The 72089-nt window shown below is 31.1% G+C and overlaps 1 protein-coding gene across 1 annotated transcript; it reads right to left on the bottom strand.

Moving 5' to 3' along the window:
- Window positions 1–14476: 14476 nt before the first annotated feature.
- Window positions 14477–54581, bottom strand: LOC118185213 (vesicle-associated membrane protein-associated protein B-like). Its single transcript, XM_035355037.2, has 7 exons — window positions 54420–54581; window positions 43652–43804; window positions 28895–28998; window positions 23371–23448; window positions 23217–23291; window positions 18233–18331; window positions 14477–15649 (listed from the first exon to the last, which is right to left on the bottom strand). Exons 1-7 carry the CDS (start codon window positions 54475–54477, stop codon window positions 15464–15466), a joined length of 753 nt encoding a protein of 250 aa, XP_035210928.1. The 5' UTR covers window positions 54478–54581; the 3' UTR covers window positions 14477–15463.
- Between the last annotated feature and the right edge of the window lie 17508 nt (window positions 54582–72089).

Genomic DNA, 72089 nt, shown 5'->3' with positions numbered 1-72089 from the left:
TTCAATCATTTTTAAAGCAAAAAGTGCACAATTTACAAACTTATAAGAATAAAGAAACTGAGATTACTGAGCCGAGTAACAGACAGGGTTCGTACGGTCCTTAAATTTTTTGAATCCTTAAAAGTCCTTAATTTTGGCCAAAATCAGTAGAAGGTCCTTAATTTTAATCATCTGAAATTTCTCTCTGTTTTTACGACTGCCATTTTGAGTGTGAATTTGCATTTTGGAGGAATATTTTTGGCAATTCACTGACGTATTATATGGTTATCTTTTGAATGGGCTCATGGGTTATAATTTGTTTCTATTTCTAATATAAATGATGGGATACTCGAGTTTCTAAGCAAGAAGTGAAACGTAAGCATTTCGAAATTCATTTTTTCTAATAAAGAGCTCTTAAACAACTTTTCGCTTTTGGGTTGTGAATTCTTTTATTAAATGATTCTAAATTTGATAACTTGTCAACATTTTGGCGATTTTAAGATCAGTTTCTATAGAAAATTTTTAATTCCGAGATCTCAGTACTTTTCGGCGATGTTTTTAAAATATCATCACATTGATAAATTTCATTAAAATAATGGTAATATATTAGAATTATATTTAAAAAATGACATTAAAATAAAAAATTTTTATTTTTCACTGTCATATTATAAAGTTTAATTTTTACAACTTATTATGCAATATTTTAAATCTGGAAAATAAACAAGGTATATAGCTATAAAGCATAATTTACGAAACAGCTCTTAGTAAAAGCAAAATTAGCTATGTAACTAATTAAAATGTCTTCTTTTTAATTTTTTCATAGTAAGCGTTTTTCCCATGTAATTGTCTCAGATTATTCAAAATTCTCAGAATATGCATCAGTTTTCTCTATAAAATTAATTTTACACTTTTTCCTTCCTTTTTTTTCAAAATATTTTTGGCTTTTTGCTGTTACAGAATTGGTTGGGATAATTTTTCTTTAGTATTTTTGACATTGCAGCATGGAAAGTTTAGAAGGATTTGAAGGCAAGATTTATAGACCCATGATTCTAGAAGATTCGAGAAATATGTGACAAAATGAAAAATGTCTCCATGGTATCAACATATCAACACGTAATGGATGCATTCTACAGAAAGTTTGCGATGAATTTCTTACTTTTTGGAGAACGTCTGGAAGAACAATGGAAACATAATATTTGAATGTTTTACTTCTGATACTAGAATCTTTTTTCTTAACATGTTTATCTTCCCTTTATTTTCTCTACTTTTCACTATACTAAAGCATGAAAATGATCAAAAATGTTTCTAATCTTATCACTTGGGCAGGCATTACAGAAAGAGTTTTTTTATTAATAAAGAAATTGAAAACTTACAATTTAAAAGATTCATCTGATATGTCTAAATGCATCGTACACAGAGCTGGTGCTATGCATTTTCCCACCTGATGCAATCTCTGTGTATCCTAAATTCTGCTTCCAATGCCTGCTTTAATTCTAAAAGTTTTGCCATTTCTAGATTTTGTTGTTCTGTGTGTCACTAAATTCTAAAAATTCTGCCACACCAGCTCTGTAACCGGCCTTTACCATATATATTTCATATTTCTTCTGAATGTTCATATTACTAAAGAAATAAAATTAGCCGCTTTTTCTGTACAATCTAGATGCATTTAGTGTTTTTTAGAATAACAGAAATCCTTAATTAAATCCAAAAATTCTAAAATTAAAAGGAAACGCTGAAGAAAGAAACCGAATACATAAAGAAAATTATTCTTCAAAGATATGTGCAGTTATTATGTAAATTACCCGATTGTTTATTATTTCAGCCTTTACTATAACTTCCCATTTCTGTTTCCTCATATGATAGAGTTACTGAGCGAGATTAAATTAAAATTAAATTTTATTATCTTTGACCACTAGTCCACATTTTTAGTTAGAATTTGACTGTTCTTGTTTAATTACATCGCCGTGAGCTGTAATTGACTTTGTTAGCATCAAAACATGCCTTTATGTTCTAAGTTCTTTGTCTGATATAGTAGTTACTTTCAGATACAGTGATAATTTGCTTCACGTCTATCGGGGGGGGGGGACTTTTACAAGATCAAGTAAACCCTCATAGGTACATTGTGGAGAGGTTGACAAGATAGGAGATAAAGCACACAGAAACTAGCGAGAACATTGGTTTGCATATTGAGACAAATTTCTAATTATTGTCAGAAAAGATCTATAATTAAAGAAAAGGAAATCGATATAAACTAGCCAAAATGTTTGGGAAGACTTGTAGAGACATTAGGTATTTTTGAAAGCAGGAAAGATTAAAAAATTAACAACGCTTCGCCGGGAATCGAACTGTGGACCTCTGGAATACCGCTACCAGTGTGCAAACCACTACACGAAGAGTCGCCAAGAAAGTAGGAGAAATACCTTATATACTCCCCCTTTTAAAGGGCGACTGGGGTTTTTAGGGGATCCAGTCGCCAAATCCTTTGTGTGGAGGACCATCATCCAACACCCATAAAGTAAAACTTATTCTTTGCATCTACTGAGACTTATAATATATATAAAACAACTTATCACCTCTGGTGCTTTAATGGATTATTGGAACCTTAAAGTATATTAACTGAGTTACAACAGCTGGAACTCTACACGAAGCTATGACATTAACTGCATTAGGCAGAGCTTGACTAACTTTCAACACATACCAACTGTGCCTACATCAGGCCTTTCAGGTTTGTTCCAATCAGCAGGTCTCTCTATAGACAAGCAGCAGACGGACAACATTCAGTCTTTTGTTATGAATCATGCTGATTATGATCTCACTTCTCATTTTAACCTATGCCGTTTGACATAAAATCTCCCTACTATTTGCTAAACCTCTAGACTTACAAAGTATGTGACAAAATGAGACATTAAAAAAAAAAAAAAAAAAAAAAAAAAAAAAAAAAAAAAAAATTCAGCATAAAGCTAATTATTAATAGAAACGTAAATGTTACTTAGCTTTTTTTAAATATGCCAACTATTATAAGTGTAAAATATTTAATGCTACTTGATAAACTGCATGAAGTTTATTTTATTCTCAAACTTATTAATAATTATGTTAGTTAATTCATGTTTAGTAATAATGCATATTACTTAGGCATCTATTTTATTTTTAGGATGGTATTACAAAACTGAAATTCAGGCATAGAATAATATTTTTAATTGAATTTATTCAGTTCCCATTTGCTCATAGGTCCTTAATTTTTTTTCATTAATGGTCCTTAAAAGTACTTAATTTCCGTGTGCAGAAATGTGTACGAACCCTGAACAAAGTAGATATGTATTGTATATATACATATATTTATATAATTTTAATGCAGCGGATTGCAACCAAAATATGAGGTACATATCTTCATGCTATAGCAATCCTATATACAAAATTTCAATGTTCTGAGGCTACTCGTTTTTGAGTTATGCGAGATACGTTCGTACAGACGCCACGAAAAGTTCTCTTCAGAATTCATTTTAAAGAAGTTTTATAATTTTTTTGGAGGAAAAGAGTCTTTTATTCTGTCTTTACGTACAGATATCACGCAAAAACATCGTTAAATTGCATTCGATAGCGGTCAAAATGAATATTTTCGTTGAAATATGCTTGCCTGAAACTTTTCGCAATTACAATACTTCCCTTTTACTTCGTACAAGGAAGTAAAAAATGAACTTGCTTTTGTTTGGATGGTGGAAGCATTATGCCTGGAAAAAGCAGAGTGAGCAATTTCCAAGCATCTTAATCTGAAAAGGTTTAAATTACTGCTTCCTGTTTGTGTTATACAGGTCAATAAATCATTTTAAAATTGTAATTTTGAATTTAGGTTTGTTATTATACAAGTTTTTCCCCTTTTGATTACTAAATTGTGAATGATTTATTTTTGCCTTTAGAACTTTTTATTATTTTAAATAAATGTTATAAATGCAGAGTAATGTTAGACTTTCTAAATATATGGTATTGCATAATGGAATCTGGTCATTCTCAATATTTGTTTTAACATATTAAGGTTTAATTATGTTTGCTATCATTATTATATATTTTTTTTCAATGTACGAGGCACAGTGGTATAAAAAAAACACTGTCATGTTCCACACATAAGTTTATAAATAAATACTGTTATTTAATGTGGTTTGTAATCTAGAGAACTGGTTGCTTCATTAGTTCAATTTAAATCCCACCCCTGCCCAAAACCTTGTATTTCACAAGAATTGCTAAGTATTTAGTATGAAATAGTGATAAATAGATTAATTGTATTTAATGAACTTTTTGTGCAGGGGTTTCTTTGAACATAAGTATTATTTGAAGAGTTCTACGAGGATAAATGTGTTTATAAACATTACTCTACATAAATCAGTATCTTTAAAAAAAAAAAAAAAAATAAATAAAAAAAAATAAAAACCAAACGTAATCTATGTTTTAGGTTAATTTTTGAGAAAATTCAAAGATCTGCTATGCCAAACAAAATCAAACTTTCAAACCAAGCTAAAACATTTGCGCTTAAGAAGATTGTGTATTTAAATATGCTGTAAAGGCCCTTATTTTTGCGAAAATGAATATATCGGTTATTTCGCGAGCTGAAAATTTCACGAATTTTATACGAACAGAACTGAAACTTAAAAAATTCCAAAAGTACATCTTTTGCATAAAGCATTTTAAGAAACTTCCTTTTTTCCGAAAAGTTCGTCGTCCCCCCTGTTCCCATCTAAATGGCGAGTTCAAGCGTTTGCTCAAGAATGAGTTTATTGAGTGGTATTCTAATGAGCTTCAATTTCTAGAGGAAAAAGAATCTGTGGACTTGCAAATATTATGACTAAAACTGATTCATGCTTCTTGGCTTGTGCGCGTATTTAACGGCATTGAAGCCAAACATGAGATAATTTTGAATGGCTTCAAAGAAATTGGTATAAATAGTATTCTAAGTGAATGAGCTGCCTTCTATTAATTTTATTGTTTTATATCCGAGAAATATAGTTGTATATTAATCAAAAAATAGTTATAAGAAAGAAAGTTATCAAGAAAAAGCTTGTAACTGTGCAATAAATCATTAAATTTTGGATAAGTGAAAAATTTCTGATTTTTTATTATTATTTGAGGTGGAAAAAAAAGTATTTTGCAAGCCTTAAATTTTCGCGATTACGACGGGCTTGCGAAAATAAGGGCCTTTACAGTATATAGCAAAAGGAATTAAGGAAAAGCCTTTAAAAACCTGAAACTCTTACCTTCTTTTGTTTAGTAACTTAAAGGTAACTATGTACATTTTTAATTGTACTTCATGCGATTTATTACTGTACAGTACAAAGTCTTTAATCTGGACGTCCATAATCCGGACCTCAAAGCTACAAACTTTCTGCGCATGCACGTTTAATGTATAACGGACGGTATAAGCTAAGCTAAAATTATATATTTCAGTTAATGTTGCAGATTGCGTTGTTCCTTAATCTTCTAATTGAATCTGGCTTATTATTTTTTGCAGACTGAAATTTTATAAAAAGTAAGCTTGAACTTTCTATTATGTCAAAAGAGTTTCCGATTCTGGAGCTGCTAAAGGATCTAGGAAGCGAAAGCATGTCTCGATGTCCATCAAACAAAAAGTGGAATTGCTGCAAAAAATAGATAATGGCATGAGGGAAGTGACAGAGAGGTTAGTGAGAACGAAAAACTTTCGATTGACAAGTTAGTCGGTATTCTCGGCACAGCAATTACAGGACTTGAACAGCGGAACTTTGTAATTGAACAAGAAATTATGTATGTTTATAGAATTAAAGAGAAAGTATTAGCACATAAAATGAAGCAACTTAAACAACTTACATTGAAAGAAATGTTTAATAAAGTAAACAAATGTTAAGCCTTTTTTTTTTGTAAATTTTGATACCCTTTAGATCATAATTGCTCTTTATTTCATAAATTATGGTTTCATATTTTTAATTTTATAATTTCTGCATGCCATCTTACCAGATTTAAATTGATGATCTATAATCCGGAATCGCTGAAGTCTCGACGAGTCCAGATTAAAGACTTTGTACTGTATATACATACTATGACCTAAACATGCTTTGTTAACCTAATTATGTATATTGATAAACATTTTAAAATACAACTTTTAATGTACTTCGACTTTCAAACATGTTTAAAATTTGCACACGTTTTCAAAGAACCAGTTATGCACGAAAGTTGAGGGTTGCCTGCATTTGTGTTTTCATCAGGTTCATCATCTGGATTTGAGGGTAACATTTTGCTCTGTTATATCATAAAACTTCGTTCAGACTGGGGCGTAAAGGGCATAAGAGGTTAAAGCCGAGCTCCGTTGCCAAAAGCAACCAGTCTGTGCTACGTCACAAAATCTGGTTTAGGGCTGGTGGCATAGGGTTCAAAGTTTTCAACTTTACGCCGAGTTTGGGATAAGCGTCGACCAATCAGAGCGAAGCTAAAACGAAGCGGCGTTCTACAGAAGATTTCGCTATCACAAAACAAGCAGAGCGAACGCGGGAAGTCAATCAAGCAGCAGAACAGCGCAGGAAAGTTGTAGACACATCCACGCATGCGCAAATTTAGCTTCTCCCATTGGCCACGGCTTACACCCCGTTCTCACAAGTGTGAACGGAATTCCTGTATTTTATGCCCTTATGACTACGCCTCTATGACCTTTACGCCGCCGTCTGAATGCAGCCTTAGATACCAAATTGTATTTTTTTTTTCTCTGATCTCTGTTATTCTCAAATTGTCTTCATTATAGTTTGACCACGGCTAGCATCCTACTGAAATACTTCAAATCTTTCCGAAAGGGTATTAATTATGTGCCACAGGGTGAGGAGGTTACACAAGAGTTTACCAGAATTTACTACCAAAGGCAGAAAAGTCCCTGTGTCTTTCGGCGATCCTATCATTAGTTAACTTTCACAACTTTGTTTTATATTCACAGAAATAAAAATGAAGATTTGCACTAATTTACAACCCTGAAAACCTTGCTCAATTTTAATAATGGAATTATATTTTTTAGAGGAAATATCCTTTTTGTATAAATATAAAATTAGTAGCACAAAAACCTTGAGTTTGGCATAGATTTATGTCAAGATCTCAGTCGATTTAGAGGGCAAGCAGGTATACGAGCACAGAAATCTACACGACTGGCTATTCTTTGCTCCTGATGAAGAGAAACTTGTACCTGCTTGCCCTCAAAATTGATTCAGATCTTGACATAAATCTACACCAAAATCAAAGTTATGTTGTTAATTTTATTTTTCACTTGGCACGTTTTTCCTCTGTTTTCATCCCTTTTGTAATTTTTAAAAAAAGGTCAACAGTTTCTATCCTATCTGAGTGGGATCTCCCCTGATCATAGTTAATTTAATGTGACCTCTGCCAATATTGTGATCTTTTACACAAGAATTTTTCCCAAATGTGGGATCTCCCCCAATCATAGTTAATTTAATGCAACCTCTACCAATATTGTGATCTTTTACACAAGAATTTTTCCCAAATGCATATAGATTTTAGCACAAAAATAAAAAAGAAATATAGTAATTATTTCTTTTAATATAATTAAGTAAAACTGTAATAATAGTTTATTATATAATTATTTAATTTTTTTTTCCAGTGTGTACACCAAGTCAAAAAAAAGGGGAGGAGGGGGACAGTTCTATATCTCCCATTCGATTGGGCCAATTGATGAAATTCAACCTGTGTTTTTCATATTACAATGCGACTTAGGCTGTACATTAAATTTACATGTAGCATTGTTTTAACATGTGAATTTTGACCCACAACCAAACTTTTTCTGAAACAACATGCCAAAGTGCCAAATTTTGTAAAAACTGCTCCAGTAATTAAAAAAAAAAATTAGGTCCCGAAGTTTTAGCTCCTTAACGTTGATTGAATGCGGTATATATTTATCTCTATCTTTTCTTTAAAAATTAAAGTTACTGGATTCATTCTTTCAGAATTTAGATTAAATGCAAATAAATTTGCATATTTTTTTATTTATTTTAAAAATTTGTACGTTTAAATAATTATAAATTTTTCAAAAAAAAAAAGAATTATAACCTATAAAATCTTTACTATCATCTCGTACTTCTAGGCCTACCTGCATAAACTTAAGAGTTTTTATTTCAAAATTTCATATACATGTATTTATGCATTGGCACGTTTTGAAATATTAAATACAGGGTGTTTATAAAGTCCCTGACCCATTTTGATGTTTAATAACTCATAAAATATAGATGAATGAAGATATAAACTAATTTATGACATTTATTGATGGAATAACTTGTATATTTTCCTTTTCAGGTTTGAATATCTTTACTTTTGTAAATATCGTCTGTGCGTGTGGTTAAATTCAGAGAATTTCATTTTCCAGTCTAAATATCTATACTTTTCTAAATATCGTCTGCTTATTAATTGCATTTTTGTCCCTTTTGTTTTTGGCATCTTTTTGACATTGTTAATGGACATAATGTGCGTATATGGGGATCTGAAAACCCCCATCAATGCCATGAGGCACAAAGGGATTCCCTCAAAGGTTAATATGTGGTGTGGACTAATGCACGACCAAGTCATTGGGTCTTTCTTTTTTACAGAAAAGATGGTTTCATCAGTCATATACTTAGACATGTTGTAAAACTTCGTATTTCCACAACTAGAAGAGCTTCAGCCACATGCCTTTTTTGCAACAAGATTGTGCACCACCTCATTGGGGTACCATCGTTCATAGTTCTTTGAATGACCATTTTACAGGAAGATGGATTGGGAGAGGAGGTCCAATTCTTTGGCCACCCAGATCACCTGATATAATGCCACTGGACTTTTTCCTTTGGAGATTTGTAAAGGAAAACGTTTACAGGAGGAGAGTGTCGAACATTGATGACCTAAAAGACAAATTACAACCGCAAAAGTCTCTGTGGATGCCGACATGCTTGCCGGTACCTGGCGTGAAATTGAATATCGACTTGATATTCCCCGTGCGACGAAGGTGGCACACGTGGAAGTTCATTGACAAGGGTCATGAAACTTTTTGAGTCTATCTAGCCATTTATGTTATTTATTTTAATCTATCTTTATTATTTTATGAGTTATTAAACATCAAAATGGGTCCAGGACTTTATAAACACCCTGTATATTAGTGATAATAATCCCAAACATGGTTTATGCACTGCATTATAATTTTCAGTGAATTGCAACAGTTATTTTGAACCTTAAATTTCCAAATAAACTTTTACTGAGGAACATTCATGTGGAATTTATATTTTTATTGATAAATATTTAATAAATATTTATTAATAATACATGAAATGCAATTTTTTTAATTTATGAAGAATATTACTAAAAAGTTACTTTTTCCTCTCATTACAGTAAATTTTTATCTTCATTTTATATGCAATGGAATTTATTTTCCTGAATTCTAAATTGTGTATCATATACCCTTCACAAACACAAATTATACATCATATAACTTCAACACTTTTCAGTACATCAAAAATATAAATAAAATATGCTGTCTTCTGCTCCAGAAATGTTTAACAGCAGTAAAATTACTAGACTATGAAATTTTTATCTTTTTTGTGTATAGCACATGCAGCATATAAAAATGACTTTGGAGATGTTTTATTTCCAAGATACGTCATGGTAAATTTTTTAAGCTGTTGTTTATGTCCAAAAGGGCCCTTAATTATCATCAAAGACTCCCCCCCCAAAGCAAGAAATATTTTTATGTAAATATAGAATTTAGAATAAACACATTTTTAACAGCCAAATTGTGATTTATCAAGACCTGAATTCTAATCATTAGTAATATAATAAATGGTGATTATTGTTACAATTATTTTCACATTATTATTTCTGCTACATTAGAACTTTAAGATAGTTTAAACGTTCTACTCTGCGGACATACTGTTAATTTTATATCAACCAAAATTATATCAAACAAAATCTTACAGATTAGAACTGTAAGATAATTTAAACGTTCTACTCTGTGGACATACTGTTAATTTTATATCAACCAAAATTTTAACATCTGAACTTCTTTTCTTTCTGTTAACTCTGCCCCAAAGTGCAAATTAAGTGAGTGACATTGGCACTGTCTCTATCATATACCTCCCTAATGAATAACTCTTGCTTTAGAAATTGTGTATAAATTAGGTTGGGTGGTTATTTAAATATTGGAAAGCATACTGAGTCTAAGGGAGGAATGCCTTCATGGAGGATTTTTCCGAGGAAAAATTGCTCCTATTCACATTGCACATGGGAAAAATCGCAAAAATCATGCAGCCAGCTTGTTCGCCTGGGTTGGTTTCCTGGACAAACTGTCAGCATTCTCTAACTGCACTAACTGCTTGGTCATAGTGGGGCAGCTTAAATTAATGCTTTCTTGAAGCAATAAGATAATAACAAAATTTTAATCATTACAAAAATAAAATATGCGATAAAATTGTGTAAAGCAGTGGCACCACAATAAAACCATGGAAAATTGTTTGTATGCATAACATTCTAAATCAAAATGTAGATAATAATACTTTCTCATTTATATATCTTTTCTGAATGGCCCACTGAAAGATGCATTAACAGTGCTTTACAGTATTTTCCCTCTTAATGCAGAATAAAATTTCAAAAGGCATCATTATGAATACTGGGTGACAAAGTATTGTTTTGAAAGAAATGTATTCAAATACACAAAAATCAAATTAAAAAAATGATATAAATAAACACAAAGCGAATGAATAACTATAATTTTTTACAATAACTATTCAAAAGAACTATAATTCAACCATACAACTCTAATAACTAAAATGAAATTCTAAAAAGAAAATATATCTTAACAAGTGTGATTAGAAAATATGACATGAAAATATCCGAAAAAAGTTTTTTTTCTGCTCATGCAGAACGAAATAGTTAGCTGTAAGTTGAGAATTTTACCAAGTGAATTATTCTTAAGACGAATTAAAAAAGGTACGGTAAAGTAAATTTCAGAATTCGAGTCATAGAATTGAAATGGGGGAAAAAAAATTGGCATGCCATTTCAGAAAACGTCCAAATACATGTTAGTACTACATATAAATGTAAGTTGGCCTTTCAAGACAGTTGAATTTTGTCAATCAGTTGAGTAGAACTGGAGATACAGATCTATCCCATTTTTTTGGGGGTATATGTTTCAACTCAAAGATAAAAAATAATTATTACATTATAATTCATTGTAATGATATGGTAATGAAAATGATCAAATATAAGTAAATAAACATTTATTATACTTTGTCATAAAATTATTTATATATAGCAAAATCAAGTTTTGGGAACTTATATTTTTACTAGTGTATGTATAAATGCATAAAAGTAAACACAATGTAAAATGATAATCAACATATCTTAGGTAATTTAAAAGTAATTTTCAGCTTTCTTAAGTCTGTGCTCTTCAAGTACAGAGAAAATAAACAGGTAAAAGTCTGTAAATGATTCATATCCATCTGCTCTATTTCATAAATAAATTGGTTCATATGGCACATACATGTTTGTGCTCATGATCGCAGTTAAACTATATCATCAGTTTGTTTCTCGTAAAAATTAAAAAATTCTAATATGTGATTTTTACTGAACTTCATTGTCAATAATCATTACTGAACTTCAATTAAAGCACTTATCATCAGTCAGGTCTAACAAATTGCAAGGTATCATTTTTGTGCTACAAGATCTTCAATTTTCCTTTAAAATTCTCTAACAAATTATTGCTTTATTTTCAAGTGACTCTGTTAACACATTACTTTATGTATACTTTTTAATGATTTATAAAAATTAAGTAAAGCTGATATGAATTTCTGCTGAATAAATCTCTAACTTCTTAATTTTATGTAGTTGAAAAACATAAATTTTGTATGCTTTTGTCTTCGTGCCATATCCCACTATAATTCGTTTTATACTTTCAGCTCCATCTTTCCACATTTTACATAAATACACGCTTTACATCCAAATCCTTTAAGACAAGTAATATCAAACTTACAACTTCTGTATATTTCATAAGGTTTTACTTTTGTCTATTATGTGACACCTATTATTCACATGAATAACAAGTATCACATATACAGCATGGATATTCCACAGCAATATCTACACTAATAGGCTACTTTAAGTGTTTCACTCCAGAATTTTATCCAGAATTCTGCATCAACCAACACTGTTTCTAGCAATCTTGATTATAATACAGTTAAAGTGTTCCAGTTCTTCCCTTGCTCACAGATACGTAAGGCACCATCAATTCATGTTTAATTCTAACATTAATTTAGGCACCATTAATTCATGTTTTATTTTAACATTCTAATTTCTTTTAACTAAGAATTTATTCTGAATTCTGCTCAGATTTTCCCTGTTTGCCTTTCTTCTTTTCCTAAGCTTTATTAAAGATTCTGCCATCTCACTCTTTTTCTCAGTTGCAACTACAAACATAAAATTATTATTATGATCCACCACTGTTAAAAAATAGCAACTTTCATCTAATGACGTCTCCACTGGTCCTACTAAAACTGTATGCCATATCTTCAGATTGTTTGAATTTCACAATTGTATAAGAATTGCATGTTGTTTTTTCTCAATATGCAAGCTTTTAAAAATTTTTATATCTCCTAATCCAATCATTGATGAAATTTTCATTTCTGTTAATCTTTAAGAAAAAATAAAATTTAAATTATAAAAAATTAGCAATTTAACAGCAAACCTGTCTAAATTCCATTTCACTTGCACTTTTGTCAAAAGGGAACAAAATAATTTGATATTCTATTACGCTATAACACTAGCAAATGGCAGCCATTTAAACAGACTATTTTTCAATTTCTGCATCAAACATAAAAACTGTATTTTTGAAATACTGTAGGTGTGGCTTTGAGATTTTATCTATATATTTAAAAAAGTTGCAGCTAAAATTGAAGTTGATAAAATAGAAAGGAATATTTTTTATGCATTTTAGGTACTATGTCCTCCTAAAAAGGCTTATGAAGATGTTGCAGAAATTAGTTCTATGGGCTGAATGTTCACATGTGCTCAATGCAATTTTTAAGATTTTTCAATTCAAGCATTTATATCATCAGTGAGACCTAGAAAATTGTTAATTTTGGAAATATCATCATTCTTGTCGTATAAGATCTTTAATTTTCAATTATTATTATTTCAAATTATTGTTTATTATTTCTGTTAACACATAAATTTGTGTATACTTCTTAATAAAAATCATTAAAAAGTGTACACAAATTAATGTGTTAACAAAATCACTTGAAAATAAAGTATAATTAAATTTTTATATATACCATAACTGCCAACTTTGAAATATGAAATGCACAAAGGCACCACCTTAAAATAACTTGAAACTGATTTAAAATCGTTGATTTAGTTTACTCAACTATTTATGTTATGATTCTGACATAAAATATACTATTACATAATCTAAATTTTTTGTCATTTTGTAATTTTCTTACACTCTTTATACTGAGAAAATTCTTGAGAAAGCTGTAATTTATCAAAGCAATTTTTAACATGGCAAAAATAAAATTAATAATAGACATACTGTCATATGGATAAACTTAGCAATATATCATATATCAGTAAGGTACTTTCCCTCCTTTCAGCATGCCTTCTTGGTACAACTGGAAGCACATTCGGGTGCAATCAAGAGGTTTGGAATTCGAATCCTAGCAAAGATATTTCACATTTATTATGTCTCCTCTTTCTAAAAATAAAGTTCTAAAGTGGCACAAACTAAAGCACAGTGAACCAGCATTTTTTCCAAAGCACGCCTGTGCCTTTGTGTAATTAGAAGTATGTTTGGCTAGCAATTGGAAGGTCCTGAGTTTGAATTCCAGTGAAGGCACTGGATATTTTTCATGTTTAGTGCTCTGAAATGGACTTAATGACTCTAAGTATTGATTACATCAAAATTGAATACAGATATTTAATGATTAAAAATTTGGTTAAATCTTAATATTAAGATCTATAGCAGATAAAGACAATTTAAATAAAATAAATTTAAGCTTCATTAATTCACTAATGAAACTCAAACTGTGCAAATTTATTTGCACCATTTAATTTTATTGCTGAAAATTCATTAATAAAGGCTAAAAATTAAAAACCCGCGAGACCAGGAGATGTGTCAAAAAACTGGGAGAGTGGACAGCTATGAAATCTGTTTAAATTGTTAATATAATTAATAAAACAGAAGACTGCCCCCATATGTTCTGCCTTAAATGACTAAATGAGCAAGCAAATAAAATAGATTTGTAATCCCACATACTATGTATTAGGCTCTAAAATAATCATCTGGAAAACTATCTAAACAACATATTTCTTATATTTTCATATAATATTAATATTTTCTTTTGAAAGGTTCTCCTAATAACAATAGCTGAATACCACTTACACTAAAATATAATATTTTGATTGTGGCATGGAAAGAAATTAAATGAAAATGACTAACTGCTGAAATCTGCATTAAATAAAACTTCAACACTCAAAGAATACAGGTGCACTTTATTCAGATTATAAAGCAATTGGTTTCAGTTCACGGATTTTAATAACTCATTTGGAAAACAAACACCCACCCATATATACACAAAGTTCAAAAATTAAAATTAAAAACATGTATTTTTAGACACTGAGTTACACATCTTTACATTCAATGATACAACTGGAATGTTACCAAGTTACTAAAAAAAGAAAAGTAGTTTCTCTAGCTATTAAAAGAAAACTTACACAAAACAGCAAAACACTGACATACTCATGTGTAACATTTTCTCTATGTAAAACAAATACACATTCATATATGTTTTAAATAAACAATTACAAGTCTCTGATTTCAATGTTCAATATTTTTTCAACAGAAAAGAATATAAATATTCTGATGAACAGATTGGAATATGAAAAAAAAAAAAAAAAAAAAAAAAAAAAAAAAAAAAAAAAAAAAAAAAAAAAAATTAAGTATTTTAAAATGTATTTTATGGAAATAAAAAATTTTACATATTATATGTTATGCAATTTCCATAGCAATATCCATGCATAAAAGCTATTAATATTTAAACAGTGAGAAAGAAACTCATTTTCTCTACTATGCTTTTATAACTTGGAGAAAAACCATCTACGGAAAAACATACATTCAATATATTACCAAAACACAGTATCATATCTCTTCATGTAATTTGGAGTAAATTATTAATTTGTATAATATTTATTACCTCCAAAAAATAAAATATGTACTGCTTAATTTTTGACATATAAGCAAAATAATCCATTTCTGAATTTGCGTTCATCTTTCTTTTTTGTATAACATTATACGCTTAAAGAAACAGAAACAACACTGAAAAGTTAGATAAAATTATCACAAACGGTTAGATTGTATAAAATGAATAAAACACTAAGTAAGAAAGTTTTTGTGTTCATCTTTTGCTACATTTGACTCTCAATTTAATGAAGGTAGCCAGAATTTAAGTTATAAGAAAGTTCACAAAATAATTTTTCCTATATAAAGTCCAAAGAGAAAAAAGAAGAAGGCTAATGCTAATAGAGTATTAGAAATCATTGGTTGTTCCTTTTTAAATGGTGAGTGACGCATTTCTGATTCTGCTGGCTTCACAGAAGTCCCTCTGGTTCTTGTATCATGAGCCACCCTTGATCTTAAGCCTTCTTCCTGTTGGAGGAGAAAAAGTAAGATACTGGAATATACTAGTGCCTCTGCTATAAATCTGATTTAGAGCAAATTTGGCAATTAATATCATCTGGAAATTCTACAAGCAATTTCAAATCAGAAGAGAATTAAACAGAAACCTAAATTAATAATTAAGAGACAGTTATTTCCACCTAATGTAAATGGATGGCTAAAAAAACTCGCATAAAAATAGAAGCATAAGAAAAATATATTAAAAAAAATTGCTGCTCATTTAAAATAATTCTACATATATATGCAAAGTAGAATTTTACATTTTCTTAGTTGATGTTAACTTTCCAAAAAGCAGATTTATACACACGAAAATAATTGTAGAGGATATAACTTCTGAAGTGAAAAATACTTAAGACCTCTTTGACATCAACTCCTAATGTCTCCATAGAAGTTACATGCACCAACTGGTAAGTTTTCTGCTATAGTAACTAACTATAGTTAACTTTTATGCTTAACTACTAATATACAAGTTAACATTCAGAAGTAAAATTTAACACTATTAACTGGAACTTGTATTTTATAATTAAAATAAAAAATAAATAATAATTAAAAAAACTAAATTTTGATACTTCTTGTCAACTTACAATAGCTGCTTGTCAAAGTGTTAAGATGAAGATGGGATTACAATAATAAATTTCTCATTATCTTACGATAAAAACTGCTTACATATATACTAAGACTGAAACACGATTACAACAACAAAGTTTACACAAATTTACAACACATTCTGGCTGAAGCGGGAAAACTAACTTAATCAGCTATTAAAGCACCAGAGGTGATAAGTTGTTTTGTATTATTTTTTTAAGTTTCACAAATAGCACAGTCCCTGCCCAAAAAAGAATAAAACTGCCATTATTTTACTTAAATTTATTTATTTTTAAAATACAATTTACACCTTTTCAGAAATGCAATCATTTAAAATGGTGCATTGGTCTGCTACTCAAAGTGACCTTTGAGCCAAAACAATTGCTCACCCCTGTACTACATCATGCTTTTATGTCACTATATATTTAATAGAATTTGAATTTTTCAGGTATAAAAGCATACCAAGATATAAAGCTAAAATATGATGAATACAATAACACGAGAATGAATTATGATGAATAAAAAAATTTAATGAAGTCCATAAATGTACTAGTATTTGTATGTTCACCAGCACAAACATGATTTTGAAATGCAACCACTTCTTTTTGTTATAAAATATGCAGTTTTGTAGTCATAAATTTCTTATACAGTTTTCATTTGCTTCAAAGCAATAACAAAGGCCAGCTATTAAAAGCACCCTCTCCCCTCAAGCTTTTAACCTTTAAAAGACAGTTAAGTTTAAAAAGGTTTCACTTAAAAAAAAAAAAAGGGGGGGGGGCAATATGAATCTAATTAACCCTTCTTTTAAGCTGGAACTGTAAAGGGAACTACTGAAGACTTTTGAAAGCCTGTCCTTGATTGCTTTTGTTAATTTTCAGATAAGACACTAGGGAATATGAAGGAACTTTTTCTGCTGACTCATTCTTAAACTAGGGAAACCTATGAAGTAACTCTTTCATAGTGGAAGGATGGAATATTACTTTATATTGAAAATATGCCTTGGTAGCAAACATTTTCTAGGTATGCCTAACATCAGTAAATAGTCTAATCAGTTTTTGTTTGTTTTGAAAACCGAATCTAGTTTAGAATTACGGGTATTGATTAACAGTTTTAATTTATTTAAAACACGAAAATAATTTTTGAACGTTTGTTTCTTGCACAAATCGTCAATTCACATTATTTTTTTTTATAGAAATCGAGTACCAGTTTTAACTTAATACATAAATATTAACCAAATACCCATCATGTATTATGATATTAGCTTCTTTTTCACTTGAGTTAGCAAATATTTCATCATTCAAACTATATCTCCATCCATTTTTCTGTCCTGTCTTTTTGTGATAAAGCTTTCTTGCTTTCTCTTTTAATGAGCATGTTCTTTATAGTATTATCCTATAGCTAAAATTTTTTTGGATAATATTTTCATTGTACTTATTGCATTTTGCATCTTTCAGATGGCAGTATTAGTGCAGAATTCTAGACAGGAAGTGAATTATGCAAAACATACTGTAAGCTTTTGCCCCAAGCTAACATTCCTCTGTTGAGGGAAAATGCAAAATTTACGAAATGGTTGTGAGTAGTGTGAATTTAATCGCACAAGAGGCAGAAAAGGCCATTGAAAAATTGCTATCCTCAAAGCTTGAGGTGTTAAGAGGGCAGAACCTCTTTTGCCGATATTTCAGTCGGAGCATTTTTTTTGTTTTGTTTGAGACGTTGTAACTTGACCTATTTCGACCACTATCTTCAAAGCATTACTCATTCTGAGGAAAGATACATTTAATGCAAGTACTTTTCTTCCATTAATTTCATGGACTACTACAATAACTTGTATGAAAAAAAGAACCTTTTTCAGCATTCTTAAATCATGGAGTTCCTATGAGAATACTAAGGATAGAAGGTCAACAGATTTTCGCTCTTACAATCAAAAATTTGATACCAGAAATTAATATAAGCAAAGATACAATTTACCTTAAGAGATGAATTCTCTTGACGAAGATCAAATAATTCATGTTTAAGTTTTTTATTTTCTTCATACAATTTCTTTGATTCTGATTCAACTTCACTAGACTAAAAAAAAAAAAATATATATATATATATATATAATACAAATTAAACAATCAAAAATATGCAATAATACCCAATTATAACAAATTAGATTTAATGTTCCATGAATGCTACCTCAAAAATAATGAACAGTTTATATTCTTTTTATAAACTATTTTCCAAGCATCAAATGATATAGCACAACTTTTTATTTTTTATTTATCACATTTTAATCAGCAAGAATTAAAAAATACCCCTTTTTAAGCCCCAAATAAGTTAAAAAAAATTCTAGTCTTAAACAGAAGAGGAAAAGAATGTTTTAGCTCTTTTTCTTCACAACATAATTTCATTCCGATATAGAAAACAAGATATTTCTTCGTGTGAAAAGGATGCCAAAGGTTAGACATTTTCTCTTAAAAATACACTAGGTCTTCATGAAATATCAGTCTTATTTTTATGTCTAATAACCTTTATAGATTAATTTTGACAAATTAACACAAAATTTTAAAGCTCCATTAAATCAACAGGCAAGGAATATTATAATCCTCCCAAATTAAAATCTAATATATGGTGTTAAGGTGACATATTATTTACTGAGAGAAAAGAAAATAATTCAAAAATCATAACTTCAGGCAGTGATAGAAATAAAAAATGGGAAGACAGAAAGAATATTGCGACTGTTTTTACAAGGCAGATACTTTTCTTAATGAATAATCTGAAAAATTTTTTTGAAAGTTTCATATAACAGAAAACAAAAGAAAATTATTTCAAAATAAGGGATACATTCGGACTTTCTTTGGATACAGTTGTTATGCATCAATATAAATGGGACGTCATGCATAAATGTGCTGCACAGTAATGCAGTAATTGATCGTATGCATGTTTAGCAACATGAAATGACGTATAGTAGTGAATTTTTTAGTTGAAATTAAGCAGAGTACGGCAAGGGGATGATCTGTCCATGATGTGACTGCAAGATATACATAAAAGTAAGAGTGTTGATGTCAACTATGCATAAAAGTAAGAGTGTTGACGTCAGCTATACGTAAAAGTAAGCGAACATATGCTCATGTAATTTCTTGTTATGTATTAATATTTTTTTAAATGAGCAGTATTGGCTATTGAGGCAATGGTGCAGCACCAACTCACCCAATCGCTTGGAGTCTTGCAATACATGTATAGTTTATTCTAAGGAAATCATAATATTACTCACAACTACTCAGCAGTATTCCGTGATTTTTGAAAAAAGGTGAATGGTCTGCATTTCATTATTTAGCCAATCCTAGTAACCTTTAAGAAAATAACAAATGTGGAACATGTTGATGTTAACAGATGATCAAAGTAAGTGCTTATGATGATAAATAAATAAATAAATATGAAAATGTATAAGTGATGCAAAGGTTGATGGTATAGTTGCAACAGACATTTATTGGGCAAGTTACTACCATACCTTAGCACTAACTCAAGTTTTTGGTAGCAGTTAATAAAGAATTACAACAATCTATGATAACTCAATCTGTGAATATATATAATTCAAGCTAGTTTTTGGATTTAAACACACAAAATTTCAATTAAAAAATTATAACAGCAAAAATAATGAAAATTTTTTTATACACATTTTTTATACACATATATACATACAAACTTTTTAATAACAATGCATTGCACTTAAAACACATTTTTAATGAAGTGAATTTATTTTATTACTGTATTTTCTGCATGTATATCAGTCTTTGTTTTACCGTGAATATTAGTCATGAATCTCTATTTTTCACATGAATCTCTGTTTATTTTTCATTTTAGATAAATCCTTTTCTTTGGATATATATTCCACTGATTTTTTAAATTCATTTTACGTGTTTAACAAGTGTACAGTTTTTTTTTTTTCTTTTTTTTTGTCCACATGTTTTCAGATACTGAGTTTCATTTTAAATATATTTTATACCACGTTTATCTAAACTCTGTAAAATGAGCAAGCTCATTTATTCATCTTTCAATAAAGCAGATCATCGAAAATGGTGCCTGTAGAAGTCTTACCTTCATCAAAAATGCAAAACGTGGTAAAGAAAAACTGGCCAAGAGCATTTTAATAAATCCAAAATCTCAATTGTTTAATAATTTTTTTCAATTTTTATAATGTTATATTGTTTTAATAAACCAACTGCATATGCAGAATTACTACAGGAATTAAATTTAGTGAAAACTTTATTGCAGGGATTTTGATAAATAGTACATTTATATTTTCTTTCATTTAAGAGTATACAACACTTCAAAAATAATTTCACAAATATTTTGATGTGTTTTGACAAAAAAAAAAAAAAAAAAAAAAAAAAAAAAAAACTTTTCACTTCCTGAAAATATTTACCTCATATTTATTTTTTTTCTCTACTTTGCACTGGCATTATTTTTTATCAGACAATACCGTAATTCTTAAGGTATGGATATATTTGTATAGTTACTTATGTGTACACTCCAAATTTAATATAAAAATTGGAATAGATGAAATGTATACAAAATTGAAAAAGACATGGCATAATCTATAATTCATAGAATTCTTTAATCAAATCTCTTGATCCCAAGATATGCGAATTATCAGAATTCTACTTCACATTAAGTAATGGAATTATCATCATATGTTTCTTTCTTTCTTTTTTTTTTTTTTTAAATTTACAGATTAACATGCAGATCGAAACACAATTCTGTGATGTATTGGTGATATAAAAATTCTCCTAAGAAAAGTTTATGGATCGATTGAATGCAAAACTGAACTCCCGAGCCAGACAAAATTTCATTTTTTCATTTATATTTCTCGCCTACAGATGTTAAAAATAGCTTTCTATGGAAATATCTTCAAATCTTACCATAATCTTTCAAAACGGAGTTTATTTTTTTGTTTGTAAAACAAGTTCCTCTGACGAATACTTTAAGGAAAAACATTGAAGACCAGATACAGTGAATATGATAAGTGCATGACCACAGCAATTTGGTTTTATTTCAAACTTTTTTATTCTTATTACTGACCATCTGGATTGCAAATTAAAGACTATATGAAGTAAAAATGAAAATATTTAGTTAAAAAACAAAATTCAAGATAAATGTGAGGTACAGAAAGGTATGCAAGTTCTCCAAATTCTTAGAAAATTTAAAAAGATAAAAACCTAGTGCTTAAGATATTTTCAAAAATCAAAAGGATTTACTTTAAGAAGGAAAATTCATTCAATTTTGAAGAAGACAGTTTTATAATATCGAAATAACAGCTACAACTAATTATAAAAGCCACTCCTCAGATTACCTATTGAAGGTCAAATACTTCAACAACCTAACATTTGAGATTTTGGAATATAAAACAGAAATGCTTAAAAATCACAAACTTAAAGAATTCTAAGAGTTTTTTTTTTGGGGGGGAGGGGGTTTGAAGAGACAGTTTATCTTCAACTAGTATTAAGCAGTAAAAATTTCAGTAATGTTGATGGTAAAAACAAAATTACACAGAAAATGACAATGGATGAAAGAAATAATTGTTCAAATGAACTACCCTATAATTTTAAGAACAAACACAAAATACACATAATAATAAACTAAACATATTTTTTATTTTTTAAATTATAGAAACCACTCCTCAGATTACCTATTGAAGGTCAAATACTTCAAAAGCCTAAAGCTTGAGATTTTAGAATATAAAAAAAGAAATGCTTAAAAATCACAAACTTAAAGAATTCCAAGAGTTTTTTTTTTTTTTTTTTTTTTTCTTGTGGTTTTGAAAAGACAGTTTATCTTCAATTAGTATTAAGCAGTAAAAATTTCAGTAATGTTGATAATAAAAACAAATAAAATTACACAGAAAATGACAATGAATGAAAGAAATAATTTTTCAAATGAACTACCCTATATATATATATTTTTTTTTTTTCCCAATGGCAGACTGTGAACAATTACAAATGTAACCCAGTCCATTAATCTATACAAGGCTGGATGTGTTGGTCTCTTTATTATAGAGGCACCTAAAAGGTGAGCCACCATCGCCTTTCCTATGAAGTGATGGACAGTTACAATCATGCCTTCTCCGGGATTCAAACCCAGGCCCTTCGGCATTGCAGTCAGCTTCCCTGACCACCATACCGACCGGGCGGCACTACCCTATATTTTTAAGAACAAACATAAAATATGTATAATAATATACTAAACAGATTTTTTTTAAAGTTCTGATAGAATATAAGTATTTTCTTAATACAGTCTTCATTGGGCATCAATGGAAGAACATTTTCATTATCAATAAGACATGACTATTTTACAAATTTCAGTCAAAACATAAAGAAAAAATTTTTGGTCTCATAGGTGGCCCATGTATAGTGGCCAGAAAATCAATTACAAGCTTCCTACATATCCATGAATTAACAATTTTTAAGTTCTTTTAAAATAAAAAATAAAATTATTAAAACAAAATCCAAAAGTACAGTTTCAAATGTCTATTTTGAACTTGCATACCTTTCTGTACCTCACATTTATCTTGAATTTTGTTTTTTAACTAAATATTTTCCTTTTTACTTCATATAGTCTTTAATTTGCAATCCAGATGGTCAGTAATAAGAATAAAAAAGTTTGAAATAAAACCAAATTGCTGTGGTCATGCACTTATCATATTCACTGTATCTGGTCTTCAATGCTTTTCCTTAAAGTATTTGTCATAGGAACTTGTTTTACAAACAAAAAAATAAACTTTGTTTTGAAAGATTATGGTAAGATTTGAAGATATTGCAATGAAATGGCTCAACAGAAATGATGTTATGTAGCTACAAAGAAATAATATTTAATTTTTCATAACTGGATAATAATACATAAATAACTGTTCAGATTATTTTTGTATTATTTATGGATTATTATGTAAATTTTAACAAAAACTGAAACTTACCTTTACAGGTACTTCTTGAACATGATGAGTAGTCTTTTGTTCAACTTTTGGTTGTTCTGCTACTTCAGCAGATACCTAAGAAAAGTCTATTTATTAAAAATACGACACAATATTAATAATGTAAAAGATTAAACATAACCGTATAAAGAATTACTTGAGTAGAATCTGCAGGAATATCAAATACACATTTCAGTTTAGAATTCATTAAACCTTCTGGAGGAACATCCCGCCACTAAATGAGAAATAAAATAATCAATATATTGCCTGAAAACTTTTTTTTAAATGAACAATAAATCAAACTCTGAACATTTTCAAACATACATTTTAACAAAAAATTGCATTTCATAAAATTCACATGACAATGAATAATACAAAATTACAAAAACAGATCTTTTAGTTCTTAAAAGGTTCATTCATCAATAGCACAAATGTGATAATTCTTGAGGTACCTAAGCTATCTTTTCTCTGTCTATTTCTCTCTCAGCTACATTCTTCATAACCAACCATCCACATTGTGATGACACCTTTTACGATAAGGGATACAATGGAGATGAGGTTGATGCTCTTGCTTTATTTACCACTTAGTATTTTGAAGCAATGTTGCTAATTATGAGTTTGTCATGCATCAAAACAGTGTCCTTCAAAAGTAGGATCTTGACAGTTGATGGGTGAAGTACTGACTTTAACACACTGCTTCAAACAAACAGGTAGCACTATCAATACTGAATATTGTCTATCAACCGGTCTCTTGAACTATGCATCAGCAACTCGAAATAAGTGAATCTCCTTCCTCTGAATAAACTTCCAACAGCAAATGAACCACAGCATGGTATAAAACTCTTATTTTTCTTACAGAGATAACTTCTCCTGCGCAAACAGTCAATTTAATGAAAATCATGAGCTGACAGGACTTTTTTCATTAAACAAATGCACAAAATTTTCTTATGATGTGATCACTAAAGCAGATCTCATTTTGGTATCTAAGGAGACTGCAGCTAAACTGGAAGATTAAAATACATGGAACAATAAAAGAATAAAATTTCTGTAAAGAAGATCAGCTGTTTCTTACGAAGCCCAACCTTAAAATCATAAAGGTGGCCTATCGGCATTCCTGAGTCTGGCCTCATATGTTCTAAATGTCATGCATTACTTTTGATATCAGTAGTTAGTTAAATAAAAAATAATTTATGTTAAGTATTAAAAGCAGAATGGGAGCTTTATAAATATTCAATGATGAATAGCTAACATATAGACTCCACTGATAAGAAGTATACAAAACTAACCAAAAATCCACTTATGGCAGCAGCCATGAGAAGTCGTGACATCATACTGCGACTTTTTATGATTTCATTTTTGTTGTACATGACATATGGGGGAGGCTTACTCCTTTTATTTTAATCTCCTTGTTTATAAATGTATAATGCAAGTTAAAAGTCCTAACAAGTCGTTAGGTATTAAAGAAAGATGGATGGATGACCTTTGCACCCATCCTCTGAGGAATTTCCTTCAAAATTTTGATGGAACTGGACAAAATTGTTCTGCCCCTTATAAGCTGTCCAAGAGCAATGCCAATGACAAACACAATGTTGCACACCTAGCTGTGGTACACAGATGGCATCAATGGTAATGCTTTGGAGTAAAAGTAACATCAGTACAAGCACGTTGAACTTTTGTACTTATGTTACTGTAATGTGAGTAAGTGATAACAACAAACTTCAAAATAAAGGAAAACAGTCAATAGTACTGTCCATTTTAATACAAGTTATTCTTTATTCATACATTTCTAAATTATCCTTGGATTAAACACGATTTTGCATTAACCATTGATGCCATTTCTGGACTACTCTGGATAATCAAGAGTTGATTGTACCGTGAATATACTTTGCCGTGACTAAATACAGCTAACTTCAAGTAAAAAAGCATTCATCTAATTCAAATCTGATGCTAATCCATGACTTGAAATGACTGCATACTGATATAAATTTTTAGTCAGCAAACACTAGGATAACCAAAATCAATGGAGCGAGAAAAAAATAATTCAAATATAATGAAAACTCATATGCAAATATTGGTAATGATATAGTACGCTAGCTACTACTTTCAGTTATTTATTCATTTTTTAATGGCACTAATAATTTTTTTTTAAATTATCCCTCACACCCAAATTTTATTGCTTGTTCGAATAAGAAAGCTATTGATTTTTTTTTTTTAAATGAAGCTGGTGTGCATGGTTTTTGATGTTTCTATGTTTTGCATTGTTTCTAGACATATTTTTGATGCTGATTCCAGAAACATAAATATTTCCACCCCCATCATGTAAGTTTTTTTTAATTAAAATTTTTTTATTGCATGTTTTATATGGAAAAATGCATTTGCATTTAATAATCTTCTAACAGATGGCAGCATTTTATTTTGAATAGTTTAATCATGTGGCTCTTTTAAATTACCATTAGCCTTAAATTAATCATTTGCTAAGTTTCAAGTAGTTATTTTCAGTGTTTTTAACTAGTATTTTATGAAGTATGGCTTCCCATAAATGCGTGAATGATGCCGATATATAATGCTATATTTATAGAAACTATGCGCCAGTAAAATGAAAGAAAAATATCACAGAATTTGTTAAAAATGCATACACTGCATTATTTTGGAATTAAATCTGGCTATTAAGACAAGCCGCAGGCTCTGCATAAAGTATCTTGAATTGGTGTTGATGCTTTGCGCCGTTGGAGTAAAAGTAAGAAAAATTCAATGCCTTTTGAAAGAAGAAGTGAAGAAAGTACAATTGATTTTCTAATGGTGTGAAGAGAACAAAAGAATCATTATGATAATTGTTATTTTTGTGTGACAAATGTTACTGGTTACAATGCAAAAATTAAGGAGGTATTGTATATCCAAACCTACCTTCAGCAATAAGACCTATAGGTTATAATGCAAATCTTCCTATTCCTTATCTTCAAGCTAATATGGAAAATATAAGTGATATAGGAATTTATTCAGATTTGCGATTAATTGAAGAAAAGGAAGATCTGTACATACTTGAAACAATACCAATATTATTTAATCAAAGCAAGCTTAATGATTTAGTAAGAGAGCTAAACTTGGCAAAGAGAAATGTTGAACTTCTTGGTTCATGCTTTAATGCTAAAAATTTACTACTACCACAAACACACTTTTCATGGTTTAGAAATAGTGAAAAAAAATTGGTACCATATTTTTCAGCAGAAGATTCACTTGCATTTTGCAATGATGTAAATGAAATAATGAATTTCTTTGGTATTCTTCAAAAAGAAATTTGAAGGGAGTTTTACTTTATAATGGAAATCAATATGCATTGATTCCAGTGGCACACTCTGTCTATATGAAAACATTGCATTTTTATTAGACAAGATGAATTATAATAAACATCAATGGCTTTTATGTGATGATTTCAAGGTAACTGGAATGCTACTTGGACAACAATCTTGTTATGTTAAATTTTTATGTTTTCTATGTGACTGGGATAGTCGGGATAAAAAGAAGCACTGGGGGAAAAAAAAGATTGGCTTTCCTGAGTGCGTTTATCACCTGGTTTTAAAACTTTCTTCGCAAAAATCACTATTTGAATCCAAAAATATTTTGCTTCCTCCACTTTGCATTAAATTAGGTATTATGAAACAGTTTGTCAAAGCATTAAATAAAGAAAATGATAGTTTAAAGTACATTTGTGGTAAATTTCTTTCTATTTCTGATGCTAAACTTAAGGAGGGAATTTTTGTTGGACCTCAAATTCAAATTCCTTGTGTTAGATTTCAAATTTAAAGCAGCGATGAATGACTGTGAAAAAGAAGCATGATTGAGTTTTAAACAGGTGAATGAACATTTTTTAGAGAACAAGAAACATCCAGATTACAAAATTATTGTAGAAGAGGTGCTACAAAAATTAAGATTGCTCGGATGCAACATGAGTATTAAATTACATTTTTTACATGGAGGCACAGATTACTTTCCAAAGAATCTAGGAAAAGTCAGTGAAAAACAAGGTGAACAATTTCATCAGGATATGAAAAACATGGAAATATAGTACCAAGGAAAGGTGGAATAAAAAACACGATAACAGACTATTGCTGGATGCTGAAAAGAGATGTACCAAGTGAAGAAAGTACAAGCAGGCGAAAATCAATCAAAAGAAAATTCTTGCCTTGAAGATAATGCTTAGCTTTAACTCATTCAGCTAATTTTATAACATTCATTGTATAAGAGCAATATATGGAAGTATATTTTTATGTTCTTTCCATTTGATTATATACTTTATATAATATACTAAATCTATTAATATATTTATATACTTTATAAAACATTAAATATATTTTTGTTATTGTGCAATTTATTTATAACTTGTAAATAGAATCGTTTTCCTTTCTGTATTTCTAATTATTTGTATTGATTTCCATATTTAAAAATAGCATTTTAGTGGTGCCACCTAAATAAATAATTAACTAAAAGCGGTAGATCATATACATCATCATCCAAATATCTTTTGAACTAGTAAGAAAACTAAAATTTAGTACACAATGAATGAACAGCCAGAACTTCAGCACATCATAACTGAGCACTTTGAAGGTGTATAAATATGTAAAACCAATTTCAGAGGAAAAACTTCCATTAGATTTTTAATTTAGTTATCCTACTTGATTGCAACAATGCCTCTTTGAGAGATTAACATTAGTTTTAAACATATCATGATTTGAAAAAGGTTGTGTCATCTTGGTGAAAGAAGTTAGAAGGGCAAACCGAAGAATTACTCAACATTTACATCGCAGCGATATTCTTGACATAGATTTCAGCATCAAGAAGGCAGCAGCTGATTTCTGGCAACAACAAAATGGGAAGACAGTGTGATTGTTAAAAGCAATTAATTTGTCTACATCAAATAGTAATTATGACCTGCATACAAATGAATAATATGACTATTCATAGCTGACACAAAGAGCAGAATCTATGATAGCACCACCAATTACCTCTGAAGACTGTATTCTGTCAAGTGCAACCGTAATGGTGGTGGACTCAACTGACCTGGAATTGCACTGACTGAAGAACTAAAACAATACTGAGATCTTACTTCTACTATTGCAGGACATGCAAGCTATACTGAGTTATGATTGGATGCCACTCCTTTTGCTACTCAGCCACAGTTAATAATCATTGGATTTCTTAATGTTTTTTTTTCAGTGGTAAGTTATGGCACCCTTATAGCAAAGAGGTAAGCTGATGAAAACAAAAAATAAAAGACTAAACTTCACATTTAAAAACATTAAATATAGCCTGCAATATAATTTCAACTATAGGGTTAAGGTTTTTACCATTTTTTTCCTACAGGAACTTTCGAAGTTGCTTAGTATTTCATACAAAACATATCAATTTTCTGACAACATTCACATACAGTTTTTTACAATATGCCCCATAGATTTAGTTATTTATTAAATGATTGTACATTGTAAATAGGGATTTACCTGAATGCTTTACAGGACATTTTGCGATATAAATCTGCATTATACACTTACACTGAATCCTAGATATGCATGTTTGTAATTTATCACAGGGCAGAAAGACATTTACCAGTTACTTCAATGTTTTACAAAAGTACAATTAATTGCAAATATGAAGGCGAAAAATATCTTTTAATATTTCAATAATCTTACCACAGTTTCCTGATTAAATTCACCATCTGGTACAAACATACTTTGTACCATGAACTTGTGCCTGTTTCTATCAGCATTTTCTAAATCAAGTGGTTGCAACATAACTGAAACAAGAATGTTATGTTTAAAATTGGATTATAAGATAATTATTTAAATTTTGTTTCACACAGATCCACAATGATGCTCATTTTTATTTTTGCATATACTAGGTACTTAGACAATTTAACACACAGAAACTAAAATGTCATTTACATGAACATCCCCATTTTAAGTATCAATATGTGAAGGTTTTATACGATTTAGCTGCTTAAGCCCTTGCCTGCGATGCCTGAACTCAAATTTCATTCAAACCACATTATGTTTATACTATGTGATGTTTATACCACATTACATTTATACTATGTGAGAGTAAGACTGGCTACATTTTTGCAAGCATCATCTACATGGGAAAGGGTACAAAACTTGGACAACACAAATATGCCAATTGGAATGCCCAAACTCTAAGAGAAAAATAGGCATTTCAAGTCTGTGAAGCCCAAACTCAGTTCATCCAATGACTAATATGTAATTTACCATTTTCCCAATAGATGGCGATACATTCCCGCAAAAAGTTTAACAGTTTTGTGCCATTTGTCAGATTTTTGTAATTTTGCAGTTCTTCCCGAATTTCATTCAAACCATATTATGTTTCGCAATGTTGGAATCAGATGATGAAGAAGGATACTTGTTAGGCTCTTCATGCTCAGATACCAGTATTTCAACAGAACAGTGCGACTATTCTGAAAATGAAACTCTTTCATGCTGAACCTGGGTGCCGCTATGTTTGAATAACTTTCCTCCAGCCCTGCCAAGATTCCCATTCCAACAACAAGTAGGTGCAACAATTGACACTTCTACTTTTACTCAAGAAAAACAATATTTTGAGCTATTTTTCGATGACAATTTGATTCACACAATTACTGAAGAGACTGAGAGATATGCACAACAATGCATTGAAAGACAACATCTGAAGCCAAAAAGGTGGGTGCCTACAAATGACAATGAAATGAAAATATTTCTGTTGCTCCAAGTTTTACAGGTTATAATTCAAAAGCCTAGTGCCTCAATGTCTTGGTAAAAAAAGCAATGTCTTGAAATTCCATTCTTTCGCACAGTTATGCCCTATGACAATTTCAAACGATAAGAAAAAAATCATATTTTGTGAACAATGAAGAAGTTCACTTTGAAACACTAATGCAAAACTGCACAAAATTTGGCACATTTTTCAGTTTCTTAATGCCGAATTTTGTTCACTTTATGTCAAAAATCGTGATGTCACAGTTGATGAAAGCCTGATGCTATATAAGGGTAGATTGGGATGGATCCAATACATGCCTCTAAAAGATCTTGGTTTGACATAAAAACATTTATACTATGTGAGAGTAAGACTGGCTACATTTTTTTCAAGCATCATCTACATGGGAAAGGGCACAAAGCTTAACAAATATGTACTTATCAGCATGTCTGGTCAAGTAGTTATGTCACTGATGAAAAAGGCTGTTAGGCAAAGGATATTGTTTGGTCACAGATAATTATTATACTTCTCCACAGTTAGTTGCTGAGCTTGTGCAACAATATTCCACAGACATATAGAGAACTATGTGGGCAACCAGGAAGGATTTACCACTAAAAAAAATTGATACAGAATATTAAATTACAAGCATTTTCCCCTTGCATTTCATTTAAAATTATTTCCTCAAATTTCATTAGAGATATATTTCTTATTTCAATTAATTCACTTCTCATTTCCCGACAAGGGAAAAATACATGCAACCTCAAAATATCCTTATTAAAAACTGAAAAATATAAAACATAAATACAGTTGAAACAATTTAAAGAACAATTTTTACAATTAAAATTAAATTCTAGGTACCCAGGTGTATCAAACACCATTCCACATGGCAACAAGCAATTTGGCAAGTAGGCAGATTTTTCGGTGCACAAAACTGAAAGTTTACTTTAGTCTCACTCAGCAAAAAGACACTGAAGACATAGAAACCGACTTAATTTGTTGTGGACGTTATCAGGGTTCATACACATTTCCTTACATGAAAATTAAGGACTTTTAAGAACCATCAAAGAAAAAATTAAGGACCTATCAGCCAGCAAACAAACACACACAAAAAAAAAAAAAAAAAGAATAGAATAACGCAATTATCCATTTAAAAAACTAACAAAAGTATGTATTATGCACTATTATTAAATTCAATTTAATACTTAACATAAAACAATTTAAAAAATTAAACTAACTCCCTACAAGTTATGAAGTAGATAACATTAAATTAAGAACATAATTTCTTGAAAAACATGTATAAGTGTATTTTACACTAATAACAGCCACAGATATTTTAGAGATTTACATGACTATTATTTAACTTATTTGATATTTATTTAAACACAGTCTACTACTATTATAATTGCAATGTAAGAATATTTTGCAGATTAAAATAACAGATTTGTAAACATACAATTTATTTCTTTGGTTTTTTGAATAATAAACTGTACAATAAAAGATACAAAACATTTATACTTTTTTAAAATCTGAAATTTTTTAAGATATTTTAACATCTAATTTATTTATGTCTATTTCATTTTCTTTAACTATTCTTCTAAGTTCATTTGCTTTGATAAACAAATCAATGTTCCTGTTCATCTGCTAAAAGCATCTATCAAAGCTGCTGCTGATCTCATTTCTTTATTAATTTCGATATTAAGAATACCTCCAGAAAATTTTATGTAATCAAATAATGTGCGTTGAGAAATGTATGATGAGTCACTTAAATTTTCAATTTCAATTGCTTTATTTACAGAGAAGCCCCTTTCCACAGAGGCCTGTCCATGTGACAAGATAAGAATCATTTTCACTATTTTCAATACTTTAGAATAGTGAAAATCATGAAAATAAGAAGTGAGAAATTTGTCAAGAGATAGATTTTGAGGATCAAAAGCAGAAAATTCATGTAAATTTGTCTTAACTACTTTGTTTAGAATCTCTCCAAACTGCAGCAGAATTTCATCACAATTATCTTGTAAAACACGTTTATTTCGCGTTAATACCGTTAGAACTATTTTCATTTTGTTCTGGGCTTTTTCTGGACTTTTAGCCCTCAACTGTGGGTCTATACAAGATACATTTTGAATAAGAGAATGATTTATTGGACATTTAGCCATTAAGTGTTATACCATTGTTAAGACACATTGTTGACCTTGTTTCAATGCAAAACTTGCAGCTTGTGAAATGTCCTTCTTGCGCCATTTATCATTTCATTAACTGCTCAGCAATGAATCCCAAATAAACTTTACTTTTATCATTATAACAATTTGGATCATTAAAATTAAATTTATAAAGATTTTCTGCTTTAGTTATTTTTGAATATTCTAGTTTCAAAATTTTAAAGTGCTAAAAGCAATCATTTACAAGTTTTAAGATATCTTCAGAAAGAAAGGGAATAAGTGGTTTATCGCTTTGATAATATTCAAGGAAAGGCAATAATATTTTCAACAGAGAGAGAAAGAAATTTAATTTTATAAGAAATGTTTTATCCTTAGTTGCCTCCAAAATATTTGAGAAGGATTTCAATGAATTTTTTTTAAACTGCCGCATTTCAACTTTTTTAATGTATAGTAGCAAGTCATCCCATATTTCAATGGCTCTTTCAACTGCTGGGACATTTTGCAACCATCGGTAAAAGCAGAACTTCACAGCAGAAAATTTTAATTAAAACATTATTATTATTATTATTATTATTATTATCTATCAGATGATGGAGTAAAGATAAAAATTCTGAAATAATTGGTTATATTGTTAAACAAAAATGTATGAATTTTTCTTAGGCATTATATTTAAACACTTAAAAAATGTACTATATCGATAAAAAATTGTGACATCGCGAAATATTCTAGGCAAGCATTCCTGCAGAGATTCCGGTACATTGCTAAAATTGCCATAAGAATGCGATATTGGCAATACCATAAGCACGTTTTCTCCGTGTAGCAACCATTCCGCTTATCGGCCATTTTCTTTTAATTTATTAATCTTCCGTTTCTTTTATTTTTTCCTTATCATTTCAACACTGACTTTTTATTCAGGATTTAGTTTTTATTTTAATTTCTAGTTATAAATAGGTGAAATTAGCTTAATAACAAAAGATAATTTCAATCATTATCATAATGAAATTTTATATCGACCAACTATTTGGATAACTGATGCGATATTAAAATTCAATAACATTCTTCTGAAAGCAGTACCTCTACATATAACAAAACAAAGAGTCTCTCTGTGTCTCTTTTCTTCGCACTGTGTGTAAGCTAATAGACCCACGGCTGTGAAATTTGGTACATAGGTGCATCTAAACAAGAGCCAGTGCACCTCGAAGCGATTTTTTCGAAATTCGAATTCGAATTTTTTAAATTTTATGTTTTGTGACGAAATCGCGTCATTTTGAGACATAATGGGCTATAGGAAAGCGAAATTTTACTCTACACACTCCATTTTCACATCGTCATGAAACGTAGGCACTTAGCTATTTTACGAACTTAAAAAATTTCGTTTTTCAATAAATCGATTAAATAAGAATTTATTTAACAAAGGGAGCTTAACACCTTTTCAATGGGATTTTTTTAAAAAAAGTTTATTTTTAAAAATGTACAGTTTATTTTTCTTTGATTTTTGGACACGTTAAACTTTCATCCTTGCGACTGCTTTTACAAAAAGAATTTTGAAAAAATTATAATATTTTGTATTTTTAAAAAAATTTTTAAATGAAGCTCCGTACACTTCTCACATCTTTAAAAATGTGATTTTGGCAACTCCTGTCTTATTGTTCTTGATAGATTTTTGATGAAATAGCATCATTTTGAATAGTTTCATTCTTTCAGAAATATGGGTTTGGCAACAAATTTTCATCATATTCCTTATGTCACTGTTTTTAATGATTGGCATAATTCATTGTCATTTTTATATAAATATAATACATATTTATTGAATTTTTTTGATAAAGTTGTTCTGTAGAGTAAAATTCTGTGTGGAATTTTATGTTTTTTTTGAGTTGCTTTCATGTTATTTTTTGCTTATTTCACTGTTTGTAAGATATTGAAATGTTTTGCATGATTTTTTGCCTTCAACGGAAAGTTGGTTAACTTTTTATTAGGATAATTAAAATATTTGTATTAAGGGATATAGCTTATTTCATTGTAATTTTTTCCCTCTTGAAAATATAAGATAGCATATTATTAATTATACTTTGCTTTTCAGAATTTTTTGTTTTTTGTATTCTTTTATGTTATTTATTGCTCATTTCACTGTTTTTAGAATATTGAAAAGTTTTGAGTGATTTTTTTAGGAAACAAAGTTCTTAACCTCCTTTATAGCATTTGAGTTCTTAAAATTTGTCAAAGGCAAGTTTGGTTAATTTATTTATTAGGATAATTAAAGTTCGTATTAAGGGATCTAGCTTATTTCATTGTAATTTTGTTATAGGTTAATAGCTTTTTTTTATGAAGTTGTTCTGCAGAGTAAAATTCTATGCAGTTTTTAAATTTAATGTTTGGTGTTCCTTCAGCCATTTTTCCGGTACATTTAAAAGCCAGACGAAGGCTGGCAGCAAAGCTGCTAGTTCCTTTTATAAAAATACTGGGTAAAATTCTAGTATACGGTGCAGACTTGGTGCAATTTTGAAAATTATCGCCAACACCAAAATGACCCGCTTAACTACTCATCGTTCATGTCCCGTTTAATGCTCATCATAAAGTCACCAAAAGTAGCCAAATCCCTTATGCAACGGATACCATACCTTGTGTATAGGATTAAACCAAATACTTAATTGTCTATTGAAGCTTCAAAACGTATTTCCGAACTTCACTTTTTTCGGCTAGCGTTACCGAATTTGCCCTTGGCGACCTAAAATCGAAATGGAGCCAACAGATTTCCCGCGAAATTGATAACAGACCCTCTGCAGAAATAAACTCATAATCCCAATAATACATATATGTGCAAAAAATAAATAAATAAATAAATAAATAAAGTAAATAAACTCCGTAGAAGGTGATCAAAAATTAATTTATGGCTTAATTCAAACAAACACAGAAATTAAGGTAAGCAAAACCGTGTAAAAACAAATTGAAATGATAAAACGAAACTTAGCTTTCATGTGAATTTTCAGCGCTGACTCTACCATTCTAGAAATTTCAATTTGTTTCAGACAAAGACCACATTTAGCTTTATAAGGATTGTCATCCATCAATATCCAGTCTTTGTAGTCAGCTTAATGAAGCCACTGTTTATTGAAAATGCACTTTCCAGGCATCTCGTTCCTATTGGCGTCGGAAGGGTTGTGGCCTTCCAGGTTGGGATTGTTCTAATTTTGGCAAATATTTTTAGAATCCCCTCCCTTTTTTTTTCCTCGAGCACCTTCATCATCACTTTCGCCTCTTAGAGAACTTCCGGTTTCATGCTTTCATCACAATCTGCCTAAATTTATGGATAACACCTGTTTAGGAAGACTGGGTAAATAGCCAATCAGACACCAGATACTTTCGTCCTAGGGTAGCTGTTTTTTATCATTTGCAACGCAAATCCGCCAACAGATTGGTTAAGAGCAGTGTAATTTTAATTCCATATTCATGAAAAATCGCAATTCACACTTAGAATGGCAATGATAAGAAATGTCAAATGAGCAAAATTAAGGACCGTTTACTCATTTTGACCAAAATTAAGGACTTTTAAGGACCAAAAATCATTTTTGAAAAATTTAAGGACTTTTAAGGACCATACCTGGTTATGCAGAGTCAATATATGGGATAATTTAATACCTTAAATGATAATTCAAGAATGGATTAAGTGTGATTTAATTTGCAACAATAAACGAAGATGTTATCTGTGTTGATGTGAAGCTTAGTTTCTCAAGACTGACAACAAATCCACTATTCTGCCAAGTTTCAAATGTAAACAAATTTGGCTGCTATGGTAAAAAAATTAGGCTTAGCCACACTTAAGCAACTTTTAAAGTGTTGATAATTCTAAAACCATTGCCTGGAAGTTAAATAAAGGCCTAAAAATCTTAACCGGAAGATAAGAACAACATAATTTAATCATGCCCAATTTACCAACACATATATATATAAACTGAGCTCGATGAGCCAAGTAACAGAATGGGTGTATATATATATATACACACATTTGGTGTAGCCAGTTGCCACCAAAAAGGGAGGTGCATAACTACATGCTATGGCAGTTAAATATACAAAATTTCAACTTTTTGAGGCTACTCGTTTCTGAGTTATGCCAGATACATACATACATACGTACAGATACCACAACATAAAAAAAAAAAAAAAAAAAAAAAAAAAAAAAATCCTCTTCTGAATCCATTTTAAATTAGTTTTATAATTCATTTTTGGAAAAAATGAATCCTTTATTCTGTCTTTATGTACAGATGTCACATAAAAACAATTGCATTCGATAGCAATCAAAATGGGTATTTTTGTTGAAATATGGTACCCAGAATTTTTTGTGATTACAATACCTCCTTTACCTCGTACAAGGACGTAAAAATGTTTTTAAAAAATAAAGAAAGGTGACGTTCTGGGGCTTTCCAGCATGGGAAAGTCACAGTCCTGAAATGGCACTGACAAGAAAGAAATTTACCTGCTTTCTTCGTTCCATACTGCAGAAATGATCGAGTTGAAAGATTGGAAGAAGCAAAAGAAACTGAAACTTAAAGCAGTTGTTGACTATAACAACACTATGGGAGGTGTTAATAAAGGTGATCAACACCTTATAGACTATCTAACTGCCAGAAAATGTGGAAAGAAGTACTACATAAAGATATTTTTCTATCTTTTGAATCAACCACTTTGGAATTATTTTATTATTTATCAGCCATCAGGCGGTGGAAAATGTAATATGGACCAGAGAATCTCAATTGTGGAACAAATCACTGAAAATAAAAACCATACATTCAGTCGACAGGACCAGGGCATCCTAATATGAACTTGTTGCGACTTACGGGTCGACACTTTTCGGAACAAATTCCACCAACGGAGAAAAGGATTATTCCAACCAGACAACATTTCCTTTGTTGTAAAACTGATGAAAAAAGAAAGAGGCTATGACTTGAGACTTGAGTTTATTGTAAAGACTTTGAAGTAGGCTTATGTGTCGTGCCATGTTTTTGAATATACCATACTGAAAGGATTTGTAAAATTTAAAGAAATCTGAGGAACATGGACTTCATGACAGTTGATATAAATAATATTGTTGTATTAGTTTATTATATTTAGCTTGAAAATTATGTCATTTGATTTATTTTGCTATAACTTGAGCAAAAATTATTGTAATCCATTAACATTTTCCATATATGTGAAAATATTGAATATAGTAGAGTCAAAAGTCGTTAATCCGGATTATCAATTTTTCCAGATTATAGATCATGAGTTTAAATCTCGTAAGATGGCATGCAGAAATTCTAAAATTAAAAATATGAAACCGTAATTTATGAAATAAAGAACAAATATGATCTAAAGAGTATCAAAATTCACAAAAAAAAAAAAAAAAAAAAAAAGCTTAATATTTATTTGTTTACTTTATTAAACATTTCTTTCAATGTAAGTTGTTTAAGTTGCTTCATTTTATGTGATAATACTTTCTCTTTAATTCTATAAACAGACATAATTTCTTGTTCAGTTACAAAGTTCCACTGTTCATGTCCCGTAATTGCTGTGCCGAGAATACCGACTAACTTGTCAATTGAAATTTTTTCGTTTTCACTAACCTCTCTGTCACCTTCTTCATGTCTTTATCCATTTTTTGCAGCAATTCCACTTTTTGTTTGATGGACATCGAAACATACTTTCGTTTTGTAGATCCTTTGGGAGCTCCAGCATCGGAAATTCTATTTGACATAATCGAAAGTTCAAGTTTACTTTTATAAAATTGCTCTTACAGTCTGCAAAAAATAATAAGCCGGATCCGATTCGAAGATTAAGGAACAACGCAATCACCAACATTAACTGAAATAGATAATTTTAGCTTATACTGTCCGTTATACATAAAACGCGCATGTGAAAACGTATTCTGCACTTGCGCACATGCATATGTACAGTCGTAAAGGTCTTACGCGCACACGTAAACGCCTATGCGCACATGTTAACGCGGCGCATGCACAGAAAGTTTTTAGCTTTGAGGTCCAGATTATAGATCATTCCGGATTATGGGTGTCCGAATTAACGACTTCTGACTGTAGTTATTTTGTTTAAAATTTTGTTTTAAAAAATAATCTAACATTTTGATGATAATAACGAAGAAAATTAAACAAATTCCCCCCCCATTTTTGTCATGCTTTTCTCAAATATATTCCACAGGCAAGGAGTTAAAATAGTTATATTAAAAAGTATAATGACTTTATTGAATAAAGCTAGTAATTAATAACAGAAATGAAGATTTGCATTTGTTGCTCTTAAATTGCTTAGTTTATTAGTAATTAAAAACAGAATAAATTTGAAAATAAAATTAAATTTCTTGCCTTTTTTTAAAATTACCAAGTTTGTTGATTAAATTCAAAAGACATACTATTATATTCTGCCAAACGGCAACATATTTCTTTTATACATTGCCGAGTTTTCTGATTAAATTTCAAACTCTTCCAAATGGCAACACACTGCTTTTAAATCGTAGAGTTTTTAACCAAAATGCCATTAAATTCACACAAAACAGTAAATAAATAATATAAAAAATTGGGCTTCAAGCTACACAACTTGAGTGCAGGACTACGTGTGTTCAAAATTTGGTGGCTCTAGGTGATGCTGTTTTCCCACAATATGAGGAACATATATATGCACATACAAATTCAACAATAAAAGAAACAAAGACAATGCCATTCTAAATAAAACAAAATATATTATGCCCCAAAGAAGAAAATATATACAGAATTCTAATAAAAATCCAGAGACTACTTAAAATAAAAAATTATTACTAAATTTTTTTTGCTAGTCCAGCTGATAAAGAAAAACTTGCATATACTAGATTCTCCTCCCTTGGCAAGTAAATTTTCATTAATGTAATGCTGATAAAGGAAAATATTAAATTACAAAAATATCTACAAATGATAACAGCTTAGTCAATAACATTCCACATAAAAAAAGATTTTATAATACAAAATGCTATTAAATTTATAATTGTTTTTCATAACATCAGAAACACATTATTTAAAAAAAAATCCTTCCCTGAAATTATACAATTAAGAAATTGGCCATAAACAGGAGGGGGGAAAAGCGTACATTTAAACAGCCCCAACCTACAAAAGATTTTTAGTTTCATAAAATTGGCATGGAGTTTAAAATGTCATTTGATCAATGCTAGTTATCAGAATTAAGAGGGGGGTGATGGCTTGTGAATTAAGAATACTATTGCAACATTGAAGACTTTACATGTAATAGAGTTTGCACACATTTCTTTAAATGAGAATTTATGACTTTTAAAGACCATCAATGAAAACATTTAAGAACTATCAGCAAATACAATGAATAAATAAAAGAAATTACCTGTGCCACCACCTTCTCTCTTGTAATATTAATTTAAGAACAAAACAGAAGTATGCACTATGCATCATTATTAATAAACATAATCAAATAACAAGTTTAAGAAAACTCAAGTTTGAGTATAAAACCAACTCTCTAAAAGTTTTCAAGCAGTTAAAGTTACATGAGAAAAATTAAAAAAAAAAAAAAAAAAAAAAAAAAAAAAAATTACACTCATAATACAAGGTGGGAAAAAGAAACAACTATAAAACAGTACTTGCACTTAATTCTCTTAAGTGTAATGAAAGGTGGCCAGTTGGGATTTTAAGGTCAATGCTGGTATTAACCTTCACTAGAATGAAATACACAAAATTTTAATGCCTATTCTTTTGGTGCACGTGGAAAGAAGTGAAAGACGGTGCTTCTAATCTTAATTTCAAAGACTAGTTGGGTAACACTTTTGTATGTAAAAGGTGGAATATGACACTGAGAAGGCATATGATAGATTGTGACAGGCAATGTACAACTGGGAAAATAGAAGCATGACAGACATTGAAACATATCTACATGGACTTAAGAGTAGCCCAAAGCATCATATCAAAAATCTGAAAATGGTTTAGACACTGCTGATGTAGACAGACAAACAAATCATGGTCAAAAACATGTCACAAATGGACTGGTTGTTTAGGACTGTTATTTGGCAACAATTTCTAAAAGAAATAAACTATGACATTAGCTAAAACTGCAAGGGGAGTTGAATTTGCTGGAGCTAACTATCCAAATAAAACAAGAGTGACAGGTTGCATGAAATAGGGCTGTACACAATGTAATTCATGATCTATATTCCACTAACTTGGGCAGCAAAATATGTCTGGTCACAGTGGTACAGAGATCATTATGACTGGAATACAGAGACTAGACATGAATTTTATTTACAAGTAATAACTCTCACTTTTGTCTGGACAAATTCCAGATATATTTATTACAATTTGGAGGGAGCAAAATACATGCAATAAGCTTGAAAACAACCCTGCAAGGAATCAGTTCAGAGGTGGTGGAATCATAATATAGACGGGCATTGTTGTAAAAGGCTACACAAACCTATATGTTCTTTCCATATGATCATGAATGCCGAAATATATAAAGATGAGGCTTTATATCCTTATATCAAATTGTTTAGGGGCACAATCATTGCTAATTTTCTTTTAATGAATGATAATGCTTACACCCATCACGCTGCCCTAATGACCAATTTCCTTGAGAGCAAAGGATTCCAGCAGATGGACTGCTCTGCATATTCTTCAGATTTAAATTGTAGAGAACACATAAAAAATACACTAGGATATAGACTTGCATCACTGTACTCCCCTTCTAGCATTCTTCTGGAGTTTCTAGGCTTATTGCAAATAAGCTTTGTTATCGCAGGAAATCAGGGACAATCTAATGCACAGCATAGAAAATGACTGTAATGTTGCATTCAGTCAAGAATGACCTTGCATCTTATTTCTGTTTTAAACTGTTTAATCTCTAAAAAGTTACACCAACTTTTTTCTGCTCACTTTATATCATATTTTCTTATGTTTTACCTCATTGGAAGAGAAGATGCCTATGTAAAATTAAAAAATTAGGCAAAAATGTAACCTAAATTTAGTGTAGATGTTTTCAGTTTTTTTTTTTTTAAACTTCTGAAGAAGAGAGGTCTGTGTCTAATCGCCTTCAAAATAAATACAGTTATTGAAAATCTACACCAAACTAAGGTTGTTTTCTTGCCTAATTTTAAATGATTGACAAAAACTGAAACCAAGCTATTTGGTGACATTTTTTTCTGGGGGGGGGGGGAACTTTCTTGTCACTTGACAAATTTTATAACCAATTTTGAACTTATTTACTGACTTCTGTTTAAAAAAGTTATTTTGTAATATTTCGATCATATTACCTGAACTGTTAAACACAAAAAATAATGTATTTTATGTTTTCGAGTATATGTGCTATTATATAACAATATCTAAATGATAATATTAACCCCGATCATATAAGCAATGTCTATTGTATGGGAAAAAGATTGTTTTTTGCTTAAGAGAATGAATTTATATGGTTACTGAATTTCTTAATTACATTTAAATACAAAATTGGCAACAATTTCAGTACCTTTAGAAAAAATGCAAAACTTCTTAAAAATTAATGCTGTGCATGATTTTTAGAAGCTATAATGTGATTGAAAAATTTTCTCACCAACCAGACATCATCAGTGAGCTTTCTTGATATTATTTAATTGATTTCTTTTTAATGAATGGTCATTTTTTTCCTCCATAGGAATGTTCTATATTGAATTGGCAATGCAGTGCTCATGAAGCAATTTTAAAGTGCTCACAGTTCAAATATCTAAATTCTAAATTTTAGATATGTGAATAATGATAATTTGTAATTGTAATAAACAATTTTAGTAAAAATTATTATTCTATCTTAGCCCTTTTAACTATAGTATGAAATGTACAATTAAACTTTTGACAAAAACTATACCTTAGTGACATCCAGATTGTATCAATTCATATAATTAATACCCATTTGTATTATACATAAATAAAACTGTAGCTTCTAAAATTACTGAATATCTGTAGATTTTCATCTTTATGTAGTAAAACAAAGTGATGTATATGAAAAATAACAAACTGTTAAAATTAAAGAGATGTATTAGCTGCTAAATTTTCATCTGCATTTTATTTAAAGTTGGTATGAATTTTAAATGTGGCATGTGATAATTTTTTGAAATGAACCAGCTAACAGTCATCAATACATTTTGATGCAAAGCAGTGTAGCAGAGTATAAAAATCTATTTTTTTTTTTTTTTTTTTACTTTCTATTTTTATTACACTTGGTCCACAGTAAAAGTATTTATGTTAAATATATTTTGTATCATTGTATTTTTTCTATTTCAATTATTTCTCTACAGATTCATAATTATTAATGAAAACAAGCCATCTCTTTCTGGATGATGCCTGCCACCACCAGCCCTGGCTACATTATACTGAAAGGATATACAAAAAAAGTCTTCAAACTTTTCAAAATACCTCTATTACATTTTATTAAAATAACTCTAAATTCTTAATTAAATTTAGTTTAAAAAACATATTGAATAAGCAGGATCTGCCATAAGATCCGATGAAAAATATAAGCAGGATCTGATCTTGAGAAGATATTTAAGAACACACTATTCCATATTTACTTGTATCTTCGCAATTCTTTTTTCACAATTTTAATGTATGAAAATAGAGAAGGAAAAATTCAGTGAAGAAATTAATTTCTGAAGGACACAATTACAGAAAGAACCTAACAACTGAAAAGTGTTCATGGATAAACTAGCAATAACTACTGCAATGTTACCTATTTAAGAAACCAGCACTGCAATAAGAATAACAACATTGCATTATCTAATCACATATCTTCATTTCTGCTTCCCTGTATCTTAAATCTGACCCACTCTTATTGTTGTCACTGTTAGGCCTCAATTCATTTAAATTTTATCTGTATTGTCTGCTATAGCCCTCAAGTCATCACCAATGTCTTTTCAATGTTGAGTATGCCTTTTTTTCTAGGAACGATTTTTAGAACAATCAAGAACATTAGATATCTCTGCTTTCTTGAAGCTTTCCAGTAAAACTGTTTCAAAATCAGAGCCCATGCACCCAAAATTCGTGAGCGAATCAATTAGTTTGACAAAAACAATAACTATGTGGATGAACCTATTTTAAACTTTAGGGAAGCTTTTAATTTTCTGAAAGCCTTGAGAAGTGGAAAAATACATGAATATTTAGAAAATGTTCAGAACCTTGGGGGGGGAGGCAATACACATGTAAATACAGCATTTCAATATCCGTATACCATAGCCTCCCTTTAGATTAAAAAAAAATCAAATGAAAACAAAAGGAACAATCAACTTTGTACATCAGATTTTAAGAATAATGATTTTCATGTCATCACTGTAGATGAACATGAACTTTAAATTTCTACACTGCCAGCAAGTATATTGAATTATTTGGCTTTAGATTTTCTAATCATTAATTGCACTTCCTTTTGTCTTTTCATGAAAATTTTATAACAATAAAGGAATTACTATCACATAGATTATTTTCTTATAATGAATACCAAATGTATATTAACATTTTATTACAAAATGATTTGATAGATAAAAGAAATTGAGCTTACCAGCAACTACAATTGTTTCTTTTGGTGCTACAACTCCACTGTTTGGTCTCACACAATAAGTTTTTGGTGCAGTAGTCTTGACTTTGAAACATATTTGTTTATCAGTGGGATTAGTCAAACTTAAGAATGAAGTGGTCACATCCGTAAAGGGAGCTAAAATACATGAAACTGGTATCATATTCAGTACATTAAAAATTTTCCTTGAGACATAAATTCATCACTGCTTTAATTCTCCATGCAGCCAAAAGCCACGAGCAAATGGTATTGTCTTGATTATAGTTAAAAAATGTCCCTTCTCCTTAGTACCGATTCTTTATTTTCCAAACTTTATTCTAGTTTAATTATCTACGCAAATTTTAAGATGTGTACTTAAAAAGGTGTCATGATAACTATTGCTGCATGTGTACGTGTTCATAATAGATTGAATGCACAAGTCCGATAAAAGGTTAATAAAATTTAATCTTATCAAAAGAAATATAACAGAACGCTGGAATTTTCCTCAGAGATATTCATAACAATATAATCAGTAGTTATACTTTAAACTACTAAAAACATGAAAATACTATGCGATGCAAAGAGAAAGCTAATCCGATCTCACTCTAAACTTGTAACAATAATAACAGCAGCTAACTAAAAACTGGGATGTCTCTCTCCAGCTTTAAATAGCTTATAACAGGTCGTGTGTGATCTTTCTAGTTATTTCTGCTTCTTGAGATGTCTGGAAAGCAGAAAAAATGGAATTATGGTTACAGCTAACATAGCGTTCAATTACATTTACTAAAATTAAATACAAATTATCGAAATAAACTTTTATTTAATGTTAAATGCACATGATCCTGAATTTTCACTTTCAGATCACACACAGATTTCTCTTAAAACTCGTCTGGCACTGCACTGCACAGGGAAATAAAATAATTTTAATTATAATTTTACTAACATTAGCTATCTAAGTACAAAATTCGTAACAATATTTTTAAATGCAAACATACGGAATGGCCACTTGGAAAGTTAAAACACACTAAAAATTAAAAACTAAAACATATGAACAAAATTCAAAATAATGAAACCATAAAATGGCTCATTTTTAGTCTGTATGTATCTTATCTGTATAAGCTATTTAAGGCTGCTTGAAATAATAATACACATAATAAATTGTATTTGTGAAAAACAGGCAGTGTAGAAAAGATGTTAGAATGCAAACCAGTTGGCGGTGTTCAGTAAAATTCAAGAAAATGCCTTCAGAAGTGTTGTCAACCTGCACTGCTGGGAATATAAAAAAGTATATTTAGCAAGAAGTGACTGACATTGGCAAAGCTGTCCATCACATGACAATTTCTTTCATTTCTAGAGATGGCAGTACCTTACAATCTTCATTTCTATTATAATGGCCACCTTGACAATAAGGCAATAGCAATACTGAATTATAGCCGATTTATCGTGCGAGTGTGATGTTATCAGCTCTGCTGAAATATTGGCTTTATTTGCACTTGACCTAGCTAGAATTGTGGCATAATAAGCATGGTGTACAAGACAAGTAATTAAAGTGCCTCTCATGGGAAGCAGATGAGACAGTGATTAGTATATCTGGGAACATAATTTTCTGAAAATATAACATTATCCTGACAATCACGTTCTCAATGAAAATTACCTTCACAGATGGGCAAAATTATCTGAAACCATGAGTGGTCTGCTGAGGGCGGATTCACTGTAATTATAGGAAATTACAATAATTTACATGTTTGAGGAAGCATACTTACATAGAAACGTACACATGAGAAAAATACCAAAATACATTTTAACAAACTTATTTCTCAATCACGAATTAAACTGAATATAAAACATTTTTCATTGGTTGTTTGTTCTCTTAACTGTGTAGTATATGTTATGTAAAAACAAGTAAAGAATGCCTAAAATCATCAGTATAAATGCCAACATCTTAAATGAAATTTTAAATAAATAAATAAATAAATAAAATTATATATAAAAAAATCAACATAATGTAAATGCATGAGCAGCAGTCATTTCATAGCTATAGTAGCAACACTTACTATCCCATATAATACTCACACATAACTTGAAGTTGACACTTCAACCAAATTAAGATATATTTAAAGTCAGCATAAAGTTTTAAGATATAAAGATAAAATCATGAAATCACAGATAAGAATTATTAGTTAGAATTTTAGAGCAACTTTTCAGAGATTTTAATAATGAACAACAATAATAATAAAAAATCTAAATAAAAACTTGTTTTGCATATATTCCATGCTTTTCAAATTTTAATTATTTAATGAAAAATAATCAAACTAGATAAAAAACTTCTATTTTAGGTTATGTTTTAAAAAATATAATAGATAAATATCACTAAAAACATTACATGGAAGAAATTCATATATACTATGCATTAAACTGCCTAAGCATGAATCTATAAATTGTTTCAACTCAATTTTATCTTTGCATATACAGAGGCACTCTTAAAATCCTTTCCAACTGTAAAAAAAAATATGGAGGAATTTTAACTTGTTACATTAATTGTTTTACAGCAAATTTATGTTGTACTTGCATATCGGTGGAACCACCTCAGCACAATTTAGCAATTTTTTTCAGAAATAAAGGTGATTTGATTAATTTTTGGACTTCAACTTAAAATAGATACAGTTACCTAAAGAACTGTTATGCGCATGGTTGGCGAATTCTACTAAGTTGGTTGCGATAATATTTAAGTACCACTGTTAATGCTAAAATTTATATTTTTTATGCTATTATGAGTCTTAAAAATATATGGCATTTCAAACATATTAGAATAAAAAATTTACCATGTTAAACAATATCTGAGAGATATCTTGACATAATATGCCATAAAACTTACAAACAATAAGACAAAAACTCTACATTATGTTGAGAGGATTTTAACAACAGTTACACAATAAATGCAATAATATTCCCCACTTTGGATAGCCATATGATTTAAAAAATATTTAATACATGAAAATAACAAATCTTTCTATTTAATTATGCTGATAGAGCTTTTGGTTCAGATGTCTTGTTACATATTATATGATGTAATATCAACTATTACTACAAACCAGGGCTGACAAGTTTCTTTTACAATGGGGGGGGGGAAGGTCAGGAAATTCGTTTCTTCCACTAAATTGGAAGAAACTAGTTTTTGAACAAATTTCATGTTTATATTATCTATCATTATTTATTTATCTGCATTACCAATTTAAATATTTTTACTTTCTATACAATTTAAGCATCACCATCTGTACATTTACAATAGCATCTTTCTGTGATACTATATATGTACACTGCGGGGAGGGAAAAAAAAAGGAGACAGTTATATATCTCCTGTTCTACTGGGCCGACTGATGAAATTCAACTTGTGTTTTTCATGTCTCGAAAGCATGAATTAGGATATATACAGTCAAAAGTTGTTAATTCGGACACCCATAATCCGGACCTCAAAGCTAAAAACTTTCTGCGCATGCGCTGCGTCGACACATGCGCATAGGCGTTTAAGCGTGTGCGTAAGACCTTTTACGACTACACATATGCGTGTGCGCAAGTGCTGAATACGTTTTCGCGTGCACGTTTTATGTATAACGGCCAGTATAAGCTAAAATTATCTAATTATCTATTTCAGTTAATGTTGATGATTGCGTTGTTCCTTAATCTTCGAATTGGATCCGGCTTATTATTTTTTGCAGACTGTAAGAGCAATACTATAAAAGTAAACTTGAACTTTCGATTATGTCAAATAGAATTTCCGATTCTGGAGCTCCCATAAGGATCGTACAAAATGAAAGTATGTTTCGATGTCCATCAAACAAAAAGTGGAATTGCTGCAAAAAATGGATAAAGACACGAAGAAGGTGACAGAGAGGTTAGTGAAAACGAAAAAATTTCGATTGACAAGTTAGTCCGTATTCTCGGCACAGTAATTAACAGGACTTGAACAGCGGAACTTTGTAACTGAACAAGAAATTATGTCTGTTCATAGAATTAAAGAGAAAGTATTATCACATAAAACGAAGCAACTTAAACAACTTACGTTGAAAGAAATGTTTAATGAAGTAAACAAATAAATATTACGCTTTTTTTTTTTTTTGTTGTAAATTTTGATACCCTTTAAATCATAATTGTTCTTTATTTCATAAATTACGGTTTCATATTTTTTATTTTAGAATTTCTGCATGCCATCTTAAGAGATTTAAACTGATGATCTATAATCCGGAATTGCCGAAGTCCCGACGAGTTGGGATTAACGACTTTTGACTGTATTAGATTTATGTATAGCATTATTCTAACATAGATATTTTGACACAAAATTGGACTTTTTTTTAAATAACATGCCAATTTTTTTCCATATTTCGATTCTACGACTCAAATTATGCCAAACTGCCAAGTTTTGTAAAAATCGCACAAGTAGTTTTAAAAAGTTAGCTATCAAAGTTTTAGCTCCTTTATATTAACTGAAATGGATATATATTTATTAATATTTCTTTTTTTTTTAAAGCAAACTTACTTGATTCCTTCTTCCAGAATTCAAAATTTAGGCTTAATCTAAATATAATTCATTTCATTTTTTTAATTTATTTTTAAAATTTGTAATTTTAAATACTTTTTATAAATTTTTTGAAAAAATTTTTGTATTATAAGCTGTAAAATTTTTAACATCCTCTTAAAAGTAGATTTATTTTTAGGCACACCTGGAAAAAATTAAGAGTTTTTTATTTAAAATTTTCCGAGATATACATAAAATTACATATTGGTGTATTTTGATATTTGGCATTTTTTTTTTTTTTTTAGTGATAATAATGCCAAGTGTGGTTTATGCACTTTGTTAAAATTATTTGAAAGTATAAAAGATGACGTTTTTCCCGCTTGTCTGCAATGCAAAACAGGAAAGTAAAATTAGGCTGCTATAAATTAAGAAGTTTGTCAAGTAAATTATTCTTGGCACAAACTGAAAAAAAAAAAAAAAAAAAAAAAAAAAAAAATACGGCAAGATAAATTTTTGAATTTTTCCGTAAATTTTGAAAGAAATTTTACAAAATTTAATATTCAGGCAAAATTAGAGCAGTAAAATCGAAATATGGAAACAAATTGGCATGTCATTTCAGAAAAAGTCCGATTTTAAGTCAAAATACCTTTATAAGAACAATGCTATACATAAATCTAATCCATATCCTAAGTTGCGCTTCTGAGACATGAAAAACGCAATTTGAATTTCGTCAATCTGCCCAGTAGAGCGGGAGATACAGAACTGTCCAGAACTGGCACTCTCTGTAAAGACACTGTAATACATGTACTTCCGCCTAAACTCCATGGTTTTTCTCGCGTTTTCCTATGACTTGTTGTTTTACTGGCAACAGCTACGTTTACTTGCCAAGTGCTGTGTTTATTCATACACATTTTTACTGCTTTGTAGCTTGCTTTTTGTTTGCCTTATCATTTGCGCTTTAAAAATATTATTATTGTTATGGTTCAAAGAAAAAGTTATACAGCTGCTTTTAAGCTTTCAGCAGTGAAGAAAGCCATCGAAATTGGAAATCGAGTTGCGGCTAAAGAATTTCAAGTTGATGAGCGATGCATTTGGCAGTGGAAGTCTGAACTAGAAGAATTAGAGAAAATGCCTAAGAATAAAAGATATCATCGAACTGGTGTCATAGCCTGGCCTGTTTTGGAAGACAATTTAGAGAAATGGACAAAAGAGCAGAGAGAAAGTGGATTATCAGTATCAACAATTAGAATTCACCTTCAAGCAAAGGTTATTGCTCAACAAATGGGCATTAAACATTTTGTTGGAGAACCTAATTGGTGTTTAAGGTTCATGAAGCGAAAGAAATTATCCGTCCAGACGAAAACAACAGTTGGACAAAAGCTTCCAGTGGACTGGCTTGCAAAAAAGATAGCTTTTTTGGAGTACTAAAACTAAACTCAGTGGCGCAAACAGCCATAATGAGCCAAGGCCTGAAGTGCCCCGAAATCTGCTTTCTTGAACGTGGGCCCCAGGGTGCGTAAGCATATGCCCTGAACAAGTGGTCAGCTTGTCACAAGACCCCCAGCATTTAGTCCCCCAGCAAAATAAAGGAAACAAGAGTTAAAAACAAAATAGCTTTACTGACCTCCAAAGTAATTACCATCAGCTACAACACACTTCTGATATCAATTGCAAAGCTGTTGGAAACTGTCAGCAAATGCTTTTTATGGATTCATTCGAAGGACAGTGGTCATGCATTTTTGCATATCCACAACTGAAAAGCGTAAGCTTTTCAGGGCTAATTTAAGGTGGGGAAACAAAAAGGTATCTGCAAGCCCAAAATCTGGAGAATAAGATGTTTTAGAACAGTAACTTTGCATTAAGCACGAAGATCACAGTGCACAGACGGGCATTGTCGGGGAAGTAATTCTCCTGTTTACTCCAGTACAGTTCTGGCCGAACACACTAGATGTGATGCAGCAGCTCTTTCAAAACTCCCTCATAAACTTCTGCTTTGACAGATTGACCATCGATTAGAAATTCATGATGAATCAAACCTTTGCTGTCAAAAAAGGCAATCAGTCGCTCGCTCACCCTTGACTGTCGCTTGGTCTTCGGATCGTACTGGTAGCATCATATCTCATCTCTCATAATGATTGTTTAAAAAAACACTATGGATTCCAATCAGACATGTGGATGAAATTGCCAGATGTTCTCATCCGAGGTTTGCTTCTGCTTGTCTGTCAATGTGTGTGGTACAAAATGGACAAAAATCATCTGCATTTTCAAATACAGTCAAAAGTCGTTAATCCGGACTCATCGGGACTTCGGCGATTCCGGATTATAGATCATCAGTTTAAATCTCGTAAGATGGCATGCAGAAATTCTAAAATTAAAAATATGAAACCGTAATTTATGAAATAAAGAACAATTATGATCTAAAGGGTATCAAAATTTACAAAAAAAAAAAAAAAGCTTAATATTTATTTGTTTACTTTATTAAACATTTCTTTCAATGTAAGTTGTTTAAGTTGCTTCGTTTTATGTGATAATATTTTCTCTTTAATTCTATAAACAGACATAATTTCTTGTTTAGTTACAAAGTTCCGCTGTTCAAGTCCTATAATTGCTGTGTTGAGAATACGGACTAATTTGTCAATCGAAATGTTTTCGTTTTCAATAACCTCTGGGTCACTTTCTTCACTATCGGAAGCGAATTATGATGACCAGGAACTTGATTTAAATCATATCAAAGACTGAGTACATCGAAATGAAATACTACACTTAGTACCGAATTATAAACCAAATAAAATAAAAACATGTGCCCTGAAGATAAGGATAGTGCTGAGAGATCAACTTCCAATCCGCTGCGTGAAATTGATAAACAAATTTCGGATTTCAAAACATACTTTCGCTTTGTAGGTACAAATTACATATTAGTAAATATATATCGGAAATTCTAGTTGACATAATCTTTCTAATCTATCATAATCTAATAATGACGTTTCTGCCTCCCCCCCCCTCTGCCGCAGAGCAGCGTGAAATTGATAAACAGATTTCGGATTTCAAAACATACTTTCGCTTTGTAGTAAATATATATCGGAAATTCTATTTGACATAATCGAAAGTTCAAGCTTACTTTTATAAAATTGCTCTAACAGTCTGCAAAAAATAATAAGCCGGATCCAATTCGAAGATTAAGGAACAACGCAATCTGCAACATTAACTGAATTAGATAACTTTAGCTTAGCGTGTTACACATTAAACGCGCATGCGCACAAACAAATTCGCAGCCGTAAGAGTCTTACGCGCTCTCGTAAACGCCTGTGCGCATGTGTGAACGCGGCACATGCGCAGAAAGTTTGTAGCTTTGAGGTCCGGATTATGGGTGTCCGAATTAACGACTTTTGACTGTATTCTTGAACAATAAAGCTTCACTGACTTTGCTCATCCTTAACTTTTCTGCCACCATTCTCAAAGGAAGTCAGCGATCATCCACAAGCATCTATTTACATTTGTTCGATGCTGTCCGAGATTGGGCTTGTTGGTGGTTGACAACGATGTGGCTAACACATTTAAACCACTCGAAACTACTTCAATACCCTACACTTGCACTATCATTTCATGAGCCTCCATCATTGTTTTCCCAAATTTAAAGTAAAACTTCATGTTAAAGCAGTGCTCCATTTTCTAATAGCAGAAGTTCTTATATTGATTCTGTTCACTTAGTCGCTGCGTGTATTACTGTTTTAGTTTGGCGATTCACACGACAGGGGGCACTTATTAACATGTCTCTCAATACGTATGCATGGGCATCTCATTTTAATCAGCACAATTTTTAATATATGGTATCCTGCACTGAACTTCACATCTTGTACTTTTAATTCACTTTTTACAAGTAATGATATACACAGCTTCCTATTAAACATACCTATACTTGGACTGATTTCCCATGAATTTTCCAAGCTACACTGCTGACTATCTTTCATTCCAAAACATGCTACAGAGCTTGAAGAAATTATTTTAGAAGAAAAATAGAATTGTGTTCAAGGAAAGGAAAATTCTGCAGACAGTACGACCACAGGCTATATTCCAATGGAACAGAGTTCTAAACTTGTTTTGCTCCATGCATTCATTCATTACTGCTAGAAGATCCTTCACCCACTCTTTCCAAAAATTACATAACATTTATTTAGATTTAGAATACCTTAAACATGTTTTCATAAATTAAATAACAAAAAATATAGAAAATGATGATAAATACCAAAACTTGGAAAGCAGATTTTACATTCATAAACTAGAAATAAATACTTACAGCTAAATAAAAAGCTGACTGCATCATGACCGGCTGACAACTTTGCTATAGAAGTTATACATAGCAAGCAACGAATGTAAAGACACCAGTGGCTAAAACAACATTTAATTCATATGCAGCAAGATTTAAGTATTATGACTGTTAGAACGGGTAAAGTGCAGAATTGCCCACTTATTGTTTGCACTTTTTACAAGAGTAAGAAGAAGTGGATTTTTGTCGATTTTCTTTGACTTTTTAAGTGAAAATAGGTCGATGTGTACATGAATAAAGGGAGTGCACAATGTCATTTTTGTGCAATTCTGGGAATATTTTTAAGTGAAAATAGGTCGATGCACACATGGATACTGAGTATGTGCAATTCTTAAAAAGGTGCCAAATAGTGGGTGATTCTGCACTTTTCGCGTTAGAACCGTACCCCAATCTTCATTTTCTCAGAACCGTTCCTACATTTTCATTTATGACTAGATAAATTTTGAAGATCTCAAAATATGTCTGTCCTTAAATTTCTTCTCAGATTTCATAGAGATAATATGAATGGGTGGAGGACTAAAAAATGTACATATTTCAAATACGCAAAAGAATCCTACGATTTTCATAATTTCATGCAGGTGCACATTTACTCATTCTGGCCACAAGAGAGATTTTAGATTGTGAATATAAGTTATGGCATTAGAAAATGCTTAAAAAAAGTACCTGCTAAAATCTGAAGCAGAAAATGTAACTCGGCAAACAGCTAAACATTTTCAAGAGTTATGCACAGCTATTTTCTTGTGGAGGAGTAAATTTTAAAGGATAATTTAACATCAAATATTGTATTAATAGCGCAACAAGCATCACTAGATATTATGGTGTGTTGGTGTATTTAATTATGGCAAAGCACACGAGGGCTATCTGCCTAAAGGGAGGGATGCCTTTCGTGGAGGACTTTCTAAGGGAAACTGGCTCGTATACACGTTACACATCGGGAAAACCACGAAAACGCCCATGCAGCCAGCCCGTTCGCGGGATTCGAACCTCAGACCGAACTACCAGTGTTCAGCGTCTTTACCGCTCGGCCGCTGGTGGGCCCACTAGATATTATGTGCACCTTTCCATTTAACATTGACAAAATCCTTTCTTGCAACATAAATGAGGCTTATAATACAGTCAGGCAAACCTTGCAGAATTCAAGTATTGTGCAACAAATTCATAGAAGCCAATATGGAGTTCAGAAGGACAATGAAACATTAAAGGGAGCCATAATGGGGAAGTGGAATATATAAGAAGCAAGTTGTTAAAAGATTATATATATAATATGATTTTCATTACACTTTTTCCTGAGAATAATGAAAATACATGTAAATTTCATTATTACAATTAACTTATTTTAAACAGATGTTATTCATTTAAAATATGATTAAGATTAAAATTTTATTGTACCAGTAAATTAACTAAAGCTTTACAAGGCGCTATTATATAAATGTTTTTTCTGCATTAATTTACACAGAAAATTGTAAGTTCAGCATATTTAACTTATCTACGAGAATATAAAAAAATTAATTTATATTGGCATTTATCTAAGATATTTACAGAATTGCTTTCCAGATAAAAAAAAAAAAAAAAAAAAAAAACACATCTGGGGGGGGGGGGAAACCCTGCACTTCGATTAATTTTCAAAATTGAATTTGCGATATTATCTAATTTACTGAATATTTTCGCAGTTATTTAATTCTAATTACAGTAAATTATACAAGCATTATAATAATAAACGACAGCGAAATTCTACCAGAATCACTTTTGGACCTTTACCTTATGTACATAACTAAATATCAAACTTTTGCGATGTATTTAAAACATATGACAAATCCACACGTAACGAATGGTAGAAATTCTGATTTATTTACATACATTCTTAAATTCATGAGAGTTAAAATAAGACACAAAAATAACCAAACTATCCGAATTACAGTACATAAAAAAAAATTAACCTTTAAAACGAAGTTCAGTAGGAGGATCCAAAATTAAAGCTTGCTCCATTTTTGCCATTTATATTATCAAAAGAAAGAACACAACTTTTTTAATTATTAAAAGGTATTTCACGGTTCTCCTAACAAACACTCCTTTCCAGCCGAAAATATCATCAAATGATTAGCACTTGCCAGATGCAAGAACAGAAAAATAATTTCCGTATGTATTTATTTAAGCTAAAAATCGGTCTGAAAATAGGTAGCGAATAGTTGTTTCAATGTTTTCAGTTACTATTTGCCTAAGAAAGAAATATGATATTAATACCACTAATCACACATACTAGATATCATAATAAAGATCTTTTAGAAACTGAAGGTTAAAATCTTTCGTACATTCTGAAAATCATAAAAACATATAAACGTGTCCTCAAAATCTGCTTTCAGAAAGAAGCATTCTTGAGTTTATTTGGATCATGGTTGAAGACCAGATGCAAAATCAAAAGCCGTAAAAAGAATTTATTTTGTTACTAATAAATATTGCCTTTTCACACGGAAGCAGGAAATGCTCGTAATATTGCGAAAGCTTTTGACATGGTATGGCATCGCGGCCTTATTTAAGAACTAATCACTCTCAATTTTCCAGATCGTTTTATTCGCTTAATAGCCTCTTTCCTCAGCAACGGGAAAAAAAATTCAGAATCAAAATCGGTACTGCTTACTCAACCACCAGAGTAATTAACGCTGGTGTTCCACAGGAGTAGGCATTTTCGCCGTACCTTTTTAATATTTATACACAAGACATCCCTAAAGACCCTTCTGTTCATCTTGCACTCTTTGCCGATAACACCGCCATACTTACTAAAGCCTGCACAGCAATCGCCGTAAGAAACCAAGTCCAAAACTATCTCATAAAACTGGAAAAATGGCTCACTCTTTGGAGGATTAAAATTAACACTGATAAAACCAAGGCAATAATTTTCCGTAAGGAAAACATGAAATACTATCCTCCACCCCCTGAAATATTTGACGAAGAAATAGACTGGATTAATGAAACCAAATACCTTGGAGTCACCCTTGATTAAAAATTTACCTTCAGAACCCACTTCCGCTCCGTAGTACAAAAATTTAAAATCACCACAGCTACTATGCGACTTCTTCTTGGTAGAAGAAGCAACGTATCTACTACAAACAAATTAATTTTATATCGTTCCATACTTCGTCCAGCCCTCCTTTATGCAGGTCCGATCTGGGGACATGCAGCTAAAACCAATATTTAACAATTACAAATTCTGCAAAATAAAATTTTACGAGAAATTATCAATGCTTCTTGGTATATTCCAAACATCTACATTCACAGAGACCTTCAAATCGAACTTATTCAAGAGTATATTAAACGATTAGCGATCAACTTCTTTTATTCAGTACAAACTCACAGTAATAGACTTATTAGCACTCTCAGACACTCCCCGCATCCCGGTGAAAAACATCGTTGCCCATGTAACATCCTACCCACATGACAATTACAACCTTAATTGACTCATTCAATTAAGGTTGTAATTGTCATTCACGCTTAACTGACTCTGTGGTGCCACCCGCTGCTACATCTTATAACGACACTGAACTTACCCCCCCTTTTTCCCGCCGTTAGCGCGGACCTGACTCCCTTTTTCCGCCTCCCACACCTCCTACCACAGTACTCCTCTTACTCCTCCTTCCAGATTCTTATCAGAAGTCGAGTAAAAAAATGTTTCTACATTTTGACACTCGAGAATAAACTCTAGAACGAACTGTGTGTGTGTGAAATGCTCGTATTGCATCGTAATTCTTCACTAGCAGCACTGAAACTTTTCGTACTTGCCAATGTGTTAACTCCTTTTACTTCAGGTTCTCGCACCCGCTCGAACTGTACAGCTAAACAGTTTAAAGGTATAAAAAAAAATTTTTTTAAAGCTTTAAATATTTAAATCATTATCACTAAGTTTTAATACTACAGTTTATTATAACTTTATTGTCCAGTTAATGTGAAGTATCAATTAGGAAACTTTTATAATTCGATTAGGGGTAGGACCTCGTTACCCAGGTACCCAGGTGTTACACTCTTCAACAGATTGGAAGCACGATTAGGGGCATAAAATGTCACAGAGCATTTTATACGTAATTCAAATCATCTATTAGTTTCGCTTTCAAAGATTAGCGTGGAGTTTAAAGAAATGCTTTGTGATTTGACTTTACACATGCCAAAATGGAGAAATTTTTAATTAGTTCCAAAGAAACTAAATTCTCTTCGTAAGCGAAACTGTATTCACATTACGCACGGAGGAAAACACGAAAACGAACCATACAGCAAGCAAGTGGTCAGCAAGATCTACAAAACTGGGATAAAATATTTTAGTTAATGAAGTGAATGATTCTATTTGTATGTTTCGTCATTGGTATTTAGCAGACTGTATTCCGTTGACTTGAAGTTTTTCACCATCAGCAGAGCGCAAAGAAATCACAGGCTGGTAATCTTGACCGAACTTCATTTATTTACTTCTTACAAATGTCACCCAGGCTGCACGACAACGACTCGTCACACACGGTGAACTCGAATTTCACCTTTCTACATCAGAGCGCAACTCTAAAGAATATCTATTCTGTTGGAACTTCAACAGCTACCAAAGGAAACTCCAAGCGCTTGTTAATAATCCTAACTAATTTGCATTTGCGCCGTTCCTCAACTTAGTGACTCAAAATACAATTTGTGTAACATCAAATACACCCCCAACCTTGAATGGTAAAGGACATAGTTTCGCTATGGGTCACTTCGTTTCACCATTAGAAGTGCGTAAAAGAGCCATTGGAACACTGCTATCCAGGCCAGGATGCATTTTAATAATTTCGCCTAATTTCTAACGTAGGGGAAGTCGATTCTCGTTTCTAATCAGAACCATATCACTAACTTTCACATCTTTCGACAACTTGCATCCTTAGGTCTCTGCTGCAACCTAAAAGAAATACTTGCTACTCCATTGCTTCCAGGGCCCACCAGCGGCCGAGCGGTAAAGACGCTGAACATTGGTAGTTCGGTCCGAGGTTCGAATCCCGCGAACGGGCTGGCTGCATGGGCGTTTTCGTGGTTTTCTCCATGTGTAACGTGTATACGAGCTAGTTTCCCTTAGAAAGTTCTCCACGAAGGAATCCCTCCCTTTAGGTAGATAGCCCTCGTGTGCTTTGCCATAATTAAATAATTCAAATTTAATCCAATCCAATCCATTGCTTCCAAAAATGTGTAAACAGCCCTTGCAGCTTCCTTCACCGATCGATGTAGTTTAGCTTCTCTTGAATTAGGATAGGTTTTACAAGAGAACTCAAAGCCGCTGCTATTAGAAAGAGTCCTGGCGTTATAGCCGTCAGGTCATTGCAATCACTTGATGCTGGTTCTAATAGCCTATAATTAAGACAAGATTCAGTTTGGGTTGTTAAAGGAAAAAATTCCTCGTATGTTAGAATACGTGTTCCTAGGCATCTCCTTAAATGACATTTCATACACATAATCCCAGCTTCCCAAAGCCTTCCAAAATGAGATGCAAAGGGTGGATTAAATAGGCACTTGATATTTTCTGAAGAAATATGCCACTGAACGTGTTCATCGGTTTAAACTGTATACAAAGCTTTCTTTATCTCTTTATTAGTTTCTATGAGATTCGTTGCATAATCATTATGAATTTCACACTATTTGCCTCTACGGGTTCTAAACCTCTGAAGTGTCGCAAGAAATTATTTTATTGAAAGGTCTCCAACTAATTCCAAATATATTGCTCTAGTAGTAAACAAATAAATAGATAAACATAACATTTAAAGATTTTAACTTCTCTACTAGCCCAGCAGCGATGAATAGTAAAGTCGATGAACATTGGTAGTTCGGACCGGGGTTCGAATTTCGAAGAAATGGGCTAGCTGCATGAGCGCTTTTGTGGTTTTGTCATCTGTAAAATGTATACAAGCTAGTTTGCCTTCGAAAATCTACCACGAAAGAAACTCTCCCATTAGTTTGAAAACCCTTGAATGCTTTGCTGCAATTAAATAAACCAAATGATACTGAACTTCCACATATATTTGACGTTTAATGATCCTGCAGTATTAAATAATACAAAGAAGAAAAAGCTCTACTTTGCGTAACTCTTGAAGCAACTAAATCTGCTATTAACTGAATTGCATTCTGTGCCCGAAATCTATGGCTGATAATACATTGGTTGACACATTTTCTAAAATCTTTAGCACCCACAATCCAGAATCCATGGCGTATGACATAAATGAATAGTTGAATACCTACGTGAAGATACGTTTTATGATAATGCTTAACAATCAAATGCGTAATATTATGATTCTTAGGCACAAGCATAGGATGTTTATGATTATCTGAAACTGTAGCGTTTTTGAACCTTTCGTCTACACACATTATCCCTGTGAAATTTAAGAAAGGATTTAAAGACAAAAGCTTGGTTGACGTATTAAAGGTCTACTCGATTTTAAACAGAATAATTCTTCTGAAAATTCAGATCTTTGTACAATCTTAATAATCATCAAAGTAATTTCACGAAGCTCTTGAGTAGATAAATAACTCTGTGGGTAACTAACTACAATTATTTTTTAATCTTGAACACTACACTAACATTCTATATAGCTTTAACCACGATGAAAGTTAGGAAATACACTAAGTTCTTCCAGTTTAGAAACATTTGAAATAAAACTCTTTTTCATTTTCCTTAATAACCCTTCACCTTGTGATCTAACTCTACATTTAAATCTTGCTGCACACGAATTATAGGTTATTTGAACCACTGTGGGCCCTTTCCCCATAACGTGCATTCTGATAATATAACCTCTGGTCTCACAATCCGCTTGATTATCTTTTCCAGCTACATACTTACATCGAACACTTAGAACAACTTCCTGACTCTTCACAACTCGATTTGCAATAAAAGGTAGTTAACGGCGAGGCTCGGACGAAACCCATGCCAGTGTAACCTGCCAGTCTCTTCACGCTTAAGTGTTGTTGACTGGCAGCTCTATGACAATAAACTTAAGTGTTGTTGACTGGTAGCTCTATGCACACAATATAATTAGAGGTTAGTTAAAAGTAACGTCGCACATAACTCTAGTCTTGGAAGAGACCGGGTTTTTAAGTGACTAACACTGGTTTTGGATATCAGAAGGCTAATCTTGAATAAAGAATTAGAGCTAATTGTTCTAAAGCAGAAAACAGTAAATAAGCCTTTTCTGAAGCGTCACAGAAAGCATGAATTCCGACAGTTATTGCCTTCGGACTTAAGACATAATTAGAAATTTATAAACTTGATAATAAGGGTAATTCTAACTAAAAAAAAGTTTCCAATTATTGCTTATTTTCACCTTTTGCTTGCTTCTTCAACCAAGCTGTAAACTCTAAAACTCTTGTAATAATATTTTCGCATGTATGATTGTTAGCGCTAACCTTCCACTGGATCAAAGATTTTGTCCACCTCTGATAAGATATTTCTCTTGATGAACTTATTATCATTTATGTATTATAAAAAATGGAATGCAGAGGGTTTCAAATTAGTAACCAATACCTTCACTTTCTTATTACTGTTTATTTCCAGAGAAGTATTGGGTTTTCGTAAACACTCAGGAATATTCTCTAAAATAGCTGAACTGCTCGATGTCCACGTAGGACTTAAGGACACTTAGGACTTAACTTAAGGAATAGCGATCTCTTTCCATCATTTCAGATAACTGCTAAACTAAAACTTTAGCTTCCTGTTTATATTGTGATCCTGAAAGTAAGTCATCTACAGAAAAGTCACAAAGGGCGATTTTTGATGTTAAAGGGAATCTGGCTTGTTCATCTAATGCAAGTTAATTCATTAATCTAGTAAACAAATATGGTGCACAGGCACTTCCATACGTAACTGTTTAAAATCTAAATTTACACAAGGGCTCATTAGGGCTACCCTCCATACTATTCGTTACCAATTTGTTCTTCCAGGTGAGTTCGAATTTGTCTGAACATCTTCACATCGGCCCATGCTACAACTTTGTGATTTCTGTACCTTAAACCTGGAAACAGCTTTTACTGAACTCTTTGCCTAGCCATCATGAGGTTATCTAATCGTCAAGTGTGTTTCAGATGTTCTTGTTAGGCTGAGTTCTCTTCAATTTATTCATAAGCAACATCTCGTTGGCAAAGTATTATTATGACGTAAATTATACCTGTGCATGTGCAACATTCCCAAGATCACTGTTCCTAATCAAGTATTTTCGCAAAGCATGTAATAACAAATATCTCGGAACTACAAAGTAGTAGCAAGTATAAGTAGTTCATTGCAATTATATAACTTTAGTGAACTTGTATTTTAAATGAATAACTTATGCTGGTTATTATGAGATAACTGAGGCTACATTTACTAAATAATTGCTATTATAACGCAATTCTAAATAGAAATCCTTGAGTTACATAGTTCGCATAATTAATAATAAATCGCATAATTCAATGTATTTGTAATTAAACTTAATGTAATTGCAATTTTATGATTCACTATAATTACTATTATAACTGCATTTTCAATAAAATTATATCCGAAGTTATAATTTTGTTTATGTGTATTAATTTTAATTACAATGTAATTATAATAAAACTTATTAGTACTTATAGTTTATTGCATCTTGAGGGAGATGCGCTATTTTTATTTATCATGTAAAATCTTGTTCGAGAAAAATAAAATCTATCGTGACGATCATTTTTCGAAAATTGGAGGACGAGAATGAAGGAACAGCCTCTGCGAGGGTTACCATTGAGTGAAACATAAGACCTTAAGTAATTTTCCAAACGGCCCTTCTGCATAGTTCCTTTAATAGAATGGTGAAACATCGGGGTACCCAACGACTTCATATAACAGTATATATCTCGTTGGGAGTACCTGGGTATAAACCTGCTTCCAACGAAAAATTTAATACTTGCATGAAATCACCATGAAATAGATAAAGTTCTACTAAAATAAAAAATTTAGTAAAATAAATCATAGATGATCAGAAAAGTACAGCCGTCGAACTGGTGATTGAAGAGCAAGAACAGTAAAATACAAGGATCAGTGCAAATCTAAAGAGATAAATAAAATTTAAAAAAAAAAAAAAAAAAAAAAAAATAACACTCCTAGACAAAATACAAAAATTTAATGAAATAATAACCAACACAGTCACAAAATTTTACAAACTAACTACCATGATAGTCAACAAAGTACTAGCTACAAAGGTATCGAAATTCCAAATGCAGAGGAGACTATGCATATTTAGAATTACCTCCGTTAAAATATTCTTCAAGAATATTAAAAACTACAAATATTTTATCGATAGGTGTAGGTGTTTCCCTAATTTCTCTTAACCTGTCGTTTATGATTTTAATAACGTCGAGTATCGAATATTCAGCAAAGATTTTTTTGACTTAAGAGTAGCAGAAATATTATCCGAGTTGTTTGGTTTTTTTTCCTTCCTTGAGCTGTTAAGGCTTCTCAGACATACTATTACTCATAGGTGTTTTGTCAGGAAGATTTTTACTGTTGTCCACTTTAGGTTTAGCATTCGACCGAGTAGGAACCTCGTGACTTTCCGCATTTGACCCTTGCGCAAGGTGAATTCATAGAATGTTGTTTTTCGAGATCTTTGATTTGTTTTGAAATTTAAGTAATCTGTTACTGATTGAACAGAGTTGGAAATGACGCTGTAATTAATTTGTAGTCAAAAATTACGGAACATCTTTAGTATAGACCACCTTCAAAATTTGGCGAAGTTTTTTGGCGCCGCGTCCAATCGTGACCTTCGTGAATTTAGATGGCCTGGTCAGCTTCAAAGTCACGTGATTTGACGTCTGAACTTTCACCCTTCGTCGACACTGCAAGTAAGAATTCTTACGTTAGTTTGTGTGCTGTTGTTAACATTGCACCGCGTTTTTTCATTATTCATGTATTTTTTATTACTTTATTTGAGTTAAGTAATTTAAATAAAGTAGTTATGCTGTTTCGGTTTTTAAGTTCACAGTGATAGTTAAGTTTACTTATTTCTTTAGTATTTTTTAATGAATATAGCTATCGACTTCTATGTGGTGATAAAATGAATTATAATAAAAATGAAGAATTATAGTAAGTCTACTTTCATGCCTGCACGATGTTCCGTTCCAGCCTGCAAATCGAATTACGATAAAACCAATGAATATAACCAGGTACTCAAGTTTCCAAAAGATACATTAAAACGGGATTTCTAGATAAAAAAATCCCGAGTAAGTGATATATGTAAGAAATATTTTTGAGAAGATATTCGGTACGATTATTTATTAAAAGATGAAGACATTATTGTTTAAGTTTGCAAAGGGCACTCTAAATTATAAATGATGATTATCCATGCATTTTTTCTGGTTGTCAAAAATACTTATCTGAGAATCCAACATCTCCGAGGATGAGAACAGAGAAAAAAAGAGCCAATATAGATAAACATACTTTTAATGAATTTTTGAAAAAAAGAAAAAAAAAAAAAAAAAAAATTGCGCCTTTTGGGGTTTTTTTTTTTCTTCATTGTAGAATAAACTAAACATTTCAGATGATTCAGATTTAATTTCACGTAAAATCTTCTGATGGAAATTTATATTTCATTGCTCAGTTTTAATCTACAGCCTGAAACTGGGAAATGTTTCTATGTTATCACTTCACATGAATACAGCAGTATTTCTTGGAGAAGAAGCTGTTGAAATGGGATTATTTAAAAATGTATTAAATGGAAATACTAAACTTACTTTATGGACTGAATTTGAAATCATTTATAGTTATATCAAAAGAATAGTAATTAAAAACATTAAAATCGAACTATGGTTTACCAGTTTATAACTAGGAAGCATAAGTTGAAAAAAAAAATCACTTGAGAACATCGCTTCAGGAATAGAACATTTTATTTTGGACCAAATTAAGATGTGTAAAGTAAAATGGCTAGAAGTTACTGGTCTTTGCTTATTCGTCATACATTATCCCACCAGCCACAGAGCGGTAAAATCGCTGAACACTGGTAGTTCCGACCTGAGTTCGAATCCAGGCGAAGGGGCTGGCTGCAAGGACATTTTCGTGATGTTCCCCATGTATAACGTGTATAGGAGCCATTTTCCTCTAGAAAGCCTCAGCTGCGAAGGCATCCCTCAGACAGAAAGCCCTAATACGTTTCGCCATAATAAACTAAATCAAGTCGTTAAACATGAAGTAAGCTGCTTGTAGCCTCTATGACAGACAACTAATGTGCCTTCCATGCACTGACCATTTCTGAAAAATTCTAGACCTGTTAAAGCTTAAAGTATCAACATTTAATGAAGCTAATTGCAAGTATGTCAAAGGTAAAGTTAACAAATTACTGGGATATGAACAATTCGTGAATTTATATATTGATGAGGTTCGAGTGAAAAAAGTGACATAGAAAGGAAAAAATAATAATTGGCTTTCCGAAGAATCTTGAAAGTATTGAAGGAACATTTGTTCAGTCTTTTATGATATCTTCTTCATTATCAAATTATAAAGATATCATTACATTAGTAATAATTCGCTTGCTGTAATGTAACACAAAATTACGCTTTATTTAATTTATGTTGGCAAATGCCAAGAGGATTTTAGGCAATTTAAATTTTTCTGCAACTTTTGATCTCCTGTTCTTTTTGTTAGATAATAACTGAAATGAATAAAAAATTCATTTGCATACTTTTTAAAAGCTCTGAAGTATTTATAGTTTTAAAGCATTGGATATATTACTGATCGTACATTCAAGTTCTTAAAAACAGCAATAATTATTAATGAATAATTATATTGTGATAAGATAATACAAAAGTCGCTTTTATGTCTTTTAATCGGTTAAATAAATAGTGTTTATATTTTATTCTGTTAATAATTTATACTTTGGAATCCTTTCATTCCTTCCCTTCCCATTTCTTTTACATCTGCGAAAATAAACCTGCAAAATTTGGGATCAGTGAAATCAACAGTAAATTTTGTAAATATATTTTTCGGAGTATTTATTAAACATTTTATATTAGTATTTAGTGGAAGTAAGGACAATCAAATTGTAAAGATTTATTTATGTTAATAAATATGGTAAAAGTTTACAATTGGGTGCCCCTTGTTTTTTGGCGATTTTTTTTGACGCCAAGATCGGCGCCAGGAAGACACAATTTTAAGATGGCCGCTGCACAAAAACAAAAACAAAAATATCCCAGAATTGCACAAACTAGGCATTGCGCATTGCTTTAAATTTGTCCATGTACACATCAATCTATTTTTATTTAAAAAAAGTCAGGAGGCTAAAACAAAGTTAAACTATCATGGTAATCAGAAATGAGATTTCATCGCCAAAATTTTACAAAAAATTGTCGCTGATCGAAGGGGCACCCAATTCTACACTAGAGCTACAAATATAAATCTTTAAATATTTATTTACTTTTAAACTTTGTTTTTCAGCAAATTCTAAAATGTCATTACTATGCAGTATAAAAATAATTGTACAAAATATCGTAAAACATTGGATAGAAAATTTCGTGAATATTTCTTAAAATCATACCTATTAAGCTATTAGTCTTAACTATAAATGAATAAACGACCTTTTATATACTTTTTTTCGTAAATCTCTGAAAATTTAATTACTATGCATCATTTAAAACAAAAGAATCTCAACATATAACGGAATGCGCATATTTTTCAAACCTGAAGCAAAGTCACGGAAGACTCAGACGCCTTCCATGACGTCACTCTGTAGGGTAAAATCCTAGTATACGGAGCAGGCTTGTCGCGACTTTGAAAATTATCGCCAACACCAAAAAATGATCCAAAGAACATCTATATATATATATATGCTATACACTATATACTATGTGTGTATATACATAGTATACACTATGTGTGTATATACATAGTATACTATACACTATATACATAGTTTATAGTTACTATGTTTAACTATATATTTTCTTTGAATGACCCGTTAACTACTCATCGTATATGTCCCGTTCTTACTGCTCATCATAAAGTCGCCCAAAGTAGCCAAATCCCGTGTGCACCGGATACTAGGATTAAACCAAACAATATTCTCCACGATGTCCGAGCGTTAAATAATCGCAGATATGTATCCGTATCAATCTTGCCTTTTTTTTAAGCAAGAAGAAAGAAGATGAGGACTTTGGCGAAAGCCCTTTCCTCTAAACCGTGAGGATAATCGCAGATAACAGTGTTATGAATTATGTGTTTAAAAATTGTTGTATTTCCTCGTGCAATGTAAAGCGAGACAAATTTTAAGAGAAGGGCATGCCGGAAAAGTAAGAATACAGGGTCACGTGCATTTAACTTTAAGTTAATTAATATCGCGGTAATTTGTATTGAAACTGAATAAATGTAATTGACTACTATTAGCTGTAAACGTAATTCCAGAAATTTACAATTGTTTATATTGCGTTTGCAAATGACATGGGTCACCATATCCTATTATTTATCGCTTTGCTTGGCGATATTTTTTGGTGAAAAGTCCCGATGGGCTATACTCTAGGATTATTTAATTATGGCAAAGCACACGAGGGCTATCTGCCTAAAGGGAGGGATGCCTTCGTGGAGGACTTTCTAAGAGAAACTGGCTCGTATACACGTTGCACATGGGGAAAACCACGAAAATGCCCATGCAGTCAGCCCGTTCGCGGGATTCGAACCTCGGACCGAACTACCAGTGTTCAGCGTCTTTACCGCTCGGCCACCGGTGGGCCAAGGATGTAGTCTAAAGGATACCCAAAATTACAAATGTTTTTTAAAATTTAGCGTTTTCCTGCTTCTAAATTTCGGATAAAAAATTTCACCTTTTAAAATTTAATAGTTTTCATCGCAAATATTTATTATGCTTACAATTTTCAATTTGCTATGAGCTCAAAAAGATACTTAGTTTCTTTTCTAAGAAAAAAATATTTTTCCAAGTGCGAAAATTAGTCAAAATCGGCATTATATGCAATTATATATTCGAAAAGAAATCATTTGGTCATGCAATGTTCCGGCACCAAGTCGGCCGTGATAATGTATTTCAGGTATTATTAATTGAATTGTGCAACCAGAAAGCAATTTAAAAAACATAATTTTCCGGTTTGTTTATGCGTATTATTTTTGTAAATAAATTGTTTGTAAAATTGACGAAATAAAATAATAAATAGAATTTTACATTTTGTTTAATGAACTACCTTAATAAATACAAACCTATGCTAAATTGCATATTAAATAATTTATGTGCACATTAAATAAGGTACTTTTCCGTTTTGCCGGCGCAAGCGATAAAGTCGCCAATAACGGTACAACTGATGCCAAACGGAATATTCTCGCTGGTAACCTTTTACACATCATTTTCAAAACAAGTCGCAGCTTTTTCTTATCAGACTGGTTGTTTCTTACAATACTGGCATATAGAATACATAGAATTTTTGTCAGATAGTTCAGTTTATGTCTAAGGCCACTTTCGGTAATTAAGTCAATTGGAATGCAATCACAGCGCTTATCCGAAGCCGAAAATATAGAAAAGGTAAAGTCAAGGGTTAAATTCATTAATTCTAATGAGAATGCATTAGCGAAGTAAAGCACTGCAGTTTTACATAACTTCTGAGTAAGCTATTCGTACGAATTGAAATATTTCTTGCATTTAAACTTGTGTTCCAAATTAAGATTTAACTTGAAATGAATGTAGATAATTACTGAGAGCATTAGATTTTTGTAGAGTAGTTTACGTGAGATGAGATCGCTTGGGGTCACATGATATGAACCGGCGAATGTTGAACCATGAAAGCATAGTAAATTCTTAAATTAATGTCTTTTTACAAATTTATTTTCTTTATTTATTGGCTTTTTATAAAATTTTAAGCGATATTAAAATGTTTACGCCTTCTTTTTTTAAAAGAATTCTTAGAACTAATATTTTTTTAATATTTTTTATGTGTATACTGTATGTTGTCGCCAATAAAGTCTGCTTGGCGAGATTTGCGCCGGCGAAACGGAATTTACTGAATTTACGGCAATTTACTGAAACGGAATTTACGGCAATTTACTGAATATCTAAACAACATAAAATAATTTATATTGTTTAGATATTCAGTAAATTGGCTTAGTCCTAACATACGGTGCTCACGGGATTTGGTGACTTTTGATGACTTCAAATTTTACATTCTTTATCAGTGGTTTTGGCAAAATTTGTGAGGTTAGTACTTTTTTTGGTACTTTTCCGTTTTGCCGGCGCAAGCGATAAAGTCGCCAATAATGGTGCAACCGATGCCAAACGGAATATTCTCGTTGGTAAGATTTTACGCCTCATTTTCAAAACAAGTCGCAGCTTTTTCTTATCAGATTGATTGTTTCTTTCAATACTGGCATATAATTACATAGAATTTTTATCAGATAGTTCAGTTTTATGTCTAAGGCCATTTTCGGTAATTAAGTCAATCAGGACGCAATACCCGAAGCCGAAAATATAGAAAAGGTAAAGTCAAGAGTTATATTCATCAATTCTAATGAGAATGCTTTAGCGAAGTAAAGCACTGCAGTTTTACATAATTTCTGAGTAAGCTATTCGTACGAATTGAAATATTTCTTGCATTTAAACTTGTGTTCCAAATTAAGATTTAGCTTGAAATTAATGTAGATAATTACTGAGAGCATTAGATTTTTGTAGTGTAGTTTACGTGAGATGAGATCGCTTGGGGTCACGTGATATGAACCGGCGAATCAGGATGTTGAACCATGAAAGCATAGTAAATTCTTAAATTAATGTCTTTTTACAAATTTATTGCCTTAATTTATTGGCTTTTTATAAAATTTTGAGCAATATTAAAATGTTTATGCCTTCAAAAAAAAAAAAAAAAAAAAAAAAAAAGAACTCTTAGAACTAACATTTTTTAAAAATATTTTTTATGTGTATACTGTATGTTGTCGCCAATAAAGTCTGCTTGGCGAGATTTGCGCCGGCCAAACGGAAAAGTACCCTTTTTTTTGGCTGAGTTGTTATTGTATGGCTGTTTTACATTTATGAGCTTGACTGATTTTAGTTTTAGCAATATATAGCGATTTTTTTCCTGCCTTGATAACGGTATATTTTTATGACGATAAACGCGTCATTTCTATGTTGGCGACAATTTTCAAAATGGCGCCAAAGCCGTACCCTATACTAGCATTTTACCAATAAATTTTCATTTACTTTAGTCAAGTTCATTTTCATGAATATTTTCATGTTTAACAACAAATTGCGCTTTATTAAGCCCGGATTGCGGCTATGGAAGACAAGTGGCAATTTTTTGTTCAATATAGGCAGTTTGATTTAGGCTTAGGCTTAGGCTTAATCCTAGTATACGGTACACATGGTATTTGGTGTCTTTTGGAGACATTATGATGAGCAGTGAAGGCAGTATTTATGATGAGCAGTGAAAGCAGTATTTATGATGAGCAATAAACGAGTCATTTTGGTGTTGGCGACAATTTTCAAAACCGTGCCAAGGTTATACCCTATACTAGGATTTACTTAGGTTTGAATTCAAGCGAACAATCTCGGATGCTTGGGTATCTTCATGGTTTATCTACATATAACATGAAAACGAACCTGTTGTCCTTAACAAGTCCTTCAAGAAGCCATTCTTCTTTTAGATATTTTGCTGCATGAAATAGAAGAAAGGGTCCACTCATACTGTAAAATCGAGTTTCAAATTGCAAAACATTTAAGGAAAAACTTTTATTTGAAACTAAAAAGGATGTTTAATATAAGATAAACAAGTCCTACGAACAGTCAGCTGCAATCTAAACTTATAAAACTAAAACAGAATTACAAAATAGTTGTTACAGTTTTTGTTGCCAGATTCCTACACTTGAATAAGTAAAGGCTTAGAAACAGCATTTCTAACACACATGTTTGCTTGATAAATGTACACATACACTTATGTGACAAATTTCCTGCATTTGCAAGCCGTTTGTAAAAATTTACTTTTTACAAACGGCTTTTTAATTTTAACTATTTATTGGAAATATGCACTGCATTTAATAAAGGCCTAATTCCCAATTAATACTATTAATGCTTGTACTTTTGAAAAATTTTATGTGAAAACCTAAAAAGTTTTTGTAATTTGTCTTTTAGCTGAAGCAAGTTATTTAAATGACAGGCTAAATATTTAATATGTAGCAGTTAGTACGTTTGAATTACAAAGCGTTATTAAGAGAAATGTATTCTAGATACCAACCTTTAGTTTGTAAATGGAAAATAAATATAAATTCGAATATTTTCAAATGTGTTATCGTTCTTATGGTTGCTTATGTATATATTGATAAACACACAGAAGATAAAATTTAAAATTTAGTTAAAAACTTTTATTAAAATAGTTTTTTTTTTCATCAAAAAATTTCTAACCCATCAACTGGTTTCAAAACTCGCATTCGGCCCGCATGCATTTGAATTTAAGATTACTGAAATAAGCTATCACGTTTCTAGCTCGTTTAGTTTAACTATCTTAGCTTGTCTCTATATTAATATTTTTAACAAGACTTACAAAGTCAATGAAAATTTAGCCTAGCAATTAAAAGCTGTTCCATAAACACGGATACTTGTGCAGATTTAATGTGCATTTGTGGGTGAGTTCTTACTTCCTTTTCACACTTTTCCTTTCTCAGAGGAAAAACTGTTGAATCTATGATTGAGGATGTAGATCTTAATTTTAAGAATCATTACTGAGCGTAATGAAGAATTTTTTTTTTGATAAATACAATCTTTATGAGCTTTATTTAAATACTTTTCAGATGCACAGGAACAACTGTCTTATTTTATTTAATTGGCAATTATTTGTAAAATTAAAAAGAAAATACATCCTTTTCCATAAACCATAATAGTCGCATCAATTAGTTAACTTAATACTCATGCAAAAGTGAAAATATTTCGTTTTGTCATTCATCTAATTAGTGGTTTGCCTAGGTGTAAAATAACAATTCAATCATATTCATGAAGATTGTGCCTGTTGTTGGCAAGAGCCTTGAAAACCATGCAGGTGACAGTACAATTTTGCTCAGCCCCCTACCCAATTTCGATGAAGAGCTCCCCGTGGGAAGGCGGATAATAGCACATGAACCATCCAGTCCATGGAAAGGTAGGAAGTAACCTCCTTTCCTACCTCCATGATCCAGTCACGGGGGAAGAAAAAAACCGTCATTACCGAGCTTCGACACGATGAAATGTAAACAAAACGAGCGCGGAATAGCAATGCAATAGGGTTGCCGTAAACGTCACTCCGCTGACAGCTAACACTGTTTAGTGAAAACTGTGTATAAAGGAATATATGAAACGCTTCTAAATATTATTTAGAAAAAAAATATGATATATAACTGATATCAAAATCAATTACTTCGTGAATTTTTGCAGAAATAAGATTACAATGCTAAATTTTAACTCGTAGCGCTATCTATTGATGACTTTCCAAACTACACATTAAAATTACGTATTTCAAACTAATTTTTTTTAAAATATAATATTTAAGTAAATTTCATTCCAAACCTGATTCTAACATTTTGATTCCAAAAATCACCTATTGCTTTATATTTCTGCCAAATTTCACGCAACATAGTTTCTTAATTATCGATTCTGCGTGTAAACAAATTTTTAGTATTGTAATGCTGCTGTAGTAGACCACCTTAAAGTATGCGCTTGCAGAATGGGGCTACAAAGGAAGAAATTGGGGTAAAATTTCTTCGAGAATATAGTTTATTCAGAAAAATCTCTGAAAAGCTCTGAATATATTATTAAAGCGATTTCGGTACTTTTCCGTTTTGCCGGCGCAAGCGATAAAGTCGCCAGTAATGGTACAACCGATGCCAAACGGAATATTCTCGCTGGTAACCTTTTACGCCTCATTTTCAAAACAAGTCGCAGCTTTTTCCTATCAGATTGATTGTTTCTTTCAATACTGGCACATTATTTTATAGAATTTTTATCAGATAGTTGAGTTTTATGTCTAAGGCCATTTTCGGTAATTAAATCAATTAGGATGCAATCATAGCGCTTACCCGAAGCCGAAAATATAGAAAAGGTAAAGTCAAGGGTTAAATTCATTAATTCTAATGAGAATGCATTAGCGAAGTAAAGCACTGCAGTTTTACATAATTTCTGAGTAAGCTATTCGTACGAATTGAAATATTTCTTGCATTTAAACTTGTGTTCCAAATTAAGATTTAGCTTGAAATTAATGTAGATAATTACTGAGAGCATTAGATTTTTGTAGTGTAGTTTACGTGAGATGAGATCGCTTGGGGTCACGTGATATGAACCGGCGAATCAGGATGTTGAACCATGAAAGCATAGTAAATTCTTAAATTAATGTCTTTTTACAAATTTATTGCCTTAATTTATTGGCTTTTTATAAAATTTTGAGCAATATTAAAATGTTTATGCCTTCAAAAAAAAAAAAAAAAAAAAAAAAAAAAAGAACTCTTAGAACTAACATTTTTTAAAAATATTTTTTATGTGTATACTGTATGTTGTCGCCAATAAAGTCTGCTTGGCGAGATTTGCGCCGGCCAAACGGAAAAGTACCCTTTTTTTTGGCTGAGTTGTTATTGTATGGCTGTTTTACATTTATGAGCTTGACTGATTTTAGTTTTAGCAATATAT

The sequence above is a fragment of the Stegodyphus dumicola genome, chromosome 5, assembly GCF_044657685.1.
Source record: "Stegodyphus dumicola isolate Sdum_Otavi_A_Nest chromosome 5, ASM4465768v1".
Lineage (NCBI taxonomy): Eukaryota > Metazoa > Arthropoda > Arachnida > Araneae > Eresidae > Stegodyphus > Stegodyphus dumicola.
Note: the sequence above shows the minus strand (reverse complement) of the source record. Positions and strands in the feature narration are given on the sequence as shown.

What these genes read in the sequence shown, in the direction of transcription:
- LOC118185213 (XM_035355037.2), bottom strand. Translation starts at nt 54,477, where the DNA reads ATGGCAAAAATGGAGCAAGCTTTAATTTTGGATCCTCCTACTGAACTT. An exon ending in TACTGAACTTCGTTTTAAAG is followed by an intron (nt 43,805 to 54,419) that starts GTTAATTTTTTT and finishes CATGTATTTTAG; the next exon opens with CTCCCTTTACGGATGTGACC. An exon ending in TTCAAGAAGTACCTGTAAAG is followed by an intron (nt 18,332 to 23,216) that starts GTAAGTTTCAGT and finishes TTTTTTTTTTAG; the next exon opens with TCTAGTGAAGTTGAATCAGA.